The following is a 72,089-nucleotide window of genomic DNA, read 5'->3' as shown; positions in this document are numbered from 1 at the left end:
TGGCTTCAGAACTGTAAGTGGCATTGTGGCCCCTCAGGGGACTGTATTGGCTCCCTTCCTGTTTACCGTGTATACCTTAGACTTTCGGTACAACGCTGAGTCGTGTCATCTGCAGAAATTCTTTGATGACTCAGCAATAGTTGGGTGTATAAAGGGAGGACAGGAGGATGAATACAGAGCCCTGGTGGAGGACTTTGTCAAATGGTGCAAGCTGAATAATCTGCAGCTCAACATCAGTAAGACAAAGGAGATGGTGATGGACTTTAGGAAGCCTAAGCCTGCTGTACTGCCCTGTTACTATTGATGGTGAGGACATGGATGTGATGGGAACCTACAGATACCTATGGGTGCACCTGGATGACAGACTTGAGTGGAGCACCAACACAGAGGCTGTGTATAAGAGGCGCCAGTCATCTCTACTTCCTGAAGAGACTGGCCTCTCCTTTACATGTTCTACCAGTCTGTTGACACCAGTATAACCTTCTATCTGGTGGTGTGCTGCGACAGTGGCATCAACACGGGTGATGCCAACAGGTTCAATAAACTGATTAGAAAGGCTGGTTCTGTTATAGGAGTCAAACTGGACACTCTGGAGGTCGTAGTAGAACAAAGGACCCTATGGAAATTCCTGGCAATTCTAGGCAACGTTTCTCACCTTCTGCACGCCGCCTTGGCTGAACAGCAGAGCACTTTTAATAATAGATTAAGATAACTGCACTGCTCCAAAGAGCACGATATGAGGTCATTCTTGCCCTTGACCATTAGGCTCTATAATGAGTCAACCTATAGCCGGGGAAGTGATAACCCCTTTCAGTTAGACTGTTTGTGGTAACTTATTTTTTATTCTTTTATACTTCTCTTCTAATATTTATATATGAGCACTTGTAATGCTACTGTGACACTGTAATTTCCTTTGGAATCAATAAAGCATCTATCTATGAGGGGGGAGGGAATGAGGAGGATGAGGTATGAGCGGGAGAGGATGATGGGGATGAAGGAAGGAGGGGATGAGGGATGAAGGGAGAGGGGATGAGGGGGATGAAGGGATGAGGGATAAGGGGTAGGAAGGGTTTGAGGGTGCGGGGTCTATCCGACTGCCGATACTACACAGGGACGCAATGTAAAGAGGATTAATATTACCTTGAGGTAATGAATGGCTAATGCCAATGCTTTAAACTAATGAACCTACCTGTTGTTAATGGGTCCCAAACTCCTTGCTCCATTAGAGCTAATAAAATGCCTTTGAAAAGGAGGAAGGCAGCAGAAAGGAAATTATAGACCAATTAGCCTGACCTCAGAGGTTGGGAAGATGTTAGAGTCAATTGTTAAGGATGAGGTGATAGAGTACTTGGTAACACAGGACAAGACAGGACTAAGTCAGAATGGTTTTCTTAAGGGAAAATCCTGCCTGACGAACCTGTTGGAATTCTTTGAGGAGATTACAAATAGAATAGATAAAGGGGATGCAGTGGATGTTGTATATTTGGACTTTCAGAAGGCCTTTGACAAAACGCCACACATGAGGCTGCTTACCAAGTTAAGGGCCCATGGTATTACAGGAAAGTTACGAACATGGTTAGAGAATTGCTGATTGGTAGGAGGCAGTGAGTGGGAATAAAAGGATCCTTGCCTGGTTGGCTGCCAGTGACTAGTGGTGTTCTGCAGGGGTCGGTGTTGGGATCACTACTTTCTATGCTGTATATAAATGATATAGATGATGGAATAGATGGCTTTGTTGCCAAGTTTGCAGATGATATGAAGCTTGGTGGAGGGGCAGGTAGTGTTGAGGGAACAGATAGGATGCAGAGGACTCAGACAGTTTAGGAGAATGGGCAAGAAAGTGGCAAATGAAATGTAGTGTTGGAAAATGCTTGGTCATGCACTTTGGTAGTAGAAATAAATGTGCAGTCTGTTTTCTAAATGGGGAGAACATCCAAAAATCTGAGATGCAAAGGGACTTGGATCTAATTTGGATCCACTTTATTTCTTATACTCCGTGCATTCATATATAATACTTCTAATCCTTTTAAAGCAATACTTTTACTCCCCTCACCTTTCACATTGATTCCTATTGCACTTGGCCATACTCTCTGATCCCTTCCTGAGGAAAATTTTTCATTCACTTTTTTGTGCAGAACACCCTGAAGGTTAACTTGCAGATTGAGTCGGTGGTGAGGAAGGCAAATGCCATGTTAGCATTCATTTCAAGAGGTCTAGAATACAAGAGCAGCGATATGATGTTGAGGCTTTATAAGGCACTGGTGAGGCCTCACCTTGAGTATTGAGTATGGTTTTGGGCTTCTCAACTCAGAAAAAGATGTGTTGGCATTGGAGAGGGTCCAGAGGAGGTTCACAAGGATGATTCCGGGAATGAAAGGGTTGTCATACAAGAAACGTTTGATGACTCTGTGTCTGTACTCGCTGGAATTTAGAGGGGGGGGGGGATCTTATTGGAACCTTTCGAATGTTGAAAGGCCTAGACAGAGTAGATGTGGAAAGGATGTAGGATGATTTAGGACAAGAGGGCACTGCCTCGGGATAGAAGGGCATCCTTTCAAAACAGAGATGCGGAGAAATTTCTTTAGCCAGAGGGTGGTGGATTTGTGGAATTTGTTGCCACATACAGCTGTGGAGGCCAGGTCGTTGGGTGTATTTAAAGCAGAGATTGATAGGTTCTTGATTGCACATGACATCAAAGGTTATGGAGAGAAAGCCAGGAAATGGGGTTGAGGAGGGAGGAGAAAAAGATTAGCCACGAATGACGGAGCAGACCCGATGGGCGAAGTGGCCTAATTCTACTCCTATGTCTTATGATGTTATGGTCTAAAATATCCCATCACTTGTTCATTCGAACTGACTGTCTCGTTTAATACAGAGCACGTCCATCAGGTTGTCTGGATGTGACGTCAGATTTGTTTCCCCCATCACCCAGTTGTCCCAAAACAAAATGCAGATTGAAGAGAACTCACACACTCTACTCCCTCAAACCTCACTACCTCCTCTCTCGCACCTCACCATCTCAACATTTCAAACCTCACTCTTCATTCCCTTGATCACTACCTCAAACACTTGAACCTCCCTTCCTTAGCCCCCCGAGGCATACTCCCTCACAATCTCACACCTCACCTTCTCAGACTCTCAACACAACTCGTTATCCCGTCAAACATTACTACCTCACGCCCTTGATCTCTCATCACACGTCACCTCCTCAAACACTCGATCTCGCGTCACCTCACTTCAACTGATCTCTTGTAATACGTCACCGCCTCACTCCCCCAATCTCCTTCGCCCATTCACCCTTCAATTTCTCGTCATCCATCACATCACCACCCCCCTGATATCCAGTCAAAACTTACTCCCTCACCCTGTTGGACTCTTGTCACCACCTCACCCCTTCGATCTCCCAGCACCACCTTACCTCCTCGATCTCCCGTCACCACCTCACCCCACTCAATCTCCCGTTACCACCTCATCCCCCTCAATCTCCCGTCACATCCTTACCCCCTCAATCTCCTGTCACCACCTCACCCACTTGATCTCCCATCACCACCTCAACCTCCTCGATCTCCTATCACCTCCTCACCCCCTCGATCTCCTATCACTTGCTCACCCTCTCAATTTCTCGTCAACTCCTCACCCCCTCAATTTCCTGTCACCTCCTCACATCCTGGATCTCCCACCACCACCTCACCCCCCCCGATCTCCCGTCACCACCTCAGTCCCTCGATCTCCCACCACCACCTCAGTCCCTCAATCTCCCGTCACCACCTCAGCCCCTCAATCTGTCATCACCACGTCACCTCTCTCGAAGTCTTGATGCCTTTCAGCACCTCACACCCTCACTCTCTCATCCCCTCTCCTCTCCGTTGTCACCCTGAAAGCACATAACATACCCTCAAGGACTGCCTCTCGACCTTGTTAAAACAAGTGTTAAATGGTTCCCTAGCAACAGGAGGTAGACTCTTGGCCCCATAATCTACCCCTCTGTTATCTTGTACTTCGAGGTCTACACGCACTGTCCCTTCTCTGTCGCTGTTACACTTTATTCTACATTCTGTTATTGATTTACCTTGCTCTGCCTCAAAGCACTGTGTAATGATCTGATCTGTACAAACAGTATGCAAGGCAAGCTTTTCTCAGTACATGTGACAATAATAAACCAATTTCAATTCCAAATCCAGTTCCTTCCTGTACTCCCTTGACATCTCTCTCATCTTCCCCAAAGCCCACTATCTACAAACTTGGACACGTTAAGCGAGATCCCCTTACCAAAGTTGTGAACCTGCTTATCGTAGTCTCCCGTCAGCAATATAATGCCCTTTCGTATCCCTGCCTCCTGCCCATTAAACATGTCTGAGCGCACTAGGAATGGCCTCGGGACAGATTGCTGGGAGCTGTGTGTCCGGTGGTTTCAAGGTTAGATAGAGCATGGCAGAGATCATGCTGCATAACTTTAGCTGGAAGAATTTATTTTCCATCTGTTGGACCACAAGACATAAAAGCAGAGTTAGGCTATTTGGCCTATCTATTCTGTTCCCACAATTACATCATGGCTAATTTCATTATCTCTTTCAACCCCATTCTCCTGGCTTCCACCTCTAACCTTTGAAAACCCTGACGAAGCAAGAACTTATATCAACCTCAGTTTTGAATATACCCAATGATTTGGCCTTCCCATCCGCCTGTGGCAATGAATTCTACTGATTCACTACCTCTGGCTGAAGAAATTCCCCCCCTCTCTTTTCGAAAAGAATGCCCTTGTATTCTGAGGCTGTGCCCCGCTGGCCCTAGGACTCTCCCACCATAACCTCATTAGTACCAAAAAACTGATTGTGTACTTCAGAAAGGGTAAGATGCAGCAACACACATCAGACCTCACAGAAGGATCAGAAGTGGAGAGAGTGAGCAATTTCAAGTTCCTGGGTGTCAATATCTCTGAGGATCAATCCTGGACCCAACAGATCGATGGAGCTACAAAAGGAGACACGACAGTGGCTATATTTCATTAGGCGTTAAAGCCGGTGTCGATCGTCAAGGACCCCCATCACCCTATCCATGCCTTGCTCTCATTGCTACCATCAGGAAGGGGATACAGAAGCCTAAGGACACACACTCAGGGATTCAGGAACAGCTCCTTCCCCTCCGCCATCTTGATTTCTGAATGGACATTGAATCCATTGAACACCACTGAACTACTAATTTAACTTATACACACTCCTACTGTAATTTACAGTTTATATTTTTATATATTGCAATCTACTGCTGCATAACAACAAGTTCATGACAGATGTCGGTGATATTAAACCAAATTCTGATTCTATGGCTTAGCTGATTCATAAGTCCAGGACAGTCATATTTTCAAAAGGCTTTTGGCAAGGTCTCACACAGGAGATTAATGTGCAAACTTAAAGCACACGGTATTGGGGGTAAGGTATTGATGTGGATGGAGAGTTGGTTGGCAGACAGGAAGCAAAGAGTGGGAATAAACGGAACCTTTTCAGAATGGCAGGCAGTGACTAGTTGGGTACCGCAAGGCTCAGTGCTGGGACCCCAGTTGTTTACAATATATATATTAATGACTTGGATGAGGGAATTAAATGCAGCATCTCCAAGTTTGCGGATGACACGAAGCTGGGTGGCAGTGTTAGCTGTGAGAAGGATGCTAAGAGGATGCAGGGTGACTTGGATGGGTTAGGTGAGTGGGCAAGTTCATGGCAGATGCAATTTAATGTGGATAAATGTGAGGTTATCCACTTTGGTGGCAAAAACAGGAAAACAGATTATTATCTGAATGGTGGCCGATTAGGAAAAGGGGAGGTGCAACGAGACCTGGGTGTCATTATACACCAGTCATTGAAAGTGGGCATGCAGGTACAGCAGGCGGTGAAAGGGGCGAATGGTATGCTGGCATTTATAGCAAGAGGATTCTAGTACAGGAGCAGGGAGGTACTACTGCAGTTGTACAAGGCCTTGGTGAGACCACACCTGGAGTATTGTGTGCAGTTTTGGTCCCCTAATCTGAGGAAAGACATCATTGCCATAGAGGGAGCACAAAGAAGGTTCACCAGATTGATTCCTGGGATGGTAGGACTTTCATATGATGAAAGACTTCATGAACTAGGCTTATACTCGTTGGAATTTAGAAGATTGAGGGGGGATCTGATTGAAACGTATAAAATCCTAAAGGGATTGGACAGGCTAGATGCAGGAAGATTGTTCCCGATGTTGGGGAAGTCCAGAACGAGGGGTCACAGTTTAAGGATAAAGGGGAAGCCTTTTTAGGACCGAGATTAGGAAAAACTTCTTCACACAGAGAGTGGTGAATCTGTGGAATTCTCTGCCACAGGAAACAGTTGAGGCCAGTTCATTGGCTATATTTAAGAGGGAGTTAGATATGGCCCTTGTGGCTATGGGGATCAGGGGGTATGGAGGGAAGGCTGGTGCAGGGTTCTGAGTTGGATGATCAGCCATGATCATACTGAATGGCGGTGCAGGCTCAAAGGGCCGAATGGCCTACTCCTGCACCTATTTTCTATGTTTCTATGATGGTCAGACCCTCTTTGGCAGCTTCTGCAGATCCCCGCAGAAGGTTTCGTTTTACAGCCCATCATTACTTGGAACTATCCCGCTGTGAGCTCTCTCCACTGCCTGGGAAGGAAGTGTACCGTGTGATGATTCAGACAGGAATAATTCCTTTTGAACGAAGGACAAGCTCACAATCAGGACACAGTGGGTGAGCAGGAAGGCTGCTGAGGGAGTTCAGGCAGCCTCTAACTACTCTCTCTGTCTCTTGTGCTCTCACCACTCACTCACACAATATGAAGTTACACACAAATAAGCTCTCTGCCCTTTCTCAACAGAAAGGTGCCAGGAGGGGTTATAACTGCCTCCAGTTAATGCCGGAGTGGTTCATTGTGAAATGTCAGTGTTTAATATGGAGGCTTATTTTAAAGTTGGCATTTTGCAGTGATACCTGTAAAGTAAGAAGGATTGAGAGACATTGCTGCTGGAGGGGGTTTCTGGCAGTAATATTGACTGTTTCAAAGTTCAAAGTACATTTATTATCAAAGTATGTATACATTACACACACTTGAGATTCATCTCCTTATAGGCAGCCACAAAACAAAGAAACACAACAGAACCCATTAAAACAAAATAAAACCATCAAACACCCAATATGCAAACAAAACAAATCAATAAATCCTGCAACAATAAGTCAGCAAATAACATACAGAAATTAAGTTCACAAAAGTCAGTCACAGCCACAAAGCCAGTCATCACTGCAGATGATTTGGAACACGTTAGTTGTAGGCCACAGCCTTAGCTTAGCACAGAGACGAGTATACGTCACGGAGCAGTGAGATGAACCCCACCCTGTCTCTCGCTTCTGGCCCCAACTTCCTGGCCAGAATCATCCTAACCTTGGCTTGTTCCTCACTTCAGGTCCTGGGTCCTGTTGCTTCAACACACTCTCTGCCTCAATTCGGCCTGTGCCCAACCTTTCTAATCTGGCCCGGTGCTTCAATCGGTCAAACATTGGCTTGTTCCTTGCTCTCGGGTCTGGGACCCGCCGTCTCAACTCTGCCTCACGTTGGTTCTGCCACTTCAACTTGGCTCCAAGTCTGCACCAGCAATGGCATTCAATGCCTTGTTCCTTGTTCTTGGGTCCAGGACCCACTGCCCTGAATCAGCCGGTATATGTTGCACTGCATCTGTCCTGCACGCTCAAGACCTCAGTTCACACTGCAAAAATGCCTGGTGGTACAGGCAGTGCAAAAGCTCAACTCTGAAGGGGAAGTTACAAGCTACTGATTGCTGTGATGGTACAACTCCCCACAGGCAACAGGGGGAATTGAACCTGGGTCGCTGGTACCGTAAAGTGTTGTGGTAACCTCCACGCTACTGTGCCACACCCACTTGGCAAATGTGATAAAATGGAGAAGTTGTTTTCTTCACTGCTTAAACTAGATCCAGAAGACAGAAGTATAAGGCAGTCCCTAATTAAACCTAAGGCTCTAGAACAACTAGGCTTTAGGGAGGGTGGAACTCCCTCCTATGGGGCAGGATGGGAATGAAATGAAATCAGTGAATTTTGAGTCAACAGAGTGAAGAGAATGATTGGTAAATCGGTAACTCACTGCTCATTAAACCACCAGTGTTTAGGACATGTGACGAAAGAGGGTTACAAAAGTACACATAGACTAAGATGTTAACTGTCCTGTGCTGGCACCAGTGGGATCAACAGTTGATCTGCCACCTGTCTTCAGGAGAGGGAGATAAGGAAGACAATGGAGCAGCATTTGGAAATGTTAATGAAGAGACGACAGAGTTTAACGGAAGGAGGCACCGGTCTGAGTATTGTCAAGTCCGGCTCCTTTTGAACCCTGAACTGTTTGAAGTGTGATGGACAGGCGATACCCCAGCAGGGGGATAAAAAAAGGCAGGTTCACTAAGACACCACACACACGACACCACGAGGTAACGAGACCCTGGAAGCAGCGCGCCCCCACAAGTTGGTGGGAGTTTTGAGGTTTGGTCGCGGGACCAGTCATAGACTCACAGGGTGGAAAGATACGGTCGGCGGGAACCTGATGTGTGTCCGGCCTTGCCTGGGTGCCGGGTTCACCGCCGAAGAACGATCGTGTCTGGAAGGGAAGGATCACAGTCGGTGACCTCAGAAGACATTACAAAGGGCTCGCCCGAAAGCTAACTGCGAGGAATATCGAAGGTCTGTTTGGAATCCGATTTGCATATTCATTCGTTCTCTCTCTCTCCAACGGCACGACGGCGATTACTGCGAACTGAACTAAACTGAACTCTGTCACTTGTGACTGATCATCTTACCCCTAGGCTGCGATAGAGCTTGATTGATCCTATTATCCTAGTTCTGTGTACATGTGTGTTTATTCATTGCTAAACTGTTGCATTTATATCCTTATTATTAGAGTACTGTGTTACTTATTTCTTTAATAAAACTTTCTTAGTTCCAGTAATCCAGACTCCAACTGAGTGGTCCATTTCTGCTGGTTTGGCAACCCAGTTACGGGGTACATAACAGACAACAATGAAGGTCCACCATCTCTGTCTGTCCTAAGCCACTCAGATGTAGAAGGATTCTTCATTGGTGTTTCCATAACAATTGTTAGCCCTGAGCTGAACCCCCAAACCTAGAGGGCCAGTGGATCACTCTTAGCCTAGCCTCTACCCTTTGACCCGTTTGGTATGGGTGACCCTACCAAGAACCAAAGCAGAAAGCCCTGACTCCACCCAACATAGCTCTCTGGGTCATTGGGGCATGCAAGCCTCCAAATCCAAGAGGTTGTTGTGTGTGTGGTTGTGCAAAATTACATATCAATGAAATAAGAGCACACAGATGGGAGATAGCTCTAACTGGTGTTTTCACACTGGAGTGAGAGAGAGAGAACAATGCACAGGCACAGACAACAGATCAATACGTAACACTAAGAGGTGGGGGGTGTCATTGCTCTAAAAGAAATAGATCCATACATTACGCGTCTTCCCCCTTTAGAGTAATGCAATACAAAGCTGTATATGTACAAAACACTCAATTTCCCTCTCACAAACCCATTTTCCAACTAAAAATGCTTTCACAATAGCAGTCCACAACTAACTTCACAGTTTTAAACGTTCAATCTTTTGGGTGGCACCCTGCTTCTTTCAGGATAGCGCCTCACGTCCTGTGGAGTGGCATTGGGTTTGGTGGGTGTGTTGTCTAAGACAACATTCTCAGTTTCTGGTGTTGCATTGCTGTCAGTGACATCATCACTAAGAGGCAAATCCGGTGACTGTAATGTATCTGTCTTGTTAGATGCGTTTGACTCAAATGTCTTCTTGAGTTGAGCATCCAGTATCTGATCTACATGACGTCTCTGTGTATGATCACCAACATCCACTGTGTACATCAATGGTCCAGTTCTTGTAGCTATCCTACCGGGTGTCCACTTGTCTTCTCAGTAATCATGCGCTAGGACTTTCTGTCCAATCTTATAGCTCCTTGCTACTTCACTTGACAACTGGCTGAACTGTTCATTCTGCACTTCCCTCTGTAGATCTGGTTTCAGGAGGTCTATTTGAGATCTCAGATTCCTGCTCATGAACAGCATTGCAGGTGTTTGCTTTGTTCCCACTTGAACAGAGATCCGATACACAAAAATCAAGTTGTCCACCTTGTGCTGTAGAGGAAAGTCCTCCTTGTCCATCACTTTAATGGTCTTCTAGAAGGTTTGGATAAACCTTTCAGCAAACCCATTCATTGCTGGGTGGTGAGGAGCTGACCTGAAATGTCTGACGCCGTGAACTTCGGAGTTCTTCTGACGTGTATCGTGGTCCATTCTGGTAAGCCGTTCCTGGCGAAGACAGTCCTCAGAGCAGAGACAGTCTTTGCTGATGTGTTTGACTTCCTTAGTATAACCTCTGGACACTTCAAATGAGCATCCAGAACAATCAGAAACATGGAGTCCTTGAATGGCCAAGGAATGCCAATATGTACACTTTACCAAGGTTATGACGGCCACTCCAACGGGTGTAACGGTACCTATGGAAGTGCATTTTGAACTTCTTGGTATCTCGAACAAATTTTGGCCAAGTCTTCAATCTGATTATCTATGCAATGTTTGGGAGAAGCCGGTGGTAGTAGTTTTCAAAGCCCAAATATGACCTGAGTTGTGACTTATTTTCTGGTTTGGGTGCCTGTAGCACTGCTTCAGTCTTCTCTTGTGACTTATCTAAGCCATGCTTGTCAATGACATGGCCACAACATGAGATTTCATTCTTGAAAAACTCATATTTCTCTCTCTTTGTGCACAGACCATACTCACTCAGCCTGTTAAGCACTTTATCAAGGTTCTGGAGTTGCTCTTCATCATTTTTGCCAATCACAATGATGTCATCAAGGTAACATTGTGCGCCTGGGATATCTTGGAGCACTTGGCCCATTGCTCTTTGCCAAATTGCTGGAGCTGATCCGATGCCAAAGATGAGATAATTATACTGGAACAGTCCCTTGTGAGTGTTGATTGTGAGAAACGTCCTGATTGACTCCTCAATCTCTATTTGCAGATAGGCTTGTGACAAGTGTTCAATCTTTGTAACCCTCTCACCGCCTGCTAGAAATGCAAAAGTGTCCTCTATTCGTGACAGGGGATACTGTACAGTAAGCAGCACCGGACAGATGCTCACCTTGAAATCCCCACATACGTGAACTTCCCTTTCTTGATCACCGGCACAATAGGCATGGCCCATCACTCCATTCAGCCTTGCAGAGAATTCCAGACACCTGCAAGCTCTGCAGTTTAGCACCCACTTTAGGGCGTACTGCATAAGGCACTGGATAGAGGCACTTTATGGAATCCTAGTGTTGCTGTTTCATCCAGTTCAATTCTGGCCTTCATGCCTTTGAGTTTACCAATCCCCTTCTCAGTAGCATTAAGCAGTTGTTCCAGTTTCTGTTTAGTGCTACCATTTAGGCTGCCATTGCCTGTTGATGTTACATTGAGAGTTTTGACTGAGTGCTAGTGGAGTTGGATTTTTCCCAAACCATTCACATCCGAAAAGTGCTGGCCCTCCTCTTTTCAATACGTAAAGCTCTACTTGCTGTGTTTGGCCTCCATATGCCACCTTCACTTTCAGTTTACCTTTGGGGGACACTTTTCACTTGTGTACGTCTTTAACAACACTGAAATCTTCTTTAATGGCACCTTAATCTGTTGTAGTCAGCCTCTGGAATTAAAGACAAAGCTGACCCTGAGTCCAGCTCCACTTTCAGTTTTACACCAGACATATCCATTTTGATTCAGATAATTTTGTGATCCGCTTCAGTAATACTATGCTGTAAACACGTAAGAATCGCTCGTCCTCTGCATCCACCTCATTGATTTCAATCTTCCATGGCGCTTTAATCAGCGAGATTAGCAAGAGATGGAGTCGAACATGGGCTCACGCTTACCAGCCTCCCTGATGGACGCTTCGTTTGAAGCCTCGTGGAACACTCTTGGAAAGAGCAAAGCGCCAGATTGCCCAATCAGCCAGAAATCGCACCATCAGATTGTAGATATCAGGCTCCATCAGTAGCGGAACCACATCTGGAATAAAAAGAAGATGTAAAAGAAATGAAACGATATGCTTCCTGAACCATGTTGAGGTGTTATTCGCAGGTGCCATCTTCAGGAGAGAGGCGGGTTGATGCTGAGGAATGATAATTACTGTGCGGGACAGAAAACTAAGGGAAGAATTGGAAATGAATTTGTTGTGAGAAAGAAGTTGTTTTATTATAATGATGAACTACAAGCTGAACTAATTATCTATAAACATTACCAAGGGCTTGATTAATTTATTTCAAGATTCAAGATTCAAGTTTGTTTATTGTCATTCTTCAGCACAAGTGGGCAGCACAGTAGCATGGTGGTTAGCACAGCACTTTACTGTACCAGTAACCCAGTTCAAATCCCACCACTAACTCCAAGGAGTTTGTATGTTCTCCCCATGACCGCATGGGTTTCCTCTGGGTGCCCCGGTTTCCTCCCACAAACCACTGATGTGCCGGTTGGTAGGTTAACTGGTCATTGTCAATTGTCCCATGATTAGGCTACGGTTAAATCAGGGGTTGCTGGGCAGAGCAGCTCAAGGGGCTGGAAGGGCATGTCCCACACTGTAACAATAAAATATTTTTTAAAAAATTAAATTTTATTGCTTCAAATCTAAGGCAGCATTAAAGTCAGAGGTGGATGCTGGTTCGATTTCAATATTTAAGAGAAATTTGGAGAAGTACATGAATGTGAGGGACATAGAGAGCTATGGCCCAGGAGCAGGTCGATGGGAGTAGGCAGAATATAGGGTCATCATGGACTAGATGGGACGAATGGTCTGTTTCTACGCTGCATGATCGATGACTGTAAAAAAAAACAGATTTGCTGAACTGTGAGGCAGAAGCAGGGAGGGTGTAGTTCTCAGTGTGAGCATAGGCATTGACAGGAGGAAGGAGAGGTGTCAACTCCCCCAGGATCCAGGGGAAGATTCTGAACAACCCAGGAAGATAAAGCTTATACATGCTGGTGTTTATTATATTGTGTTCACTATGTCAGAATAAATCAAAGCATTTTGCACAAAATATATTCTGAGACGTTGTGATTTACTTAGACAAACATAATAAGCTCTTAACTGCTGAAATGTAATGAAATTACGAACAGTTCATTTACTTTCTTTTGGATGGATGCTTTCAGTTGAAGAAGTGCGTGGCACTGTGGCTTAGCGGTTAGCACAACACGGTACAGTACAAGCGACCCAGGTTCAATTCCTGCCACGCCCTGTAAGGAGTTTGTGTGTTCTCCCTGTTGACTGCGTGACGTAACGGTTGGAAGGTAAATTGTCCTGTGATGAGGCTAGGATTAAATCAGGGGCTGCAGGGCGATTTGGCACGAAGGGCCAGAAAGGCCCATTCCCAGCTGTATATCAGCAAGTAAACAAAATCTGCCTTACCCCAGGAGCTTGGCTAGAAAACGCCAAGAGATATTTAACTTCCTCCAGGATTTACGTATCACTGGAACCTCACCCACAACCTCGACAGACCCCTCGCTAAAATCCAACATATTCTTGGCCACCTCAGCGCAGTCCGAGTTTGGTGTCCGAAAACTCAGGCGGAGTTTGGACCAAATTGTGTTTAATAATGAGAATTCAGAACCTTATTGCTGTCCCAGTGCCTTAAGTCAAGTTCCACCAGGGCCTGACCAAAGCCTGGCATGGATCCTTGTACAAACAAGAGAAAATCTGCAGATTTCTCTGAAGCTCTCTGAACTGAAGTTCTTCCAGCAATTTTGTAACAATTTTGTTTACCAGTCAAGGTTGTTAGCCCTGAGCCGAACCCCCAAACCTGGAGGACTGTTAAACCACTCTTAGTCTGTCCTCTACCCTTTGACCTTCTTGGCATGTGTGACCCTTCCAAGAGTCAAAGCATAAAGCCCTGACTCCAGCCAGCACAGCTCTCCGTGTCATTGAGGCATGCAAACCTCCAAACCCAATGAAAGGCTGTGATCGTCCTGGAGGAAGAAGGTCCCAAGTTTCAGTGAAGTACCCACCTTCTGGCGGGTGTGTGGAATGCACTGCCAGTGAAGGTGGTGGATGTGGATATAACAGGGTTTTTTAAGAGGCTCTTAGATAGGTACATGGAGCTTAGAAGAATGGAGGGCTATGCGGTAGGGAAATTCGAGGCAGTTTCTAGAGTAGGTTACATGGTCGGCACAACGGTGTCAGAAAAAGGCCGGCAATATCATGAACGTACCCACCCACTCTGCTCACGGTCTGTTTGTCCCACTTCCATCAGGGAGGAGGCTACATAGCATCCATGCCAGGACCACTAAATTTTATATTTGTATTAAATGCGATTTTTTTGTTCTTTTTTAAATTGTGCCCAAAGTTCAAAGTTCAAAGTACATTTATTATCAAAGTATGAATACATTCTACAGACTTGAGAGTTGTTTCCTTATGGGTAGGTACAAAACAAAGAAACCCAATAGAACCCATTAAAAAAGACCGTCAAATATCCAATATGCGGGGGGGGGGGGCGGCGGAATGAATCGTACAAGCAATAAACGTAAGCAATTAGTGTGCAGACCTGAAGTTCACGAAAATGAGTCCACAGACATGACCCAGTAGCTCATCAATTGCAGACCACAGCCTCAGTTCAGCACAGAATCTCGTAAACCTCACAAAGTGGTGATCTGAACCAGCCTGTCCATCACCTCCGGCCCCGACACGCTGTACTTTTCAATCTGGCCCGGAGCTTAAACTGTTGAAAACTTGGGTCATACCTTGCTCTCGGATCCAGGCCTGGCGTTTAAACTGATCAAACCTTGAATCTTTCCTCACTCTCGGACCCGGGCTCCAGCTCAACTCTGCCTCGCCTCTGCTAGCCTCACCTCATTTCTGCCGCATTGAATCGCCTCCAAGCCCGCTCCAGCAATGGCCAAACATTGGTTCATTCCCCGCTCTTGGGCACAGGCCCTGTCGCCTGGATTCGGCCTGTACACGCCACGCTGCAGCCATCCTGCACCTTCGAGGCTTCAGTTCACACCACAAAAATGCCGGGATGTACAGGTGATTGAAAAGCTCAGCTCCGATAGGGAAGTGCAGGTTATTGATTGCAGTGACTGTTTACCAGAACAAGTGTCAGTAATAAAGTATTATTATTTGTTTTATTTCCCACCGTCAAGTAGTTGCTGTGCTTCACCAGCGTCATCTTAAACTTATTTATCCAAATCTCTTTTGACAGCTGAATTCCCCTCCATCTTCCCTTCAGACAAAGGTACTCCAAATGTACTCCAGCTCATGCCCTGTGCCAATAATTTTAAATTGTTCTCCACTTGTCACTGGCCATTCTGCAAGTCATGGAGAAGTACAGCCCAGAAACAGGCCTATAGATGCTGCCTGGCCTGCTGCGTTCCACCAGCACTTTGTGTGTGTTCCTTCCATCCATCTAGTTTGTGCCAAACCATTTAAACTGTCTACTCCCATCAACCTGCACCAGGACCAAAGCCTCCCATACCCCTACCATCCATTTACCTATCCAAACTTCTCTTAAACGTTGAAATCTAGCTCACATCCTTCATTTGCTCTGGCAGTTCGTTCCACATTCTGAGTGAAGAAGATTCCCCTTAAACTTTTCACCTTTCACCTGTAACCCATGACCTCTAGTTGTAGTCTCACCCAACTTCAGTGGAAAATGCCAGCTTGAGTTTATCCTATCTATACCTCTCAAAATTTTGTATACATCTATTAAATCTCCCCTCAATTTTCTGCATTCCAAGGAATAACCCGTTTAATCTTACCATGTAACTCAGGTTTGCCAGTCCTGGCAACATCCCTGTAAATTTTCTCTGCACTCTTTCAACTTTATTTACATCTTTCCAGCAGTTACACAATGCTCCAAATTAGGCATCGCCAGGCTCCTGTGCTCAATACTTTGATTTATAAAGTAGAAATGCTGGTAGAAATAGTTTCAATTTATCATCTTAATTGACACCATAATCAAATCCTTCATCTTCTCTTCTGAGGAGAAAAGCTCCAGTTTCCCTATCTGCCCATGCGCTCCTCATCTCTGGGCTGTCCCAGTAAAATCCCTGAACCTCCTAAGGCAGGAGTTCTCGACCTGAGGTACAAGGACTCCTTGTTAAATGGTATTGGCCCATGGCATAAAAAAGTGTTGGGAATCCCTGGCCTGGGCCAGGACATCGTTGAGTATGGAAATATTGAATAGGCTAGGACTTTATCCCCAGGAACGTAGGAGATCGATAGAGGGTTATAGATGGGGGTAAATGCAAGCAGGCTTTTTCCACTGAGGTTGGGTGAGACGCAAACTAGAGTTCATGGGTTACGGGTGAAAGTTGAAATGTTTAAAGGCAACATGAGGGGAAGCTTCTTCTCTAAGAGAGTGGCAAGAGTGTGGAATGAGCTGCCAGCAGATGTGACAGATGCCAGTTCAATGTCGACGTCTATGAGCAGTTTGAACAGGTACACGGATGGTTGTGGTTTGGAAGGCTATCGATGAAAGTGGGCAGATTTGTAATTTGGTACAAACTAGATGGGGTGAAAAGCCTTTTCCTGTGCTGTAGTGTAGTTCTATCATTCCTCTAATCCAGTAAAGAAGGCCCAGTGGGTGGGTTGCAAGAACGACAACACCAACAGGAGCAGGAGTGGGCATTCCATGTATCATTCCTGCATTGTCGTTAAAGCCTAGTATCCCTTCACACCATTAGAAATGAGAATATTCCTGCCTTCTTCTTGGATACAATATATTTAGTGACTTGACCTATTGTCTGTGGTAGAAAATTTGAGTGGCTGATGGCTTAGCAGTCAGCATAATGTGATCACACCACCTGTGACCCTTGGCACCAGTGATCACAGTATGATTGAGTTCAACTTAAAATGTGATAGGGAGAGAGTAAAGTCTGATGTAGCAGTATTTTAGTGGAGTAAAGGAAATGACAGTGGTATGAGAGAGGAGTTGGCCAAAGTAATTTGGAAGGAGCTGCTGGCAGGGATGTCAGCACATCAGCAATGGTATGCATTTCTGGGAAAAATGAGGAAGGTGCAGGACATGTGTATTCCAAAAATGAAAAAATACTCAAATGGTAAAATATTACAACCGTGGCTGACAAGGGAAATCAAAGCTATTGTAAAAGCAAAAGAAAGGGCATACAACAAAGCAAAAATTAGTGAAGATAGAGGATTGGGAAGTTTTAAGAAACCTACAGAGAGCAACTAAAAAAATCATTAGAAGGGAAAAGATGAAATATGAAAGCAAGCTAGCAATTAACATCAAAGTGAATAGTATACGTTTTTTCAAGTATGTTAAAAATAAAGAGAAATAAGAGTGGATATAGGACCACTAGAAAATGAGGCAGGAGAAATAATTATCGGGGGACAAGGAGATGGCTGATGAACTAAATGAGAAGCTTGCATCAGTTTTCACTGTGGAAGACACTAGCAGTTTGCCTGATGTTGTAGTGTGCAAAGGAAGAGAAGTGAGTACAGTTACTGCTATAAGAGAGAAGATGCTCAAAAAGCTGAAAGACCTAAAGGTACATAAGTCACCAGGACCAGATGAACTGCACCCTAGGGTTCTGAAACAGGTAGCATTAGACATAGTGGTGGCATTACATATGATCTTTCAAAAATCATTGGATTCTGGCATGGTCCCAGAGGACTGGAAAATTGTAAATGCCAATGCATTCTAAGAAAGGAGGAAGGCAGCAGAAAGGAAATTATGGACCAATTAGCCTGACCTCAATGGTTGGGAAGATGTTAGAGTCAACTGTTAAGGATGAGGTGATGGAGTACTTGGTGACACAGGACCAGATAGTACAAAGTCAGCTTGGTTTCCTTCAGGGAAAATCTTGCCTGTCAAACCTATTGGAATTCTTTGAGGAGTTTACAAATAGAATAGATAAAGGGGATGCAGTGGATGTTGTATATTTGGACTTTCAGAAGGCCTTTGACAAGGTACCACATATGAGGCTGCTTACCAAGTTAAGAGCCCATGGTATTACAGGAAAGATATAAACATGGTTAGAGCATTGCCTGATTGCTAGGAGGCAGCGAGTGAGAATAAAAGGATCCTTTTCTGGTTGGCTGCCAGTGACTAGTGGTGTTCCACAGGGGTCAGTGTTGGGATCACTTCTTTTTATGCTGTATATCAATGATTTAGATGATGGAATAGATGGCTTTGTTGCCAAGCTTACAGATGATATGAAGATTGGTGGAGGGACAGGTAGTGTTGAGGAAACAGGTAGGATGCAGAAGGACCTAGACAGATTAGGAGAATGGGCAAGAAAGTGGCAAATCAAATACAATGTTGGAAAATGCATAGTCATGCACTTTAGTAGTAGAAATAAATTTGCTGACTATTTTCTAAGTGGGAAGAAAATCCAAGTATCTGAGATGCAGAGGGACTTGGGAGTCCTTGTGCGGAACACCCTGAAGGTTAACTTGCAGGTTAAGTCGCTGGTGAGGAAGGCAAATGCCATGTTAGCATTCATTTCAAGAGGTCTAGAATACAAGAGCAAGGATGTGATGCTGAGGATTTATAAGGCACTGGTGAGGCCTCATCTTGAGTATTGTGAACAGTTTTGGGCCCCTCATCTTAGAAAAGATGTGCTGGCTTTGGAGAGGGTCCAGAGGAGGTTCATAAGGATGATTCCAGGAATGAAAGGGTTATCATACGAGAAATGTTTGATGGCTCTGGGTCTGTACTCACTGGCATTCAGAAGGAAGAGGGGGAATCTCATTGAAACCTATCAAATGTTGAAAGGCCTAGATAGAGTAGATGTAGAAAGGATGTTTTCCATGATCAGAGGATCTAGGACAAGAGTCACAGCCTCAGGATAGAGGGGTGCCCCTTCAAAACAGAGATGTGGAAAAATTCCTTTAGCCAAAGAATGGTGAATTTGCAGTATTTGTTGCCATATGCAGCTCTGGAGGCCAGGTCATATTTAAGGAAGGTGTTGATAGATTCTTGATTGGACGTGGCATCAAAGATTACGGGGAGAAAGCTGGGACTGGGGTTGAGGAGAGAAAAAAAGAGATTAGCCATGACTGAATGGCAGAGCAGACTCGATGGGCCAGATGGTCTAATTCTGCTCCTGAACCCAAAGGGGTCAAATATCCCAGCAGGCAGGTTTAATAGAACTGTTAGGGAGGGTTTAAACTAATTTGGTAGGGGGATGGGAACCGGAGTGATAGGGCTGAGGAAGGTGAAAACAAAAATAAATCAAGCGTGCAACGGAGATGATAGATAGGACAGGTAGAAGATGAGGCATAATCACAGCCAGTGGGATAAGTTACAGGACAATAGAGGTGTGGTGCAGTTAAAACAGAAAGCAGCAAATACTGGACTAAAAGTGTTATACTTGAATGCACGCCACTTAAGAATTAAAATGGACGATCTTGAACTTCAGCTACAAATTGGCAAGTATGTCATTGTCTTCTAGTGCGCAATGCAGGCCCAATCAACCCGATCTCCCCATGTACTTTCCTCCGTGCTGAACCCCGACGTTCAGTCTATGCTCTGGTTTACGAGTTCAACGCACTTGTGCATTTTTAACTGGCTCTACCCACTTTCAGGCTTCTCATTTCCTGTTCTTCTGAGAATTCTACCATGCGGTTCATGTGCTTCCCTCACCATAAGACCATAAGGCAAGGGAGCAGAATTGGGCCATCAGTCTACCAAGTCTGCTCTGGCATTCCACCATGGCTGATTTATTACCCTTCTCAATCCCATTCTTGTGCCTTCTCTCCACAACCTTTGATGCCCTGACTAATTAAAAACCTATCAACCTTCGCTTTAAATTACATACCTTTGGTAGAGACGCATCTCCACTCTGCCACACCAAATACATTAGGGGTGTTTAAAAAAATCTTAGATAGGCACATGGGTGAGGGAGTGATGGGGAGCTAGTTAGGAGGGAAGGGAGACACCCACGGCTCAGGCAGCATCCAACTCCTGCTCCTGCTTCACGTGACCCTGATCGGGGGGCTAAGCCGGTGCTACACCTTGCCCAAGGGTGACCTGCAGGCTAGCGGAGGGAAGGAATGCCTTACAACTCCTTTGGCAGAGACATATCTCCACCCCGCCACCCTGTCCTTTTCAGTTCCGTAATGAATGAGCTCACTGATAGCTGGAACTGCTAATGGTTAAGATGTGATAGACAATATAATCACTCAGATGTTTTAATAATGATCTCGTCTGCATCATTTTTCCATTTCAATTTATAAAAAGGAATCTCATCATTACCATAGAATGAAACTTGAATTAACATGCATTGAATTGCAATGAATCGGTTGTTGCGACATCTTCAATTAGTGCCTGTTTATCTCCTGTGTGTTTGGGTCGACTGCACTGCAATTCTTCAGAGGAATCTGGTTCTTAAAGGAATTGCTCAAGTGCTGTGAAGATGTTGAGCTCAACAAGGTTGTCCTTTTATTGACTGGTCTTGCCCTCCCCGCCTGCCCGCTCTCATTTCATCAGCACTGAACACCTCATTGTGTTCCGACGCTCACTGAGCAACCTTGTCGGAATGAATGCTGAACTTTCGTTAGCACTTGTCTCAGGTCAGGCTCCATCAATCAACCTCCCTTTAACTTTCTCTCAGAACCAATATCGCAATGGTTAGCACAACACTTTACTGTAGAGCTGAACTGGTTTCGATTCCCATTCCTGCCTATAAGGAATTAGAATCAGAGTCAGAGTCAGCTTTAATATCACCGGCATAAGTTGTGAAATTTGTTAACTTTACGGCAGCAGTACAATACTTGATAAATACAGAGAAAAAAACTGAATTACATTAAGTGTATGTATGTATATATAGTTAAATTAAAGAAGTAGTGGAAAAACAGAAATTAAAAAAGTAGTGAGGTGGTGTTCATGGGTTCAATGTCAATTCAGAAATGAGATGACAGTTCCTGAATCACTGATTATGTGTCTTCAGGCTTCTGTACCTCCTCCCTGATGGTAGCAATGAGAAGAGGGCATGCCCTGGGTGATGGGGGCCCTTAATGACGGATGCCGCCTTTTTGAGGCATCACTCCTTGAAGACGTCCTGGATGCTACGGAGACTCTTATCTGTAATGAATCTGATTAAGTTTACAGCTCACTGCGGTTTACTTCAATCCTGCGCAGTAGCCACCACCCCGCACCACCCCACAGCAGATGGTGATCCAGCCAGTTAGAATGCTCTCCACGGTACTTCTGTAGAAGTTTTGAGTGTTTCAGGTGACAAACCAAATCTCCTCAAACTCCGAATGAAATATATCTGCCGTCTTTTGTACGTACTCCACGTGACCACGTAGGTTTCCTCCCACAGTCCAAAGGTGTACAGGCTGGTAGACATTGTGAATTGTCTCATGATTAGGCTCAGATTAAATGGGGGAATTGCTGGGTGGTGTAGCTCAAAGGGTCAGAAGGGCCTGTTCTGCACCGTATCTCAATAAACAAGTAAATAAATTATGGAGCATTCAGTTTTGAAATCATTTGCTATGGAGATTTGAAATCTTCAGCGAGGCTGCCTCCAGTTTATTGGTCAGGAATTTGCTCAAGATGTTCCTCTGATTGGTTACTATCAATGACATCAAAATTAATAGCAGCCTATTAGGATGAATGCCCGAGGAATCTGACGAGGTATGAAGATTTCGTCAATGGATGGAACATCTTTTATGGTCCGGTAATGTCTAACTCTGCATAGTTTCAGGAAGTGTGTGCGGAGAGCTGAGTATCTGTCTATCAATGTATGGTCTGCACCTGCTGATAGAGTCAAAGACCACTACAGCACAGACAGACCCTTCGGCCCATCAAGGCTGCCGAGCCATTTAAACTGCCTACTCCCATCAACCTGCATTTGAACCTCAGCCTTCCATACCCCTACCATCCGTGGACCCATCCACATTTCTCTTAAATATTGAAACCAGCCCTGCATTCAGCACTTGTGCTTGGAACTCATTCCAAAATCACTCAGCCATCTGAGTGAAGAAGTTTCCTCATCTTCCCTTTAAACTGTTCACCTTTCAACATTCACCCATGACCTCTAGTTCTAGTCTCACCCAACCTCAGCAGAAAAAGCCTCCTTGCATTTACATACCCCTTATATTTTTGTATACCTCTATCAAATCTCCTCTTAATCCTCTACAATCCAACAAATAAAGTCCTAAGCTATTAAATCAGAATCAAAATTAAAAAGTAATGAGGTTGTGTTCATGGAATCAATGTTCATTCAGAAGTTAATGGTAGAGGGGAAGAAGCTATGATCCTGAATCTTTCCTTATAATTCAGGTCCTCAGCTGCTTGTAATATACTTGTCTGACTGAAGAGCTGTAGAGCAGGGGCAGAGGAGGAGATCAAGTTGGAGCACACTCGAAGGTCCAGCAGACACAAGAATCTGTAATGGTTTCCCCTCTCCGGTCTTTAGCCTTGAACTGCTCACTCCATCACAGCCCTTGTTGCTTCTTCAGCATCTGCCTGGCCATGCTTTGAGATCGTGTACCAAGCCAATGCGAGTCTGAATTGGTCAGTCACACAGTCACCCTCAAGAGAAAAGCTGCAGCTGCTGGAAATCCGAGCAACACACGCAAAATGCTGGAGGAACTCAGCAGGCCAGGCAGCATCTATGGAAAAGAGTACAGTCGATTAGTCCATCTGAAGGGTTTTGGACTGAAACGTCGACTGTACTTTTTTCCATAGATGTTGCCTGGCCCGCTGAATTCCTCCAGCATTTTGTGTGTGTTGTGCACATTCATCCTGGAGGGTTACTGGTTCATCCTTCTCCAAACAAGTCAGCAAAACAACTTGGGCTGATGCTGCGGGTGCACTATGGAGGGAGATCTGCATTGTCAGAGGTACAAACACAGGTTAAACTGAGACCTCAGATTACACTGGAGGTACACGTGAACAATCTGGGCCACTACCAAATGAAACACAAGGCAAACTTCCAATAAAACTGGAAGATTCTGAAAATCCAACAGAAAGTTTGTGGAAACACTCGGCAGGTCAGGCAATGTCTGTGGAGAGAGAAACACTCAACAGGTCAATGAGACACCTAGCTGGTCAGGCAGCATATGTGGAGAGAGAAAATATTACCCATAATAGCATAAGTCATAGGAGCAGAATCAGACTATTTGGCCAATCTAGTCTGTTCCACCATCCATCATGGCTGATTTATTATCTCTCTCAACCTCATTCTCCTGCATTCACTCTATCATCTTTGACGCTCTTACTAATCAAGAACCTATCAACCTCTGCTTTAAATATACCCAATGACTTGGCTTCCACAGGCATCTGTGGCAATGAATTCCACAGATTCACTGCCTCTGGCTGAAGAAATTCCTCTTCATCTCTATCCTCAAGGGACCTCCCTCTATTCTGAGGCTGTGTCCTCTGGTCCTAGACTTTCCCACCAAAGGAAACATCCTCTCCACATCCACTCTATAAAGGCCTTTTACCATTCAATAGGTTTCAATGAGACGTCCCCTCATTCTTCTAAATTCAAGTGAGTGCAGGCTCAGGGCCATCACGTGTTACTCAGATTTTAACCTTTTCATTCCCAGGATCATTCTTGTCAACTTCCTCCGGACATTCTCCAATGTCAGCACACCATTTCTTCGATAGGGGCCACAAAATTTCTCCTAATACTCCAAGTGTTGTCTGGCCAATGCTTTACACAACCTCAGCATTGCATCCTTGCTTTTATATTCTAGTGCTCTTGACTATGTCTAACATTCCCCGCCTGAAATCCTTCATCAGTTCTCTTTCAGTTCTAAGTGATCATTTCTGATGTCCTGGCGCCAGGATCAACATCAGCAAAATAGACTGCCTTCTCTTTGGTATGTGCTGTGGTTATGGGATTTTGCTGTGCTAAATTCATTCACTTAGAGAAACAGTGTGGAATAAACCCTTCTGCCCCTTTGAGCTGTGCTGTCCCAGAAACCCCCTGCAAATGCAATTTAACCCTAACCCTATCACAGGTCAATTTACAACGATCAATTAAACTGTACCATAACCCTCCACCTGGCCCTAACGCACCTGGACAAAAAAGACACGTACGTTCGAATGCTGATCATAGTCTTCAGTTCAGCATTCAACACAATCATTCCTCAGCACCTGAATGGAAAGCTGAAACTGCTGGTTCTGAACACCTCCCTCTGCAACTGGATCCTAGACTTCCTGACTGGGAGACCCCAGTCAGTCCGGATTGGAAGCAGCATCTCCAACACCATCACACTGAGCACGGGGGCCCCCCAGGGCTGTGTGTTCAGTCCACTGCTGTTCACTCTGCTGACCCACGACTGTGCTGCCACACACAGCTCGAACCACATCATCAAGTTCGCTGATGACACGACCGTGGTGGGTCTCATCAGCAAGAGCGATGAATCAGCATACAGACAGGAGGTGCAGTGGCTAACGGACTGGTGCAGAGCCAACAACCTGTCTCTGAATGTGAACAAAACAAAAGAGATGGTTGTTGACTTCAGGAGGACATGGAGCGACCACGTCCGCTGAACATCAACGACTCCTCCATAGAGATCATTAAGAGCACCAAATTTCTTGGTGTTCACCTGGCGGAGAATCTCACCTGGTCCCTCAACACCAGCTCCATAGCAAAGAAAGCACAGCAGCATCTCTACTTTCTGCGAAGGCTGAGAAAAGTCCATCTCCTAGCCCCCATCCTCACCACATTCTACAGAGATTGTATTGAGAGCATCCTGAGCAGCTGCATCACTGCCTGGTTTGGAAATTGCACCATCTCAGATCGCAAGACCCTGCAGCGGATGGTGAGGTCAGCTGAGAAGATCATCGGGGTCTCTCTTCCCACCATTACAGACATTTACACCACACATTGCATCTGTAAAGCAAACAGCATTATGAAGGACCCCACGCGCCCCTCATACAAACTCTTCTCCCTCCTGCCACCTGGCCAAAGGCACCGAAGTATTCGGGCTCTCACGACCAGACTATGTAACAGTTTCTTCCCCTAAGCCATCAGACTCCTCAATACCCAGAGCCTGGACTGACACCAATCTACTGCCCTCTACTGTGCCTATTGTCTTGTTTATTATTTATTGTAATGCCTGCACTGTTTTGTGCACTTTATGCAGTCCTGGGTAGGTCTGTAGTCTAGTGTAGTTTTTGTGTTGATTTATCTAGTTCAGTGTAGTTTTTGTATTGTTTCACGTAGCACCATGGCCCTGAAAAACGTCTCGTTTTTACTGTGTACTGTACCAGCAGTTATGGTCGAAATGACAATATAAAGTGACTTGACTTGACTTGACGGTTTGTCATTCTCTGTGTGTAGTTTTCCATTGACAGTGATTCAAGTTTCGAGATTGTTTAATGTCATTTCCAGTACACAAGTATATAGGGGAATAAAAATAACTGTTACTCCAGATCCGACGCAGCATAACAAAAATTACAATATGACAAAGACCGCATTAATAATAAACGCAACAGATATGAACACAACAGATAGCTTATATACATCATTATTTGGATGTCCATAAAGTAACGCTAAGCACAGGAGTGTCTGTACGGCAGGTCACTCTGAAAGGAAATGTTAAAGTAGGGACAAAGGAAATGATAAAGAAGGGGAGGGTTAGTGGGTAGAGGTGTCGATCAGCCTTACTGCTTGGGGGAAGTAACTGTTTATGAGTCTGTTGGTCCTGGCGTGGATGCTACGTAGCCTCCTCCCGGTTGGGAGTGGGACAAACGGTCCATGAGCAGGGTGGCTGGGATCCTTCACTGACCCTTTTCGAGCACCTTCCATGGGGAGTAAGCTGGTGCTGGTGAGGTTTGTTTTAACTACCCATTGTGAAGTCCACTGCAGTGCAGTTTCCATACCAGACAGTGATGTAGCTTGTTAGGTAGCTCTCTACTGCGCAGCTGTAGAATGGTGTGAGTATAGATGTGCGTAGTCCAGTTCTCTCTAATGCCCCCTTATAACGTAGAGGCCTTGGTGAGCTTTCCTGATTGTGTAGGATGTGTTCTGAGACCTTGTTTGAGTTTCCTTGTACTTACAATGAACTGCCTGTAAGAATCTCAAAGTTGTATAATGTAAATAGATTTTTCACTTTTACATCTGTTTTTCCCCTTAAATATGTTTCTGGGACTGTTAGAGCCTGCAGTTTGCAGCTTGGAAATCATTTTCCTGGCTCCGAGAAGATTCCAGAAGGTGAGCGCGTACTCGGACAGCCTCAATGCGAAAGAACTTCAAGACAGAATGCGGGCCAAGGTTTGACTGCGTTTTGTTGTTTAAAGCGCCAGCGTTGAGGAAGACTGAGATGTCGAGGTGAATGCAGAAGGCGAGTGAGAGCGTCAGCGCTGACGGCCTGTCTTTTGTTCGCTGCGGAGAAGGAGTCTGTGAGCGGCCTATCGCTGTGTGGCTCGCTGCGGCAGGCAGCTAGGCCTCTCTACCTCCTGTGCTGTCCCTCACTTTCGATGAACGTCAGTGATATTGTAGGATGGGAGCTTGGTTCAGCGTTTATGGGTTGGACTATTGCATTTATAAACTGTGGCCATTTTCAGACTTTTGGCCTTTACATTCTGATTTTCTATCGCTGTTCTTTTTCCGTTTTGTTGTGTGAGGGGAGGGGGTTGATGTCCTGTTGTGTTCTGTTAGTTTTTTGTATGGGGCAGGGGTTGTTTTTGGTGGTTGGTGTTTTGTGTGGGGGGAGGTCGATGATTGGGATGCCGTTTGTTTTTTATGGTGGGGGGGTTGATGTTTCTCTATGAACGACTTTCACATCCTTTCTTTGTTTCAAGTCTATCTGGAGAAGACAAATTTCAGAGTTGTTTATGGATACATGCTTTGATAATGAATGAAACTTTGATTCTTTGATCCTTTGACATACTTTGATAATAAATACGCTTTATATGTTTGGGAGGAGAAGATGGCGGCGCGATGCAGCGCGCACAGCTCTCCAGTGAAATGATATCATATTTGTAAGTAGGATGCCACGCACAATTCTGATTTGATGGAGACAGCCGTGAGAAGCACAGAGGAACATATGGAGAAACTTCTGAAATGCCCGGTTTGCTGCCGCTGCTGCTGTGCAATCGAGAATCTCCGGCGGGAAGACCCCAAATCCTCGGCTTTGCCTGCCGCTGGCAGCCGGGGCTGGGGTCGAAGTGCTCGGCAGAGATGGTGCTCAGTACTCGGTGTCGGAGGGCTGGTCGGAGGCTCGAAGTTTTCGGATGACTCAGAGTCGGACTCCGGTCGGGCATGGCAGGCAGAGTTTTCTTCCTTCTCCCATCTGCGCGAGATGTGGGACTTCCGAGACACTTTGAACTTTTTTTTACTGTGCCCATGGCCTGTTCTTCATCAAGTTATGGTATTGCTTCCACTGTTGTAACTATATGTTATAATTATGTGGTTTTTGTCAGTTTTTCAGTCTTGGTCTGTCCTGTGTTTCTGTGATATTACACCAGAGGAATATTGTATCATTTCTTAATGCATGCATTACTAAATGACAATAAAAGAGGACTGCGTGTCCTCATAATCTAATATAGTAATAAACTTTGAACTTATTTCCATGAAAATTGGGCTAATTGGGCCAAAATGTACTGGTCCCAATGTGTCCCCATAAACCAGAATCCACTACATATGGTGACAAATATGCACTTTGATAATAAATTTACTTTGAACTTTGAACCTTCATTGTATCCAGACACTGATTCATACAGAGAGTTTATCAGCTGTGATGTGGGCAACCCCTTTGCCTTGGATTGGAAACACTGCCTCTAAAAACCACATTATATTCTTCAGATGAACAGTTTGTGAATTAAGTTTAATTAAATTGTGAGCTTTAAGTCATTTTTTATCTTAATGTATGTAAAAATTTAGAAAATCGCTTTTAAAGGATGTCTACTTTTTGTATCTATGAGGTTATTCATTTAATTAATACAATTAATCAGACCACTTTGGACATCCATCTTCAGTCAGAATTAATTTTTTTTGCCGCTAATGCTGTGTAATGGAAGCAACATTCAAGCTGAAGGGCTTGCTGGAAACTAACTCGCTCTGCCCCTTTGCAGAGGGTTGTGGGTTCAAGTCTCACTCTGGAGGAATGGTCAGCAAAATCTCAGTGACATTCCCGTGCAGAACCGGGGGATTTCTGCAATATCGGGAGGAGGGGCATTCTTTGAAGGAGACTGCGGATATCATTAACTGAGGGATGTTGGGGTCCAAGCTCATAACTCACTGAAAGTGTCCACATACGTCCATAAGACCATAAGACATAGGAACAGAATTAGGCCATTCTTGCAGACAGTGGTGGGAATTCAACCATTTTCCATTTGGGAATGTATAGAACGTTGGAAGGTGGTAACCAAAGAACCATAAAACCGTACGACATAGGAGCAGAATTAGGCTATTCGGCCCATCAAGTCTGCTCTGCCATTCCAGCATGGATGAACTATCACCCCTCTCCACCACATTCTCTTATCTTCTCCCGTAACCTTTCACACCCTGACTTATCAAGAATCTATCGACCTCCGCTTTAAATATACCCAGTGACCTGAACTCCACAGCCGTTTGTGGCAACAAATTCCACAGATTCACCACCTTCTAGCTAAATAAATTTTCCTCGTCTCTTTTCGAAATGGTTGTCCCTCAATTCTGAGGCTGTGTCCTCTGGTCCTAGACTCCTCCACTATAGGAAACATCCTCTTCACGTCCACTCTATCTGCCTTTCAATATTCGATAAGTATCAATGAGCTCCCCCCACCCCCATTCTTCTAAACTCCAGTGAGTACAAGGTAGCACACACAAAATGCTGGAGTGGATGGTGTATGGTGGAAGTTTCGGGCCAAGACCTTGCTTCAGGACTGAGAAAGAAGGGGGAAGGTGGCAGTTGAAAAGTTGGGGGAGGGGAAGAGTGATAGTTGAAGCCAGGTGGGTGGCAAGGGTCAACGGCTGGAGAAGAAAGAATCTGATGGGAGTTTCCTTCTCAGTCCGGAAGAAGAGTCTCAGTGGTATAACTGGGTGGGCAGGCTGGACTCGTCAGTCTTGGTTAGCCTACGAGAAAGACAACTTCGAATCTCAACCCGAGTCGGTGGGACTCATTAGCCTTGCCAGGCATTCTGACTAGAAGAGGGAAATCTCTGGCTTGCGTGCCTCAATGACCTGCTGGAACCTGGGGCTTTATGCTTTGGTTCTTGGTCAAGTCATCCTTGCCAAACAGGACAAAGGGTAAAGGCCAGACTAAGAGCGGTCCACCAGTCCTCCAGGTTCAGTGGTTCAGCTCAGGACTAACAGCCCTGACTGGTCAAAAAAAATTGTTATGGAAACAGCAATGAAGGATACTTCTACATCTGAGTGTAACAGTATTCCTTAGTCTCCACCCGGGACTTGCATAATTGACAGTTGTGAAAACCAAGAGAATATTAATGGACGCGAAGAAGGAATCCCTGAACACCACCAGATATGGAGGACCTTCATGAGATTAGATTATGAGGACACGCAGTCCTCTTTTATTCTCATTTAGTAATGCATGCATTAAGAAATGATACAATATTCCTCCGGTGTGATATCACAAAAACACAGGACAGACCAAGACTGAAAAACTAACAAAAACCACATAATTATAACATATAGTTACAACAGTGCAACAATACCATAACTTGATGAAGAACAGTCTATGGCACAGTAAAAAAGTTCAAAGTCTCTCGAATGTCCCACATCTCACGCAGACAGGAGAAGGGAAAAAACTCTCCCTGCCATGCCCGACCACAGACCGACTCTGAGTCGTCCAAAAACTTCGAGCCTCCGATCAGCCCTCTGACACCAAGTACTGAGCACTATCTCTATCCGAATGATTCGACCCAGCCTCGGTCGCCAGCAGCAGGCAAAGCCGGGGATTTTGGGGCCTTCCCTCCAGAAGATTCTCGATCGCACAGTAACAGCGGCAGCGAACCAGTGTTTCAGAGATTTCTCCAGATGTTCTTCTGTGCTTTCACGTCTGTCTCCATCAAATCAGAATTGTCCACGGCCCCTATTTAACGGATACAATATCATTTTCACTGGAGAGCTGCGCACGCGCGTTGCGCTGTCATCTTTTCCTCCCGCCTCCCGTCCTAAACACAGGCAGTAAGTAAGTATGGGGGGATCTAACTCCTTTCTTTTCTGTTCTAAACACAAGCAGTAAGTAAGTATGGGGGGATTTAACTCCTTTCTTTTCATTCTAGCCTTGTCGACACGACCAAAAGCACAGCAATATTTACTCTCCCTGCTTACCCCTGTCGTTGTCCGGAAACTATCATTTTGACTGACACTGTCAAGGAGCAGTTTTCACTTAATATTTACGTAGTTATTGTTTTTGGCGTTAACTTTCATTATGAGAGTTTTAGTTAACAACCCTGTTGGCCTTGTGTTTACAGGATTCCTTTTCCTTTAAATTCTTCAACAGTTTTCATTAAAGTCAATGAGCTGCTGACCCACTTTAGTCTCTCTCTCACCTCACTTTGGTCATATCGGATCATTTTGAAACCAGGAATGCTTTTCAGCGACCCTCCACCCACAGTGGCCCCCCTCTCCCCACCCAACCCCACCACAGCCTCCGGTGACTCATTGCCAAAGCATGAGCCTCACTGTCTATTTTAACACTCAAGAGTCACACAGCAAGTGTGAGTGTAAGAGTTCTAGATGTTCATGACTGCCACGTGAGGTGCGAGTGTTGGAATAAATATTGACAATCAGTGTGAGAACGCAGAGGATGATGGTCTCTTCACTCCTTTGTGTGTACATTTAAACACAGCTATTATGTTGTTGGTGTTAATTGTTGGGGAGGGGAAAGCCATGTGACCCTCAATGCAGTTGCAATGACCCCTGGAACCTGGAGAGACTGGGATCAGGCCTGAAGAGCTCCAGGGAGTCAACCTCTCTAATTTGGAGAAGTTGAGATCTGGCCTGCAGAGCTCCAGGGTGTCAGCCTCTCTAATCTGGGGAGGCTAGGATCAGGCCTGCAGAGGCTCCAGGGCATCTGCCTCTGTAACCTGGAGAGGTTGAGATCTGGCCTGGAGGGCTCCAGGGTGTCAGCCTCTGGAACTTGGCCCATTCTAACATCAGACCCCTCAATCCTCCTTTCTTATGCTGAGCAGTAAGTGGTGAGGAACAGAGTGAATACAATTCATTGATGGCTAAATCACAATCTACCGAGGGCTTTGTGAACTCAATAATTCAAGAACATGCTGACATTGGAAAGGGTTCAAAGGAAGTTTACGAAAATGATTCCGAGATTGAACAGCTTGTCATATGAGGAGCGTTTGATGGTTCTGGGTCTGAATTCACTGGAATTCAGGAGAATGAGGGGTGAACTCATTGAAACTTACCAAGTGGTGAAAGGCCTTGGTAGAGTGGCTGTAGAGATGATGTTTTCTATGGTGGGGGAATCTAAGACCAGATGGCAAAGCCTCAGAATAGAGGGACATCCTTTTAGAACGGAGATGAGGACAAATTCCTTTCGCCAGAGAATGGTGAATCTGTGGAATCTGTGAAGGGAAAGTCTTTATGCATATTTAGGGCAGAGGTTGATAGATTGGTCAGGGCATGAAGGGATATGGTGTGGGAGGAAGGCAGGGGATTGGGACTAAAGGAAAAATGGATCAGCCATGACTTGATGGGCCAAATGGCGTATTCTTTCCTATATCTTATGGTTTTATGGTCTGACACAAGGAAAGAGGACCAGGTATGGACAGCTCAATCCCTTGCTTCCTCTTTCCCTTCACTGGGATCACAGCTGATCTGCCCAAAGCCTCATTTCCTTCTCTGTCTTCCCCATCGAAATCAATCCTACTCCCCTCTACCGATCTTTCAGATACCCTTCTCCTCCTTAAATACTCCTAATGATCCAGTCGGCACCACCTTCAGGGACAGAGAGTTTCAGAGATTCACCCTCCCTCACTGCCCGGTGAGAAGGAGGTGAGAGGGGATAGGTTCAAAGGGGATATGTGGGTTAGGTTTTTTTTAACTCAGAGAGTGGTGGATGCCTGGAATGTGCTGCCTTGTAAGTGGTAGAGGCAACACATTAGAGGCTTTTAAGAGTCATTTAGATAAGCACATGAATATGAGGAAGATGGAGGGATATGGACATCATGTAAGTAGGAGGCATTATTTTTTTGGAGGTTTTTGATTTGCTTTTTAGCTGGGTCAGCACAACATTGTGGGCCGAAAGGCCTGTACCTGTACTCTATTGTTCCATGTTCTATGTTCTGTATACTAACTCACTTTTAAATGACCGTCCCAAATCTTGGGCCTCTGTCCTTTTGTTCATCTCTCCCATTAGCTTAACATCTATCCCATCACGCCTTATCAGGAACTTGCAGGTCTCAGATAGTGCCTCGAACTCCAAAGAACACAGAACCATCCTGTTTACCCTCTCCTGCTTGGACAGCCGTCTCACCCCAGGAACTACTGTACCTGAGGCATCTGCTTCAAACCAACTCAGTACTATTGTGACTGAGAGCCATGCTGCCCAGGATACCATCCGCTCACAGACACTGGGGTGTCAGGGAGGGACAAGGATAGGCTGGCCAGTGGCTGGGAACTGGAGCCCTGGAATGAGGCACCTGCCAATCACCTCGAGCGACCCCCGAAAGGAGTGAATGCGATCAGTGGAGTATTCTGTCCTGCCAGGTAAGTCAGTCATTTGAAAAGAACAGCTGTTTGATTGGACACTCATTGACATAATCATCTCTCAGAAACCACCCAACAGTGCATAAACAGACTATCACACAATCATACACACAACTGCAGTCACTCTCCCTCATACACCCACTCCCAGATGCAGAATGCAGCTGAAGGCTCTGTGATTGATGTACCTGGGAGCCAATCCAACTGTCACAGTGTGCACTGAATCCAAGTGCGGAGGAACAACAGCCTTCCACATTGAGACAGAAATAAGAGTGTATTCATCGGAACTCCATCTGAACTTCGGTCACTCGACTGAGCAACACTGCGGGACAAGTTATTCCCAAACACCTCCCAACACACACGCACACACACGCACACATACACGCGCACGCACACACACACACACACACACACACACACACACACACACAGACACACACAAGGACCCCGCTATGAATGATAATCGAGAGCTGGCTTTAAATTATCACAGTATGTGGCAAACTCGTGCCAGTCACAATTACTTAACAAGATTAAACAGAAAGCACAAGGGCTTAATGAGTCTAGTTAAGACAGCAATGAACAAATACAGGTACAAGGCACGCATGACACCAACAGCAGCCCCAGCTGTGAGATCTCCCTTCCTCACTGACACTCAGACTGAACTCCCACTGGCTGCTTCCAGCTCCAGGATTCATTCCAGCGTGGGTTGTATCTGGACACATTGCAGCTTGATACGGCAACTGTTCTGCCCGTGACAACAAGAAACTACAGAGTTGTGGACACAGCTCAGCACATCATGGAAACAAGCCTCTCCTCCATGGAGTCTGTGCAGAGAGGTGTGAATACAGCTCAGTAAATCATAAACACCAGCATTCCCTCCATGTACTCTGTCTGCACGTCTCACTACCAGCCAGCATAATCAAAGATCTCACCAACCCCAAAGATTCTCTCATTTCCCCCCACCTTCCATTGGGCAGAAGGTATAAAAGTCTGAAAGCATGTACCACCAGGCTCAAGGACAGAAGAAGGCAGTGGCAAACCACTTCTGTAGAAAAATTTGCCAAGAACAATCATGCTCAAAGACCATAATCACCCACGTCATGTGACACAGCACATGATGATGATGCAAGGAAAAGGGGATTTTACCAGCCAGGTGGCTAAATTTGTGGGAATAATAAAGCAATTCCAATTCCAAGCCAATGTCGCAATCAGTGGACTGATTGGAGTGGATCAATGGATTTTTGCCCTTCTGGTTTGGAAGGCTCATCATCATCATCATCGTTATGTGCCATGTCATTATGTGATCACGGTCTTTTTATTACCATGATTGTTCTTAGCAAATTTTTCTGCAGAAGTGGTTTGCCATTGCCTTCTTCTGGGCAGTGTCTTTACAAGATGAGTGACCCCAGCCATTATCAATACACTGCAGAGATTGTCTGACTGGTGTCAGTGGTCACATAACCAGGACTTGTGATCTACACCAGCTGCTCATATGACCATCCACCACCTGCTCCCATGGCCGTGACTGGGGAGGGGCTAAGTAGGTGCTACTCCCTGGTCAAGGGTAACCTGCAGGAATCCATGCTAGAAATCTACACATATAAAAATGCCTCAATTGAGATTTCCCTTTCTCCAGACTTACAGCTGTAGGATACTCAGTACATTAGCGTGGCCTTGATCACACTTGGAGAAACAGTGAAATGCATTCATTATCTGCTCTTTGTCTCTATAATAGTTCATGAGGAGGAAAACAACTTGCAAATTGACCACTTCTTCACATCCTCGCTTTAATTCCCACATCCTCTCCTCCTCCTGCTTTCTCGAGGAGAGCGGGCAATGAAGACTGAGGCAAGTATCATAAATCACAGGATGTGCTTTCAGACAAGATCACTCCATCACTGTCAGTGATGTCACTGAAGCCTCCCGTAGCCTTGTTATGCTCAAGCATGGACAGCCAACACATCTGAAGCCATTTACCTTCTGTCACTGTGGAAATCAATTCCAGAACGCGTTAAGAAATGAACTTTGACAGGTTTTGTTGAGCTGTTGTTAGAGGAACAAGACTGCACAGTCTATCTGGCACACAGATCCCTTCCCCTCTCTCTCTTCCTTTACCACAATGTATTGACTGACTGCATTACAGCCTGGTATGGAAACACTAAAGCCCTTTAATGGAAAATCCTCCAAAAAGTAGTGGATATGGTCCAGTACATCATGGGTAAAGCCCTCTCAATTTATAAGCATATCTTTATGGAACACTGTCATAGGAAAACAACATCCATCACCAGAGATCTCCACCACCCAGGGCAAACTCTCTTCTCACTACTGCCATGAGGAAGAAGGTACAGGAGCCTCAGGATTCACACCACCAGGTTCAGGAATAGTTATTACCCCTCAAACTGCAGGGTCTTGAACCAAAGGCGATAGTTTCACTCAACTTTACTTGCCCCATCACTGAAGAGTTCCCACAACAAATGGACTCACTTTCAAGGACTCTTCATCTCATGTTCTCGATATTTATTGCTTATTTGTTTATTATTATTATTATTTCTTTCTTTTTGTACTTGCACAGTTTGTTGTCTGTTGCACTCTGGTTGAACGACCTAGTTGGTGAAGTTTCTGTTATGGTCATAATTCTAATATGAATTTATTGGGTATGTCCAGAAGAAAATGAATGGCAGTGTTGTATATGGTGACACATATGCACTTTGATAATACATTTACTTTGAACTTTGAATTGACTTTATTTATTTCCTACCTCCTTCACATACATGAGGAGTAAAAATCTTTATGTTACGTTTGAACTTTACCAAGTTACCAGCTCTGTGAAGGAGACCTTCACTACAGGTTGTCCAAGCTGCTGCTCACCTGTCTCACTGTCTCTCTTTGTGGATCAGTGTTGATCTCTGCTGCACCAGCTGTAATCATTCTTTTTCATAGAAAACATTTTTCAGAAAGACACTTGGGGCGCAATGATAGCAGAGTGATTAGAGAGACGCTATTACAGCTCGGGGTGTCGGGGTTTGGAGTTCAGTTCCAGCATTTTCCTAAGCAAGCATATACTTTGCTTCCTGGGTGTGCGTGGGTTTTCTCTGAGTGTTCCAGTTGCTTCCCACTGTCCAAAGATGTACTGTATCATTTAGTTGGTTAATTGCTCCTTATAAGTTGTCCTGTGATTAGGCTAGGGTTAAATTGGTGCTTTGATGGGTACCACAGGTTCATTGTGTCAGAAGGCCTGTTCCTCACTATATCTGTAAATAAAATAAAATACCTTTGACCAGAAACTCATTAGGCAGAGGACAGCAGGGAAAATCCTGCAGGATCCAGACCATAGAACATCTGTGACGGCTGCCTGAGCAAACTGTCAGAACCACTTGGCAGAATGCCTCTTCACCAGAACTCACCAACAAGGGCCAAAACCTCATTTGGCTGCCAGTGAGACTGACTGTCCTAGTCAGGTCCTTCTTCTGTGGCTGGATGGACCATCAGGACTAGTGTGAACAGGACAACATGGTTGCTTTGCTGATAAACAAAACTCTCCCCACTGTTAGGATATATTCTGGAGTTATGGAACTGTATTAATTTCAGCAGCAACCAGTCTTCAGATCTGAATGTGGATTGTAGATTGAATTTAAAATGCAGCTCAGAACAATGACCTTCCTGGAGCTACAGACTGGGGTCGACTGCAAACCAGGAAACACCCCATTTACCCTGGAAACATCCCATTAGCCTGAGTGGTCTGCATATATATGAATGCAGTAAACACCCCATTGGCCTGAGAAGTCTGCATATACATGAATGCAATTAAAAACCTCATTGATCTGAGATGTCTTCATATGCATGAGGATAGCTCAGAGAGTATGGTGATTAACACTCATTTTGGGTGTGTTGGTGTGAAGGTCTAGGTGTTTGAAAGTCACAACAGTCCTCTCTGGCAGGGGTGTAAAACAAACCCATCTTAGCTCACCTGCCCAGTCAGAATGAGGCGCATGCTGCGGGGATCAGGTACACACAGGCAGTGAGACACCGGTGACCATGACCAGTACAACGCACATAACCCCTGACTCACACACTGAGACCTGTCAACTGCAGTTTGTACTTCTTCTCCTCTCCCTGTCTTCTTATTCTGGCTTCCTATCCCTCCCTTTCCAGCTCTAATGAAGGGTCTCAGCCTGAAACATTGACTGCTTACTCCCCTCCATTGACACTACCTGACCTGCTGAGTTCCTCCAGCATTTTGCATGTGTTACTCACACAATGAGATGTAGTTTCATATGACTGGAATGTATGTCTAATGGAGTACTGCCACAGCCATCTGGTGCTGTGATATTTAAAGTTTAAGCAAAATGTAATTCTGAATCAGAGTTAGATTTAATATGGTAGGAGAGTCTAAGACCAGAAGACAGAGCCTCAGAATAGAGGTGCATCCTTTTAGAATGGAGCTAAGGAAGAGTTTCTTTAGCTAGAGGGTGGTAAGTTTGTGGAATTCCACATGCAGCTGTGGAGGCCAAGTCATTTTGTGTCAGTCAAAATGATAGTTGCCGGACAAGGAGAGGGGTAAGCAGGGAGAGTAAATGTTGCTGTGCTTTTGGTCAAGTGTTGACAAGGCTAGAATAAAAAGAAAGGAGTTAAATCCCTTCATGCTTACTGCCTGTGTTTAGGGCAGCAATGAAGGTCCCCCATCTCTGGTGGTGTTCAGAGATCCTTTCATCATATCAGTAACATTCCCTTGGTTTTCACTACTGTCAATCACGCAAGTCCCAGGTGGAGACTCAGGAATACTGTCACACTCAGATGTAGAAGGATCTTTCATTGCTGTTTCCTTTTTTTTGGCATGTGCCTGCGTGCGTGCGAATTTGCGTGTGCGTGCGCGTCTGTGCGTGTGCATCTGCATGTGCATGTGCGTGCGTGTGTCTGTGATGATGGCTTTTTCATGGCTTTTTACAAGGCGCAGGGTGAGAGAGCGACTCTGGCACACCACTCCTCACACAGGCATTTGCGCAGTATTTTACCCTTTATTTTACGAGGTTGAGTTGCGATCTCGACGCTCAACCCAGCACGGATGGAAAGTGTACTCGGGAGCAGATCCGACTGGTTTTGAACCCGGGGACCTCCGCTCGCGGGTCCGGCGCCAATCTCATTGCTCCACCAGCCAGCCCTCATTGCTGTTTCCATAACAATTTTTTGTTCAGTCAGGACTGCTAGTCCTGAGCTGAACCCCTGAACCTGGAGGACTGGTGGACCACTCTTATCTGGCCTCTACCCTTTGACCTGTTTGGTATGGATGACTCAGACAAGACGCTGGCTGGTTCTTCGCTTGTGAAGATCAAGAGAAAACTCCATTGCTGTGGGATTTTTCTTCCTACCTCCGCTGCATGGGTTTATAGTGAGGACTGGTGAACGTGGACCACTCTTCCACTCTTCAGGCTGGAGGATGTTCCACAATGGCGAGCTGCGATGACTTCGGCGACCACAACGCTGTAGGTTGAGTAACAGAGATTTCTCTCTCCTAGACAGATTGCCTGGCAAGGCTAATGAGTCCCACCTAACCGGGTTTGGAATCGGAGTTGTCCTTCTCCGAGGCTAACCAAGACCGATGAGTCCAGCCTGCCCGCCCAGTCATGGGTGTAGAGAGAATAGAGCAGTAGGCTAAGCACACATTTTGAGGTGCACCTGCATTGATTGTCTGCGAAGAGATGTTATTTCGAATCTGCACAGTCTATTACCTCCTGGTGAGAAAATCAAGGATCTAGTTTCAGACGGAGGCAAAGGAGCCCAGGTTTTGGAGAATTTTGATTAGAACTGATTGTGTTGAATGCTGAGCTATAGTCATTAAACAGCAGTCTGACATAGGTATTACTATTGTCCAGCTGACCCAAGGCTGATTGGAGAGCCAGTGAAATTCCATCTAATGTGGCAATAGGCAAATTACAGTGGGTCCAAGTCCTTGCTTCGGTAGGAGCTGATTCTGGCCATGACCGACTTCACAAAGCACTTTATCACAGTAATGTGAGTGCCGCTGGGTGGTAGTCATTGAGGCAGCTCACCCTGTTCTCGTGAGGCACTGGTACAATCGTCACCCTTTCGAAGCAGGTGGGAACTTCCGACTGAGAGATTGAAGACGTCCTTCAACACTCCCACCAGTTGGTTGGCTCAGGTTTTCAGGGCCCTGCCAGGTACACCATCAGAGCCTGACACCTTGTGAGGATTCACCCTCTTGAAAGATGTTCTAATGTTGACCTCTGTCACAGAGATCAGAGATCACAGGGTCACCAGATGCTGCAGGGATTTGCAACGGTGTAGTTTTATTCTCCTTTTTAAAGGGAGCATAAAAGGTGTTGAGCTCATCTGGGAGTGAACCATCACTGTCATTCATGACGTTAGGTTTCACTTTGTAGCAAGTACTGGCCTGCAAACCCTGTCAGAGCTGAGCTATATTCAATCCCACCTCTAGCTTCAAACCTCCTGGTTCATCCATGGCTTTTCATTTGGGTATGCCCAGTATGTTCTCAAAGGCCACACTCATCCATACAGGTCTTGATGAATTAGGTGACAACTGTGGTGTATTTGTTCGGATTTGAAGTTGAATCCTTGAATATTGTCCATTCCACCTTCTCAAAGCAGTCCTGTAAGCTTTCCTCCGCCTCCCTTGACCACACCTTCTTGGTCCTCACCATCGGTGCTGCGATCTTTAGACTCTGCCTATATGTTGGGAGTAGAAGTACAGCCACGTGTTTGGACTTTCCAAAATGTGTGTGTGGGGTGGTATGTTAAGCCTTCTGTGTAACAGACACTGGTCCAGTGTATTGGCTCCTCTGTTTCCACAGGTGTTATGCTGGTGATAGTTGTTCAGAGACTTCCTGAAGCTGGCCTGGTTGAAATCCCCCACAATGATAGGAAAGGTATCAGTGTGCATAGATTTGTACCTGCTGATTACACTGTTCATCTCCTACAGTGCCTACTTGATGCTGGCCTGGGGAGGAACGTACACCACTACTAGGATAATGTGAACTTAAGAACTCATGGAGTTACGGTCAGGTCCTCAGTTTACCAACCTGATGGAGTGGACTCCTGTGAACCCATCCTGTCTGTGGGCCATTCCTCACACTGAGCCTGAAGCTCTTGCAGCAATGGACAAAGTCCATCTGGTTAGACTTGTACCAGGAATTGTCAACTGATCGAGGAGTCACCAACGTATCCAGAGAAAACCCGGTAGAGAAGAGACAGGATTCCAAGCCCATTTCTCCTCCCTGTCTTGTAGTTCATGGAGTGTTGTTTTCAGTTCTGTTCATCACACTACAGGGAAGATGTTTCAATTGGTTCAATAGGTGCATTTAATGTCAGAGAAATGTATACAGTATACATCCTGAAATTCTTTTTCTTTGCAGACATCCACAAAAACAGAGGAGTGCTCCAAAGAATGAATGACAGCTAAAATGTTAGCACCCCGCAACTCCCCATTCCATGCACAGGCAACAGCAAGACAGCAACCTCTGCCCCAAGCCCCACTGGCAAAGAAGCAGCAGCACCCTCCACCGAACACTCAAACGTGCAGCAAAGCATCAATAAAGATACAGATTTGCAGTACCCAAATACTTCACCCGATAATTTGATATACTACAGGCTCTCTCTGTCCCTAAGAAGGGAAAAAAAAGTGTCCCCATTTCACAGCGAGAGGGGAGACATAACAAACAACTCGCAGATTTACGATGTTAAATGTCTGTTGCGTTGCTTTTTCCGAGCTCTGCACCCACAGAGTTGGCACCAAAAAGCTGCAGCTCTCCGGGCACGCAACCCCCAGCAGCTAACCTGCTGCTCCTGATGTTCCATGTTCTCCTGCGACGCTTCAGTCAGGGGCACCCGCCTAGAATCAACCCATCTACAGGGCCACGAAAATCCAGAACCCTGAAGGTGCACTCATCTTCTAGGCCACATCCTTGGGATATCAAAAAGTGGCTGGTCATGAGACCCTGAGAGCAGGTCCCAGTTTAACTCCAGGTCAGGGTCTTCAAAAGTACCTCCCTCTCACAACCTGCAAAGGAAAGAAGGAGATACCAAAGATAGAAATAAAGCTGTTTCTAAAGATGCCAGCAAAGGAGTCGCTGTTTAACACCATCTTAACTTCACTCCGCTTTTCCATGTGATAGCAATTAAGAGAGTGCAGAAGAGACATTAACTGGAATGCATAGCTGTATTTATAAGGAGAGATTGGATAGAATGGATTTATTCTTATTGTAGTGTATGAGCTGAGGGGTGATTATAAAGGTTTATTTAGTTTTTAGTTCATTTAATTCAAGTTTAATTGTCATTCAACTATCCATGAGTACAGCCCAATCAACCAGCGTTACTCCAGGGTCAACGGCAAAACACAGTACCAACAGTCATGCACAACACAAGGCACATATAGCTCATATAAGATAGCAGTAAAATACACACAAAAAAATAGTCCAAGTCCCTGAGTTCATGAATGTTGCAGCAGTCTGCAGTCAAACACAATATGGCTTGTCTTCCGCCAAGTGAACACTGGGGTGTGGAAGCACAGTCTTCAGCTCTCGTGGAACATCACATCACCTCTCGTGGAACGCACTGACTCTAATGCATGTCTCCTGGACGTTCGAAAAAGGGTGATGCTATGTCTTGAGGCTTAGTCCTTACTACAACCGAGTCTATGCAGCTCCCTTGCTGTCCGCCCCTGTCATCCGTCGATAAATCGGAAAATCGGCATTCCACATTAACAATGTTCAACAGGGTCCTGTGATCATCAGAAAAGTGACTAAGATAATCTCTCACTGTTAGACTGCACACTACCTTCACGAATTGATTCCTCCGATGCCCCCCTGATGCAAGTAACTGTACAACCCACAACGAGTCCAGATCCTTCAGTTTCTCTGCAATTTTCTAGTGGGGTAGACCTGCAGGACTAAGTTCTTAATATCGAACATGATCTTGAAATCGTAAAAAAAAACTTTAAAAATGGACAATGACACCTTTGGTAGACCCCGTAGAAGCCACCGTGATTGAACGCGCCGCCATCTTACTGAAACTACAATGAGAGGCATGAGAGGCATAGATAGGTAAGGAAGTCTTTTTTCCCAGGGCTGGGGAGTGTAGAATGAGAGGGCACAGATTTAATGTGAGAAATCTAGAGGCATTTTGAGTGGTAACAGAGGGTAGTGAATATCTGGAATGACCTTCAAGAGGAAGTGAGGGAGGCAGATATAGAAGATATTTAGAACGGAAAGACATAGAGGCTAGGGGCCTGACATAGACATTGGGAATTAGGGTAGACACTCTCACAGGTGACAAGGACAAGATGGAATAAAAAAGCCCATTTCTGTGTGGTGCCAAGAAATGACTCTCTGATACAAGGCTCCTTTGGAACCATGGGTCAAGGGATTTCAAATTTCCTGAAATTGCCCATGTTTTCTCATGACAGGAGCATGTTCTGCTGTCAAAGAAATTGACAGCCTGGAAGGGCCTTTGATGTGTTACTCTTCATCCTCAGCTAATGGAAGCTGAAAGTCAGTGCAAGCTGTGTGTTTGACCTCCCATCAACAGACACCAGTTATCATTCGGCGTCAACTCCCCTGGGAGCGCTGTAAAACCAATTGAAATGATCTGCCAATGTTTATAAACTATGTTTTAAGATTCCCTGCACTTCCCTGACAAATCTAATTCTTAATTTTGTGAAGGTTTTTTTGTGTGCTTCCCAAGCGTGGTGTAGAGAGCTGAGAGTTCAGAGTTTCTATTTTGAGCACTTCTTATCATTACTGACACCCTGTAAAATTGGCATGAAGTGTAAAATAATTCTCTATGTGTCCGGAACTCCTTCATAGCCCAATGTTTGAGACATAGAATCTTTTGCCTTCTCTCTTTCTGAAGTTCAAAATTCAAAGTAAAAATGTACATAAAGCATATTTTATTATCCAAGTGCACATGTCACCATATACAACCCTGAGATTCATTTTCCTGCGGGCATACTCAGCAAATCTATGGAATAGTAACTATAACAGGATCAATGAAAGATCAGCCAGAGTGCAGAAGACAACAAACTGTGCAAATGCAAATATAAATAAATAACAATAAACTATGAGAGCATGAGATAATGAGATAAAGAGTACTTAAAGTGAGATCATTAGTTGTAGAAACATCTCAATGATGGGGCAAGTGAGTGTTCAAGAGCTCAATGGCTGAGGGGTAGTAATCGTTCTTGAACCAAGTGGTGCGAGTCCTGAGGCTGTTGTACCTGCTACCTGATGGCAGCAGTGAGAAAAGAGCATGGTCTGGCTGGTGAGGATCTCTGATGATGGATACTGCTTTCCTACAATATCATTTCATGTAGATGTGCTCAATGGTTGAAAGGGTTTTACCTGTGTCGTACTGGGCTAAATCCATTACCTTTTGTTGGATTTTTGTTCAAAAGCATTGGTGTTTCTATACCACAATATGATTCAGCTGGTCGAATCACCCTACACTATACATCTATAGAAGTTTCTCGAAGTTTTAGATGTTAGCCGAATTATCGCAGACTCCTGTGGAAGCAGGGGTTTTGTCCACTAGCAGTTGTATCTAGATGATTCATCGTTATAGATCTGTACCATCTGATCCCCATACTATCTCCTGACAGTTAGTATTGGGCAGGGGGTACTGAAGCCTGATGTCCCATACCATCAGGTTCAACAAAAGCTGTTCAATTTTTAACCAATTGGCACAAACAATCACTGCAGTTTAGTGATTCTATGGCCAATCTGACCACTTTGCACAAAAATGGACTGTGTTTTTGTTCTAATTATATTAATTCTTGAAAAAAAATTGTGGTTATATTTTCTTGTGCATGCTGTGTACCTGATATAGAATAGAATAGAACTTTATTGTCATTGCTTAAGACAATGCAGTGCTACTCCAGTCCATGAAAAATAAATATTTACAATGCATGTGGTATGGTTTAATAAAAAAAAGTCCCTTATTTACATGCAACAAGTGACTTCAATTGTCCATAAAGAGGGAGTCACATGTATCAGTATCACGATGGAATAAAGGGAACAGAGGCATGAGAGAGGAGCTTGCCCAGGTGGATTGGAGGAGAATACTAGCTGGGATGATGGCAGAGTAGAGAAGGCTGAAGTTTCTGGGAATAATTCACAAGGCACAGGATAGATTTGTCCTACAGAGGAAGAAGTTCTCAAGTGGCAGGAGTAGGCAACTGTGGCTGACAAGGAAAGTGAAGGACTGCATAAAAGCTAAGTGGGCAAAAGTGGGATGACTGCGAAGTTTTTAAAATCCAACAAAAAGCAACTAAAAAAGCTATAAGAAGGAAAAATTTTAAATGTGAGGGCAAACTAACCAGTAATATAAAGCAGGATACTAAAAGTTTTTTCAGTTATATAAGGGTTAAAAGGGAGGTGAGATTTAATATCGGACCACTGGAAAATGATGCTGCTGAGGTAGTAATGGAAAACAAAGAAATGGCAGGTGAGTTTAACGGGTATTTTGCATCAGTCTTTACCATGGAAGACATTAGCAGTGTGCCAGAGGTCTGTGAGTGTCAGGGAGCAGCAGTGAGTGCCATTGTTATTACAAGGGGAAAAAGTACTAGTCCAGAGGAGGTTCACGGGGATTATTCTGGGAGTGAAAGGGTTAACATATGAGGAGTGTTTGGCAGATTTGGGCCTGTACTCACTGGAATTTAGAAAAATGTGGTTGTATCTCATTGAAACCTACCGAATGTTGAAAGGACTAGATAGGTGGATGGGGAGAGCATGTTTCCTATGGTGGGGGTATCCAGAACTAGAGGGTGCAGCTTCAAAACTGAGAGACAACTTTTTAGAAGAAGTCAGGAGAAATTTTTTTAGCTAAAGAGTGAACCTGTGGAATGCTGTGCCACAGACTGTGGTGGAGGCCACCTGTGGGTACATTTAAGGTGGAAGTTGATAGTTTCCTGATTGGTCAGGGCTTCAAAGGATATGGCGAGAAGGCAGGTGTAGGGGTTGAGTAGGATCTGGGATCAGCCATGATGGAATGTCGGAGCAGACGCGATGGGCTGAATGGCCTAACTCTCTTCCTATGTCTTATGGTCTTACAACACTCAAAGGCAAGCTGGGTGTAGCATTATTCAGCTACTTAGCAGCCCTCAGGAAGAAACTGCTTTTCAGTCTTACTGTCCTAGCTAAAATGATAAGGTGCCCCATGCAAGGCTTATTGAGAAAGTAAGGAGGCATGGGATCCAAGAGATCTTTGCTTTGTGGATCCAGAACTGGCTTGCCCACAGAAGGCAAAGAGTGGTTGTAGATGGGTCATATTCTGCATGGAGGTGGGTGACCAGTGGTGTGCCTCAGGGATCTGTTCTGGGACCCCTTCTTTTTGTGATTTTTATAAATGACCTGGATGAGGAAGTGGAGGGATGGGTTAGTAAATTTGTTGATGACACAAAGGTTGGGGATGTTGTGGATAGTGTGGAGGGCTGTCAGAGGTTACAGCGGGACATCGATAGGATGCAAAACTGGGCTGGGAAGTCTACTCCTGCCCTCCCCCATTAGAGGAAGGATGTGAAGACTTTGGAGAGGGTTTAGAAGAGATACAGGGCACCATTGGAGGTGTTGGACAAACTTGGACTGGATTCTCTGAAGTGTCAGAAGCTGAAGGTAGACCTGATAGAAGTATCTACAATTGTGTGAATCAGAGTCTTTTACCTGGTCTGAAATCTCAACTGCTGAAAGATGCAGGCTGATGGCAAAGGGGGGTGGGTTTAAGTAGATTAAAATGGTACACGACGTAGGTGCCTGGACAACATTGCAAAGCAAGTGGAGGGAGCAAATCTGAGAGCAACTGTTAGAGGCATTTAGACAGACACATAGACAAACAAGGAATGGAGAGATTCTGACCGTGTGCAGGCTGTTTACATTGACATTAAAGGGATTATTGTTATTTTGGGTCGAAGGGCCTTTTACTGTTCCATGCTCGCTCGATTCTACACTGCCTAAAGCATTTGCAGTGAACCACCAAGTCTGGGTAATGTCACAATAATTTATTCGTTAACTCCAATTGTGGATCACTGGATAAATATTTAACTTGAGAGACTGGGGATTAGTGGAAGCACATTATATAAATCTACAGAAAAATACTGCTCTTTAACATTTAAAACACTGCTGTTCTGTTCAAAGAATGTATGATCTGAATATCAGTTCCACACCTCTGTTCTCAGACATCAGAAAGCGATGGCTCACTCAGCAACTACAAGTACTTTGATGACGAATTCTCAATCCTTCTTATGGATATTTCCCATATTCCTGCAGCTTCTTCTGAAAAGAGATTAACTCTGTGTCCAGCAGCCAATCTTAGTCCAATCTGAATAACTCATCGCTGAAGAAAATGGTGTTTGCACGGCCTTGGCGTCCGTTGAGAGGATCTTCATTCTTCGACATCATTATTGAGGTCGGGAGACCAGGAAACCCACCCTGAACCCACCTGTGCTGCAAAATGTGTTAACTCATTCCATTCTGCTTCTCCGTTCTGCCGTCTCAACCTTGGAACTAGAGGGCCACACAAAAAGACATTTTTAAACTCTCCCTCTCCCTGTGTAGCCTGCCCTCCTGCTTCAAAACATCCACCATTGTCCCTGTACCTAAAAAGACCAAGGTAACATACCTGAACGACTGGCGTCCTGTCACACTCACCTCAATAATAAGTAAATGCTTTGAGGGGCTGATCAAGGATTACATCTGCAGCTTGCTACCACCCAGACTGGACCCAATACAATTCGCCTATCGTCACAAATGATCGACAAATGACGCAATAGCCATTGTTCTACATACTGTCCTTACGCATCTGGAAAAGAAAGATACTTATGTGAGAATGCTGTTCTTGGACTACAGTTCAGCACTCAACGCCATAATTCCATTCAGGCTCGACAAGAAGCTCAGAGACCTCGGCCTTCACCCTGCCTTGTGCAGCTGGATCCTGGGCCTCCTGTCGTATTGCCAGCAGGTGGTAAGAGTGGGCTCCCTCACCTCTGCCCCTCTGACCCTCAACACAGAAGCCTCTCAGGGTTCTCTCCTAAGCCCCCCTCCTTTACTCTCTGTACACCCATGACTGTGTCACCACCCACAGCTCCAATCTGCTAATTAAATTTGCAGATGATACCTCATCGATTGGCCTAATCTCAAATAATAATGATTGGCCTACAGAGAAGAAGTCATCACCCTGTCACAGCAAATTCAAGAGAACAGCCTCTTCCTCAATGTCACAAAAACTAAGGAGCTGGTTGTGGGCTACAGGAGGAACAGAGACAGGCTCACTCCTATTGGCATCAATGGATCTGGGGTTCAGAGAGTGAACAGCTTTAGACTCCTCAGTATGTACATCACTGAGGATCTCACGTGGTCTGTACATACCAGCTGTGTGGTGAAAAAAGCACAACAGCGCCTCTTTCACCTCAGACGGTTGAAGAAATTCGGCATGAGTCTCCAAATCCTAAGGACTTTCTAAAGGGGCCCAATTGAGAGCATCTTGACTGGCTGTATCACTGCCTGGTATGGGAACTGTACTTCCCACAATTACAGGACTCTGCAGAGAGTGGTGCGGACAGCCCAGCGCATCTGTAGATGTGGACTTCCCTCTACTTAGGACACTTCCAGTGACAGATGTGTAAAAAGGGCCTGAAGGATCATTAGGGACCCGAGCCACTCCAGTCACAATCTCTTCCAGCTACTACCATCGGGAAATGGTACCGCAGCATTAAAACCAGGACCAACAGGCTCTGAGACAGCTTCTTCCACCAGGCCATCAGGCTGATAATTCATGCTGACACAATTGTATTTCTAAGCTGTATTCATTGTTCTGCTGTATATCTTACTATTTATTTCAAATTACTATAATTTGCGCATTGCACATTCAGACAGAGACATAACATAAAGATTTTTACTCCTCATGTATGTGAAAATTGTAAGAAATAAAGTCAATTCAACACAGTTTACTCACAGCACCAATTGCAGATGTCTTCATCTATTCAGAGGACATCTACATGAAACATTGTTGCAGGAAAGTAGCATCCATCATCAGGGACCCCCACCACCCAGGGCATGGTCTCTTTTTACTGCTGACATGAGGAGCCTCAGGACACCCACCACCAGGTTCAGGAACAGTTATTACCCCACAACCAACTGGCTCCTGAACCAGTGTGGATAACTTCACTCACTACAATGAGCCTCAGGTTCCACACCACCAGGTTCAGGAACAGTTATTACCCCACAACCATCAGGCTCCTGAACCAGTGTGGATAACTTCACTCCCCACAATGAGCCTCAGGTCCCACACCACCAGGTTCAGGAACAGTTATTACCCCACAACCATCAGGCTCCTGAACCAGTGTGGATAACTTCACTCACTACAATGAGCCTCAGGTCCCACACCACCAGGTTCAGGAACAGTTATTACCCCACAACCATCAGGCTCCTGAACCAAAGAGGATAATTTCACTAAACTTCACTTGCCCCATCACTGAAATGTTCCCACAATCAATGGACTCACTTTCAAGGACTCTTGATCTCATGTTCCTGATATTGATTAGTTATTTATTTATTATTATTGTCTTTACACAGTTTGTTGTCCTTTGTACACTGGTTGAATGCCCAAGTTGGTGCAGTTTTATTCTAAACTGAACTTTGAACTTTGAGCTACATTATATGTCCCATCTGCCTGTGGCACTGATGTTCCTCCAGACATGAGGAGAGGGAAGGACACGGGATATTGAAGGCACATCAGTTTTTTTTTAATATAATTTTTATTGAGTTTTCGAAGTGATTACATAGAAAGATAATGTCTACCCTCCCCCCTCCCCTTAACCCTTTACCCCCCAATATATACCCCTACCTGAAAAAAAAAGAAAAAAAGGAAAAGAAAGAAGAACTGTCTGGATATTAGAAGGTTTCCACATGCTCCATGAGATTCAAAATAATTTCGTATATTTATTTATTACTTTCCCCAAGGGACCAACATCTTTATCATCGGAGCAACTAAATATGCCATCCTATCTTTTGTAAATAAGGGCGCCAAATATTCAAAAATGTATCATATTTATCTCTTAAATTATAAGTAATTTTTTTGAGTGGAATACAACTAGACATTTCATTGTTCCAACGATTCATACTTAAATACGAATCCGATTTCCAAGTAACTGCTATAGCCTTCTTGGCTACTGCCAACGCAATTTTTATGAATTCTTTCTGATATTTATTCAGTTTAAGTTTCGGTTTTATCCCTTCAATATCACCTAATAGAAATAATACAGGGTTATGTGGAAGTTGAGTTCCAGTAATTTGTTCCAATAAGACTCTTAAATTTATCCAAAAAGGTTGAATTTTAGAACAAGACCAAGTAGAATGAGAGAAAGTACCTATTTCTTGATTACACCGAAAGCATTGATCAGATAAGTTTGAATTTAATCTATTTATTTTTTGTGGTGTAATATATAATTGGTGTAAAAGATTATATTGTACTAATCTAAGTCGAACGTTTATTGTATTTGTCATACTGTCAAGACACAGTCTTGACGGCACATCAGTTTAACAGGTGAAGGATGGACCTTCAGTGGGGTCAGGACTCAGGATTTCTGTAGGCTTTAGAGCTGAACCTGCTGAGTGCTTGAGAAGGTTTGCCAGTGAGCTAAATTACTGACGCAGATGTAAAGGGCATTGGAGAATGGGTGGGTGTTTTCAGGGCAGACAAGTGATATAAGCAGCAGTTGTGGGGTCTTGTGAGTTTTATGGTAACACACAGATTTGGTCAAATTGGATCAGATCTCTTGCTCTAACCATAGATTCCAGAGGGTCCACGAACTTGGATGAGAAAAAAATTACATCTTTATTTTCACCAACCTCGATCTGAAATTTAGTGTTTCTTTCAATGGTGAATGTGGTATTAGCAGTATCTATGACTTTGTCACTAATTGAAATCACAGGTACTTTCATATCACAATACAGTTGTTACAAATAACTCAAAATATCATTTATGGCACACTCATCAGTACTTACAAGTTATGGTAGCTATTAGACCTGCTGCTAGCCCGAATGAGATCGCAGTCTTCCTGTCTGCAGACACATGTGAGACGTAGCTGGCCAAGTATCGGACAGCCCTGCACCTAGTAGTCATTCAGCTACCAAACAGTTAATAAGGAAGTGTGGTGACCCACTTTCTACGCAGGCGAGCCGGCTAACAAAATGGCGCACGTGTCGGCAGAGAGGCCAGTCCCAAAATGGCGCCAGGCCTTCTTCTTCACCAGCAAGGGGAGAAAGCCCGCGCGCAGGAAGAGACTTTCGTAATGCACCTTTGACATCATTTCCGCCCAGAGAGGGTGGGAACAGAACTGCGTAAAAGCCAGTGCCGCAAAGTTTGAATAAACTAGTCTCGAGTGCAACTTACAGACCACGTGTCGCTATTTCTACCTCTGTGTGTAGCACATCGCTACATTGGCAACCCCGACGGTCCAAATGGGATTTGGACCAAAGATGACCGACTCTTCATCTGATCATGCAGTTTCGCTAAAACTGCCAACTTTCTGGACACTGCAACCACGCATGTGGTTTGACCAAGCAGAAGCCCAGTTCCAGATTCGGCAGATATCTTCGGATTCCACACGTTACTATTACGTGGTGATCTCCCTTGACCAGGAGACAGCCGCCCAGGTTGAGAATTTCATACAGTCACCCCCGGAAGAAGGCAAATATGCAGCATTCAAAGCGCTGCTCATAGAGGACTTTGGCCTCTCATGGTGTAAGCGAGGTGCCCGCTTGCTGAACCTGGACAGTTTGGGAGACAGGCCGCTGTCAGCATTAATGAACGAGATGCTGGCCCTGGCTGAAGGACGCAAACTCTGCCTCATCTTTGAGCAGGCGTTCCTAGAGCAACTGCCCGAGGACATACATCAGCTGCTGGCCGACGCAGATTTCAGTGACCCCCAGAAGGTGGCGGCCCGGGCAGACGTGCTGTGGAAAGCCAAGAGGGAGAGCGGGGCGTCCGTCAGACAGATTACCAAGCTAGGCGCCCAACAGCAGGCCAGACCAGGCCCGGCAACAGAGCGCACACAACCCAGAGGCAGGAGTGGGGAGGCCAATGAACAGTGGTGTTCCTACCACCAGCGGTGGGGCACAGAAGCCTGCCATTGTTACCCGCCCTGCAATTTCCCGGGAAACGCCAGGGCCAGCCGCCGCTAATGGCTACAGAGGCTGGCCACCAGGACAGCTTCTTGTACGTCTGGGACAAGCAGTCGGGACGCCGCTTCTTGGTCGACACCAGAGCGGAGATCAGCGTCTTATCCCCAACGGGGTATGACACCCGCAACAGGGAGCCGGGACCCACCCTGAGGGCCGCAAACGGCAGCACGATACGGACCTACGGCACTCGCACAGGGCAGCTACAGTTCGGCGCCAGCCATTTCACGTGGGACTTCACACTGGCCGCCTTGGCCCAACCACTCCTGGGGACAGACTTCTTGCAAGCTCACAGCCTGCTGGTCGACTTGCAAGGGAAAAGACTGGTCCATGCCAAGACTTTCCAGACGTTCTCCCTGGGTGAAGCCAAGTTGCTGGCCCCACACCTGGACTCCATCAGGCTGTCTGACAATGAATTCACCAGAATCCTGGTGGACTTTCTATCAGTCCTGGCACCGCAGTTCATGGCAGCCTTGCCCAGACGGAGTACAGTACCACATTCCGACCCAGGAACCACCCCTCCACGCCCGTGCACGAAGGCTTCCCCCGGACAAGCTCCGCCTGGCGAAGGAGGAGTTCAAGAGGGTGGAGGAATTGGGGATCATACGGCGGTCCGACAGCACATGGGCTCCCCCCTGCACATGGTGCCCAAAGCAGCCGGGGGCCGGAGACCATGCGGCGACTACCGCAGACTGAACGAGGCTACAACTCCAGACCACTACCCCGTACCGCACGTACAGGACTTTGCAGCAAACCTGTACGGGGCAAGCAGCTTTTCCAAAGTAGACCTCGTCCTGGGGTACCGTCAAATCCCGGTACACCCTGAAGACATCCTCAAAACAGCACTCATCACCTCGTTCGGCCTGTTCGAATTCCTCCGAATGCCGTTTGGCATGAAGAATGCCGCACAGACGTTCCAGCGGCTAATGGACGTGGTGGGATGTGACCTGGACTTTGCATTCATCTATTTGAACGACATCCTCATAGCCAGCAGTAGTCGAAAGGAGCCTCTGTCCCACCTCCACCAGCTCTACTCCTGCCTGAGTGATTTCAGCCTCACGATCAACCCGGCCAAATACCAGTTCGGACTCGACACCGTCGACTTCCTGGGCCACAGGATTACCAAAGACGGGGCAACATCTCTACCCACCAAGGTAAACGCGATCCTCCACTTCACCCGGCCCAACACAGTCAAAGGCCTGCAGGAGCTCTTCGCTATGGTGAACTTCTACTGCCGCTTCCTCCCCTCAGCAGCCCGTATCATGCGCCCTTTGTTCACTCTGATGTCGGGTAAAGGCAAGGACATTACTTGGGATGAAGAGGCCGCGGCCGCTTTCGTTAAAGCCAAGGAAGCCTTGGCAGACACCATGATGCTGGTGCACCCCAGAACGGACGTTCCAGCCACCCTCACAGTGGACGCATCCAACACAGCAGTCGGTGGGGTGCTGGAACAACTCATCGAGGGGCGCTGGCAACCCCTGGCGTTCTTCAGCAGGCACCTATGGCTACCCAAACTCAAGTACAGTGCCTTCGACTGGGAGCTGTTGGCACTATATCTGGCCATCCGGCATTTCAGGTACTTCTTAGAAGGCAGGCCATTCACCTCGTTCACGGACCACAAACCGTTGACCTTCACATTCATGAAGGTGTCCGGTCCCTTGTCGGCCTGCCTGCAGCAACATCTGTTCTACATCTCCCAGTACACGATGGACATCCAGCATGTCTCAGGAAAGGACAACGTTATGGCAGATGCACTCTCCAGACCAGCTATCCGGGCCCTGTCCCAGGGGGTGGACTATGCAGCACTGGCAGAGGCGCAGCAGGCAGTCGACGAGATGCCCAGCTACAGGACCGCAGTCTCGGGTTTGCAGCTGCAAGACTTCCTCGTAGGCCCAGGTGAGAGGACCCTCCTGTGTGACGTGGCTACTGGCCAACCTCGCCCCCATTGTCCCGGCAGCCTGGCGGCAGCGAGTTTTCAATTCCATACTCGGCTTTGCACACCCATCTATCAGGACAACCGTCGGGATGGTCTGTGTGGCACGGACTTTGCAAACAGGTCAGTGAATGGGCCAAAACGTGCGCTCAGTGCCAACCAGCCAAGGTGCAGCGGCACACCAAAGCCCCACTGCAGCAGTTCGAACCCACCCGCCGGAGGTTCGACCACATTCATGTGGGTATCGTGGGGCCCCTGCCAGTGTCGCGAGGAGCGCAATACCTCCTAACTATGGTAGACCGGTTCACAAGATGACCAGAAGCGGTTCCGCTCACCGACACCACCACCGATTCCTGCGCCCAAGCGCTGTTTGCAACCTGGGTAGCACGCTTCGGGATATCAGCCCACATTACCTCCGACAGGGGCACCCAGTTCACCTCCAGCCTGTGGTCGGCTATGGCCAACCTTTTAGGAACACAGCTACACCACACAACTGCCTAGCACCCACAGTCGAACGGACTAGTGGAGCGCTTCCACCATCACCTGAAATCGGCTCTCATGGCCCACCTGACAGGGCCTAACTGGGTGGACAAACTTCCCTGGGTCCTGCTCGGAATCCGCACGGTGCCCAAAAAGGATCTGCACACCTCGTTGGCCGAACTGTTGTTCGGCGCACCCCTGGTCGTCCCAGGAGAGTTCATACCAGCCCCAAGGGGGCAAGAGGAAGAACCCACAGCAGTCCTGGACAGACTACACGAAAGGCTTGGCAACCTGGCCCCAGTACCAACCTCACAGCACAGGTAGATCCCGACCTGCGTACCCAAAGACCTGCAGAACTGTAAGTTTGTATTTGTACGAAGGGGCGCACACCAGGCACCGCTACAGCGGCCCTACGAGGGACCGTTTAAGGTGATCAGGAACAACGGGTCCACGTTCGTGCTGGACACTGGGGGGAGAGAGGAGGTTTTCATGGTGGACCGACTCAAACCGGCCCATGTGGACTTGACGCAGCTGGTTGAGGTTCAGGCACCGCGGCGCAGAGGCAGACCACCCAAACAGAGACTGATCCAGCCTGTGGACATTGGGGGGTGTATCGCCGGTTCTGGGAGGGGTGTTATGTGGCGACCCACTTTCTACACAGGCGAACCGGCTCAGAAAATTGCGCATGCATCGGCAGAGAGGCCAGCCCCAAAATGGCGCTGGGCCTTCTTCCTCACCAGCAAGGGGAGAAAGCCCACGCGTGGGAAGAGACTTTTGTAATACTCCTCTGTTGTCATTTCCACCCAGAGAGGGCGGGAAGGGAACTGCGTAAAAGCCAGTGCTATGAAGTTTGAATAAACTAGTTTCGAGTACAACTTACAGACCGCGTGTCGCTATTTCTAGCTCTGTGTGTAGCACATCACTACAGAAGCACATATATTACTATATCACAAATTTGGTCTATTTTAACTACTTTGATAACTGTATTTCAATATAATCAGTTTCGTTTGTAATCCCGTGTTTTCTATTTAAATACATTATTCTGAGAAGCGGTCCACAGGCTTGACAGACTGGCAAAGGGGTCCATGGCATTAAAAATGTTAAGAACCTCTACCCTAGAGGGAAAAAATTTATCTGGGTTGCTCCTCTTATATTCAATCTGGGAAAAGTCAAGGGGGTCAACATCAGGAACTAACATTATCAATGTGGAACTCTCTCCCTTGTGGAGAGACCTAAGCAATCCTTGCAGGTCAGTTAGCATCTATACAGAGGAATAAGTAGTTGTTGTTTCAGGTTGAGATACTTCTCATCCCAAAATGCTGACCCTTTATCTCTCTCCATAGATGCTGCCTGACCTGCTGTGCTCCTCCAGCAGTTTGTGAGTGTGCTGCTTTGGATTTTCAACATCTGCAGAATCTCTTCTGTTTTAGCAAACCTTTAAGTCATAGAATCAGAGAAAAGTACAACTCAGAAACAGGCCCTTCAGCCTATCTGGTCCGTGCTGAACCATTTAAACTGCCTAGTCCCATCAACCTGCACCAGGAACCATAGCCCTCCATACCCCTACTGTCCATGACCTATTCAAATTTCTCTTAAATGTTGAAATTGAGTTTGTATGCACCAACTGTGCTGGCAGCTCGTTCCACACTCTCACAACCCTCTGAGTAAAGAAGTTTCCCCTCATCTTCCCCTTAAACTTTTCACCTTTTACCCTTAATCTATTACCTCAGGTTGTAGTCCCACCCAACTTCAGTGGAAAAAGCCTGCTGCAACTTAGCCTATCTATACCCCTCATAATTTTGTGTACTTCTATCAAATCTCCTCTCAATCGTCTACACTCCAAGGAATAAAGTTCTAGGCTATTCAGTCTTTCCTTATAACTCAGGTCCTCCAGAACCGGCAACATCCTTGTAAATTTTCTCTGTACGCTTTCAACCTTGTTTACATCTTTCCTGTAGGTAGGTGAAAAAAACTGCACAGAATACTTTATACTTTGTACTTTATTGTCGCCAAACAATTGGTACTAGAACATACAATCATCACAGCGATATTTGATTCTGCGCTTTCCACTCCCTGGATTACAAATATTAAATATTAAAAATATTAAAAATAGTAAAAATTAGTAAATATTAAGAATTTGAATTATAAATCATAAATAGAAAATAGAAAAATGGAAAGTAAGGTAGTGCAAAAAAACCGAGAGGCAGGTCCGCATATTTGGAGGGTACGGCCCAGATCCGGGTCAGGATCCATTCAGCAGTCTTATCACAGTTGGAAAGAAGCTGTTCCCAAATCTGGCCGTACGAGTCTTCAAGCTCCTGAGCCTTCTCCTGGAGGGAAGAGGGACGAAAAGTGTGTTGGCTGGGTGGGTCGTGTTCTTGATTATCCTGGCAGCACTGCTCCGACAGCGTGCGGTGTAAAGTGAGCCCACGGATGGAAGATTGGTTTGTGTGATGTGCTGCGCCGTGTTCACGATCTTCTGCAGCTTCTTTCGGTCTTGGACAGGACAACTTCCATACTTGGTTGTGATGCACCCTAGAAGAATGCTTTCTATGGTGCATCTATAAAAATTAGTGAGGGTTTTAGGGGACAGGCCAAATTTCTTTAGTTTTCTCAGGAAGTAAAGGCACTGCTGGGCCTTCTTGGCAGTAAGCTCTGCTTGGTTGGACCAAGTCAGGTCATTTGTGATATTGACCCTGAGGAACTTAAAGCTTTTGACCTGTTCCACTTGAGCACCACCGATGTAAATTGGGTCGTGCAGTCCGCTACTCCTTCTGAAGTCAACAACCAATTCCTTCGTCTTGCTGACGTTGAGGGATAGGTTATTGTCTTGGCACCATGCCACCAGGTTCTTAATTTCCTCTCTGTACTCAAACTCATCATTACCCGAGATACGGCCTACAATTGTTGTGTCATCAGCAAACATATATTGAGTATGATGGAAACTTGGCTACACAATCATGGGTGTACAGTGAGTACAGCAGGGAGCTGAGTACACAGCCTTGTGGGGCACCGGTGCTCAAGAGTGATTGTAGAGGAGAATTTGTCCCCTATTTTTACAGCCTGGGTCCTGTCTGTGAGGAAGTTGAAGATCCAGCTGCAGATCTGAGTGCTAAGGCCCAGGTTCCGGAGCTTAGGAATCAGTTTATTTGGAATGATGGTATTAAAGGCAGAGCTGTAGTCAATGAAAAGGAGCCTTACGTATGCATCTTTATTCTCCAGGTGTTCTAAGGAGGAATGTAGGGCCAGAGAGATGGCATCTGCCATTGACCTGTTGCTCCGGTAGGTGAATTGCAAAGCAAGCAACAGGAATTCTGCAGATGCTGGAAATTCAAGCAACACACATCAAAGTTGCTGGTGAACGGAGCAGGCCAGGCAGCATCTGTAGGAAGAGGTGCAGTCGACGTTTCAGGCCGAGACCCTTCGTCAGGACTAACTGAAGGAAGAGTGAGTAAGGGATTTGAAAGTTGGAGGGGGAGGGGGAGATCCAAAATGATAGGAGAAGACAGGAGGGGGAGGGATAGAGCCAAGAGCTGGACAGGTGATAGGCAAAAGGGGATACGAGAGGATCATGGGACAGGAGGTCCGGGAAGAAAGACAGGGGGGGGGGACCCAGAGGATGGGCAAGAGGTATATTCAGAGGGACAGAGGGAGAAAAAGAAGAGTGAGAGAAAGAATGTGTGCATAAAAATGAGTAACAGATGGGGTACGAGGGGGAGGTGGGGCCTGAGCGGAAGTTAGAGAAGTCGATGTTCATGCCATCAGGTTGGAGGCTAACCAGACGGAATATAAGATGTTGTTCCTCCAACCTGAGTGTGGCTTCATCTTTACAGTAGAGGAGGCCGTGGATAGACATGTCAGAATGGGAATGGGATGTGGAATTAAAATGTGTGGCCACTGGGAGATCCTGCTTTCTCTGGCGGACAGAGCATAGGTGTTCAGCAAAGCGGTCTCCCAGTCTGCGTCGGGTCTCGCCAATATATAAAAGGCCACATCGGGAGCACCGGACGCAGTATATCACCCCAGTCGACTCACAGGTGAAGTGTTGCCTCACCTGGAAGGACTGTTTGGGGCCCTGAGTGGTGGTAAGGGAGGAAGTGTAAGGGCATGTGTAGCACTTGTTCCGCTCACACGGATAAGTGCCAGGAGGGAGATCAGTGGGGAGGGATGGGGGGGACGAATGGACAAAGGAGTTGTGTAGAGAGCGATCCCTGCGGAATGCAGAGAGAGTGGGGGAGGGAAAGATGTGCTTAGTGGTGGGATCCCGTTGGAGGTGGCAGAAGTTACGGAGAATAATATGTTGGACCCGGAGGCTGGTGGGGTGGTAGGTGAGGACCAGGGGAACCCTATTCCTAGTGGGGTGGCGGGAGAATGGAGTGAGAGCAGATGTACGTGAAATGGGGGAGATGCGTTTAAGGGCAGAGTTGATAGTGGAGGAAGGGAAGCCCCTTTCTTTAAAAAAGGAAGACATCTCCCTCGTCCTAGAATGAAAAGCCTCATCCTGAGAGCAGATGCGGCGGAGATGGAGGAATTGCGAGAAGGGGATGGCGTTTTTGCAAGAGACAGGGTGAGAAGAGAAATAGTCCAGATAGCTGTGAGAGTCAGTAGGCTTATAGTAGACATCAGTGGATAAGCTGTCTCCAGAGACAGAGACAGAAAGATCTAGAAAGGGGAGGGAGGTGTCGGAAATGGACCAGGTAAACTTGAGGGCAGGGTGAAAGTTGGAGGCAAAGTTAATAAAGTCAATGAGTTCTGCATGCGTGCAGGAAGCAGCGCCAATGCAGTCGTCGATGTAGCGAAGGAAAAGTGGGGGACAGATACCAGAATAGGCACGGAACATAGATTGTTCCACAAACCCAACAAAAAGGCAGGCATAGCTAGGACCCATACGGGTGCCCATAGCTACACCTTTAGTTTGGAGGAGGTAGGAGGAGCCAAAGGAGAAATTATTAAGAGTAAGGACTAATTCCGCTAGATGAAGCAGAGTGGTGGTAGAGGGGAACTGATTAGGTCTGGAATCCAAAAAGAAGCATAGAGCTTTGAGACCTTCCTGATGGGGGATGGAAGTATATAGGGACTGGACATCCATGGTGAAAATAAAGCGGTGGGGGCCAGGGAACTTAAAATCATCGAAAAGTTTAAGAGCGTAATTGCAAAGCATCCAGGTTGACCAGTAGGCTGTGGTTGATGTGTGCCATAACCAATCTCTCGAAGCACTTCATAGCAATTGATGTCAGAGCCACAGGTCGATAGTCATTCAGGCATGCCACCTTGCTCTTCTTCGGCACTGGGATTATCGTTGCCTTCTTAAAACACAAGGGGATCTTAGACTGAAGCAAGGAGCAGTGAGACTGGTATCCCTGGACCCAAAAGCCGCAGCTCTAGCTTTTAAAAGGGACTTGACCTCATAATTCATCCAAGGTTTTCGGTTAGGGAATACCCGGATCCTCTGTGCATTTCCAAATAAAGTCCGTGACAACTGAGGCATACTCTTCGAGGTTAGCTGCCGAGTCCTTGAATACTAACCAGTGCACCGATTCAAAGCAGTCACGGAGGACCTCATCTATTTCCTCCGTCCAACGTGACACTACTTTTGACACTGTGACCTTCCGCTTCAGTTTCTGTTTGTAAGCCAGGAGGAGGAGTACGGCCTGATGGTCCAATTTTCTGAAGTAAGGCTGTGGGACGGAACAGTAGGCATCTTTGACTGCTGTGTAGCAGTGGTCAAGTATATTCGGGCCTCTATTGGGGCAGGAGACATGTTGGTATAACTTCGGCAGTGCCTTTCTGAGGTTGGCCTGGTTAAAGTCCCCGGCTGTAATGATCAAAGCCTCCGGATACCTGGTCTCAAGTTCACTGATGTTGGCATACAGTATGTTCAGAGCACACTCCACGTCCGCCTGGGGGGGAATGTAGACCGCTGTCAGTATGACTGAGGTGAATTCATGTGGCAGATAGTAGGGACGGCACTTCACCGACAAGTATTCCAGGTCTGGGCTGCAGGAGCTTGTCAGTGCCACTGTGTCCGAGCACCACCCAGTGTTGATCAGTAGGCAGACACCACCTCCCCTCGTCTTGCCCAGAGATACCGTGTGGTCCATCCTATGGATCGAAAATCCCTCCGGTTGGATGGCACAGTCGGGGGTGGCAGAGGAGAGCCAGGTCTCGGTGAAACAGAATACACAGCAGTTCTGCATCTCCCTGCAGTAGGTGAGTCTTCCTTTAAGAACATCCACCTTGTTCTCTATGGCTTGCACATTAGCTAGTAGGATAGTGGGCATAGGGACCCTGAAGCCGCTCAGCTTCAATCTGACCAGCAGCCCAGCTCTTTTCCCACGCTTCCTCGGTAAGTAGTGCATCTTTCGAGGTTTCCATCGATGCAGTGTGTTGCCAGCTCTTTGAGGTAGGTGGGCGCGTCCCGCGGGAATCGATCGGCAGGCAGCAATGTCGTGCACTTCGGGTCAGGCCGAGTAACAGGGGAGGCTCCGCTGCCACTTCCAGCTGCCGGGGGCCCGGGCTGTCGATTGGGTTGGGCCCCAAAGCTGACACTTAATCCCGGATGGCCGGGCTCCTGGCTGAAACAAGTCCTTAAGCTGAGTCACGGTTGCGGAGACCTCTTCTCCAGCCGAGCCTCGGGCTCGATTTCCAAGGTCAGCGGCGGAGGCCTCACTTCCGGCAGCTGTGGATGGCCACCAACGGGGCTTTATGGTGGTCGCTCCGGGGAAGCGTCTGGGGCACCTTGAGGTCTCCGCCGTCACTTCTGTATGGTCATCTGCTCTGGAGAGGTGCTGGTCCGAATGGGCCGTGTCTCTAAGCGCTCCGGCACGGTAACACACCGTTGGTCTCCGGGAATGTGGTGGGCCTCGCTGGTCAGGTCCAGGTGCGGTCCGGAGTTTAAGAAGCAGTTCTGGCGCGGTGGTCTCCAGCTGGGTCAGTAGCTTCGCCAGGGTGTTGTTGATCTTGATCTTGGTAGATTGGAGGTTTAGAAGGGTTTCTCGGGTATAGGATAGTGGAGGAGGCAGTTTGCTCGGAAGAGCACGCGCAAAGTCGCCAATTACTAGCGCCATTTTCAATACTCCAAATTAGGCCTCACCAAGATCAGAAAAGCTTCAACAAAACATCCCATCCCCTATACTCAACATTTTGATTTATGAAGGCTAATGTGGCAAAAGCTTTCTTTAAGTCCTTATCTACCTGTGATGCCACTTTCAATGAATTGTGGACCTGTATTCCCAGATCCCTTTGTTCTACCAAAGGGAAAGTAACGCCACTTTCACTGGATTATAGACCTGTATTCCCAGATCTCTTTGTTCTAACACCCTTATTTAGCTGAATTGGCTTGCACAGCATTGTGGGCTGAAGAGTATTTCCTTTTACATTGTATGCTGCTCTATGTTCTTATGTCCCTGTCAGCGGAATTCTGCCATCCTGACTCTCTGTGGTTCATGCCGGGCTCCTATATGGTTGCCTGTTATTCCAAAGGCGATTCAAGGTTGTGGTACGCATAAGCTTACAGTGACGGTGACAGTTCTATCCTGTGACTGAATCTGACTCTTAATTGAACATGATAACAGCAAAACTGTCCAACGGACTTCCAGCGAGAAGACGTGGAATAGATTAAAGAGCAAGAATCTAACGTCGCAAATTGAAATTAGCTTTTTGATTACTGTTCCATACTTAATAGACCACAGCACTGAAAGTCTGTCAAGACCCTGATAATACTCTATTTGACACAGAGTGATTTGCCTATAACTCATTAGGCTCCAATCAAACACTGATCTGGTCACTCTGTTCAACAGTGCCTTACTCTGTCTGCTTGCATAATAACCAATCCCAACGATGAAATTGTCTCACTCGGAATCTCTTTCCATTGAAGTAATGGTGAATTAATTAGTAGCAAAGTGTTTTTGAAATATCGAAACAGCGGATATATTTGAAGCCTGCAGAGATGTTTCTAGTCAGAATGCAGAACAAATTCTGAGTGTTAGAATGTTTGACCTGATCCTGTCAGCTACAATGAGACATGATCTATGATTCAATGCTTGGCTTCCCCTTGACCATAAGTGACAGACTTGTACGAGGAGTGAGCAGACACTAAATGCGACAAGCCAACCCTGTGACCTGCCTTTCGAACAGTCAACTGCGAACCAATCCCCAACTTCAGCACTTGAGATGTTCCCATTGCAAAAAGGAACAGGTCTGCTGGTTCTTGAGCTGGGTGAGCTCGAATACGCATTGCATCAGACTGTAACATTGAAAGAGTGATCTGTTCAACTCCCCCTCCCGCTGTGGAAAGGGTGACATCTCTCTCCTCCTTGTCAGTGAGAGAGAGAACCTGTGGCATGTTGAACTGTCAGGTGAACAGTGGTTTTCGTGAGACCTAGATAATACTCATGGTCTCTCTTTGGGGACGTTGCTCCTGCTTGCTTGGTGGGAGGTGGGCACTGATGCTTCCTGCTGGAACACGTGGGGGGATGAGAAGTGGGGGAGAGTTAAAACTTTGCTGCTGCTTGTGTGTGGGAGGGGGGAGGGGGAGCTTTGGGGTCCTAATGTTTTTCTGTCATTCATTCTTCTGTTTTGTGGATGTCTGCGGAGAGTAAGAATTTCAGATTGTATATTGTATACATTCTCTGATATTAAATGGAACCATTGAAGCATTGGGGCTTGAAGTATTAGAGCACAGAACACTATATCAGAGTATGGGCCCCTTCAGTCCACAATACTGTGCTGAACTACTCGAAGATCATTCCAACCCTTCCTTCTACATTATCATCATCATTATGTGCGGTGATGTGACGTGGGCAATAATGGTCTTTGGCCATGATTGTTCTTGGCAAATTTTTCTAAAGTCAAGATAAAAGTATATTTATCATATGCTACATGCCATCTTGAGATCTGTCTCCTTACAGGCAGCCATAAAACAAAGAAACCTAATAGAACCCATAAAAAAAGAAGACTGACGAACACTCAATGTGCAGGGAAAAAAACAAATCGTGCAGACAACGGCAGTTCATTGAATTGAATTGAATTGAATTGAATTGACTTTATTTCTTACATCCTTCACATACATGAGGACTAAAAATCTGTACGTTACATCTCCGTCTAAATATGCAATGTGCAATCATGGTAATTTATAATAATTTATAATAAATAGAACAGTCAATGTAACACAGAAATACACTCAAATCAGTGTAAGTTCATCAGTCTGATGGCCTGGTGGAAGAAGCTGTCCCGGAGCCTGTTGGTCCTGGCTTTTTGCTGCGGTACTGTTTCCCGGATGGCAGCAGCTGGAACAGTTTGTGATTGTGGTGACTCGGGTCCCCAGTGATCCTCTGGGCCCTTTTTGCACACACCTGTCTTTGTAAACATCCTGAATGAAGGGAAGCTCACAACTACAGATGCGCTGGGCTGTCCGCACCACTCTCTGCAGAATCCTGCGATTAAGGGAGGTACAGATCCCATACCAGGCAGTGATGCAGCCAGTCAGGATGCTCAAAACTGTGCCCCTGTAGAAAGTTCTTGGGATTTAGGGGCCTATACCAAACTTCCTCAACCGCCTGAGGTGAAAGAGGCGCTGTTGTCCCTTTTTCACCACACAGCTGGTGTGTAAAGATCACATGAGGTCCTCGGGTGATATAGATGCTGAGGAACTTAAAGCTGTTTACCCTCTCAACCACAGATCCATTGATGTCAATGGGGGTTAGCCGATCTCCATTCCTCCTGTAATCCACAACCAGCTCCATTGTTTTTGTGACATTGAGGGAGAGGTTGTTTTCTTGACACCACTGCGTCAGAGAGATGACTTCTTCCCTGTAGGCCAGCTCGTTATTGTTTGAGATAAGGCCAATCAATGCAGTGTCATTGGCAAATTTAATTAGCAGATTGGAGCTGTGTGTGGCGACACAGTCATGGGTATACAGGGAGTAAAGGAGGGGACTTAGTACACAGCCCTGAGGGGCTCATGTGCTGAGAGTCAGAGGGGTGGATGATGGAGTCCACTCTTACCACCTGCTGATGATCTGACAGGAAGTCCAGGATCCAGCTGCCCCAAGGCAGGGTCAAGGCCGAGGTCTCGGAGCTTCCTGTCAAGCCTGAAATGAATTATGGTGTTGAATGCTGAACTGTAGTTCAAGAACAGCATTCTCACATAAGCATCTTTCTTCTCCAGATGTGTAAGGATGGTACGTAGAGCAGTGGCTATTGTGTCGTCTGTCGATCGGTTGTGCCGGTAGGTGAATTGTAGTGGGTCCATTTTGGGTAACAGCAGCTGCAGACGTAGTCCTTGACCAGCCTCTCAAGCATTTGCTTATTACTGATGTGAATGCGACAGGACACCAGTTGTTCAGGCATTTTACCTTGGTCTTTTTTGGAACAGGGACAGTGATAGATAATTTGAAGCAGTCCACATGAAAGTGAGTCCACAGCTGCGAAGCTGGTCATCACTGCAGCTGACTCAGGAGCCCGTTGGCTGCAGGCCGCAGGCTCACTTAAGCACAGACTTCGTGGAAGAGTGGGCTGGACCAACCTGTCCCTCGCCTCCAGCCCTGATATCCTGACCATTTCAAACTGGCCCGTTGCTTCAATACGCTTTTGGCCCCGTCACTGTGACTCGGCCCATATCCAACCTTTCCAATTTGGCCCTGCGCTTAATTTGCTCAAACCTATGTTCTTTCCTTGCTCTCAGGCCAATGTCTTGACCTTGCCTTACCTCAGTCCTGCTGCATCAAATTGCCTCCATGTCCGCTCCAGCTACGACCAAACACTAGCTCATTCCCCGCTGCTGGGCCCAGGCCCCGCTGCCTCGATTTGGCCTGTACGTGCTCTATCGCCACCATCCTGCACCTTCAGTTCACACCACAGAAGTGCCAAGTTGTACAGGTGGTTCAGAAGCTCAACTCTGAAAGGGAAGTTGCAGGCTATTGATTGCAGTGATTGTTTGCCAGAAAAAGTGCGAGTAATAAAGTAATCAGTCTTTCTCTTTGTTTTGTTTGCTGCTGGCAAGTAATAGCTGAGCCTCACTAATGTCATCTTAAAGTAGAAGTGGTTTGCTATTGCCTTCTCCTGAGTAGTGTCTTTACGAGACGGGTGACCCGAGCCACAATCAATACTCTTCAGAGATCCTGGCATCAGTGGTCGCATAACCAGGACCTGTGATACACATCAGCTGCTCAGACGACCATCCACCACCTGAGCACATGGCTTCACGTGACCCTGAATGGGGATCGGGGGAAGCAGGTGCTACATCTTGCCCAAGGGTGACCTGCAGCCTAGTTGAGAGAAGGAGCATCTTACACCTCATTTAGTGAAGATGTAACTCCACTCAGCCATCCATCTACGTAGCCTTCCATTTTTATCTCATCCATATGCCTATCTAAGAGTTTCTTAGATGCTCCTAAAGTATCTGCCTTGACCACCCTCCGGCAGAGGTTCCACACACCCACCACTCTCTTTGTAACAAATTTACCTTTGACATCCCCCTCTGCACTTTCTTCCAATCACCTTAAAGTTATATACACGAAAATGTCTGCAGATGCTGGAAATCCAAAGCAACACACACAAAACACTGGAGGAACTTAGCAGGTCAGGCAGCATCTATGGAGGAGAATAAACAGTCTTCGTTTCATGGATTAGATTAGATTATGAGGACACGCAGTCCTCTTTTATTGTCATTTAGTAATGCATGCATTAAGAAATGATACAATATTCCTCCGGTTACAAAAACACAGGACAGACCAAGATTGAAAAAATAACAAAAACCACATAATTATAACATATAGTTACAACAGTGCAACAATACCATAACTTGATGAAGAACAGGCCACTGCACAGTAAAAAAGTTCAAAGTCTCTCGAATGTCCCACGTCTCACGCAGATGGGAGAAGGAAGAAAACTCTCCCTGCTATGCCTGACCACAGTCCAACTCTGAGTCGTCCGAAAACTTCGAGCCTCCGATCAGCCCTCCGACACCAAGTACTGAGCACCACCTCTATCCGAACAATTCGACCTCAGCCTCAGTCGCCAGCAGCAGGCAAAGCCAGGGATTTTGGGGCCTTCGCTCCGGAAGATTCTCGATCGCCCAGTAACAGCGGCAGCGAACTGGCGTTTTAGAAATTTCTCCAGATGTTCCTCTGTGCTTTCACGTCTGTCTCCATCAAGTCAGAATTGTCCACGGCCCTTATTTAACAGAAACGATATTATTTTCACCGGAGAGCTGCACGCGCGCGTCGCGCTGCCATCTTCTCCTCCCGACTCTCTGGATGAAAAGGAAGGGGGAAAGGTGCTCCCTGGTATTAGCCAATTCCCCCTGAGAACAGCCTCTGACTGTCCTCTCAATCTATGGCTTAGTCATCAGTGAGTGGAGGCCCAGCCTTACATGGAACATTTAACATTGAACACTGCAGCACACTGTAGGCCTTGCACCCCTCAATATTGTGTCGACCTACTCTAAAATCTCACATAGCCTAATTTCCTTCCCACATAGCCCTCAATTTTTCTGTCATCTCCTTGCCTAAGAGTTTATTAAATGCCTGTAATACTGGTCACAGAAAGACTCTGAAATTCCCACAATTCACATTTGGCTTTACAGCTGTTTAAATACACAATTACAGGATACACATGAGAGAGAAACACTCTCTGTATCATAAAACTTCAGTGTGAGATTAATAACCCATGAAGAATTCTATTAATAATTGATATAATGGATTCTCAAGGCTTAGCCTTCAGGATGCAGGCTTATCTGCAGCACTAATATTCCCCTTGTGTGTTAAAAGGAAGTTGGCCAATTCTGACCCATCACAATAGCCTGTGAATTGGATTACAGTTCAGTGTGGGATCCAGGCAATGTCTTTGGTGACCCAAACTGCTTTAATGGGTTTTAGGCTATTGGATGTTTCTCTTGCGATTACAAGACTTTGTTAGAAATTGATAACATAAGATGCTTCAGGCCTGTTTCCCTTGTTTGGTGCTGTGACAGGCGGCGAGGCAGCAGTGTGGTCTTGGCTGTAGCGAGGACTTGGACTCAAGTTGTGGGCTTGCCTGCTGCTGCAGTCCAAGTGAGGAGACGCTAGAGGCAGTGTGGCATGGCGTTCATGCTCGCTTGGGGGCTGGCCTCTCCCATCAGTGCTGCCCTCCAGTGTTTGATTGGTGGAATGGCAGATTGATTTGCTGGGAACTGTACCAACAACTTGCGGAACATGAAGCTCAGGGTATTGGACTATATATGCGTTTTCTAGGGTGACTACGTTTTTTCTCAGTATTTTGAACATTCTATTTATGTTTTACACCTTGGCCCCAGAGGAACGCTGTTTGGTTCAGCTGTGTGGTTGAATGATAATTAAACTTGATTTGATTTGAATGTTGCATCTTATCCTCTGTTCTTCTTTCCTTCCGTTTTCCTTTTTCTATCTCTCCATTTACTCTTATACATTTTCCTTTCACAGTCTGGCATCACATGCCCCATAAGGTAAAAGTCAAGGAGGCAGATGGAATTTACTGCAGACAAGTGCGAGGTGTTGCACTTCAGTCCGACCAACCAGAGTAGGTATTATGCAGTGAACAGCAGGGCACTGAGAAGTGCAATAGAACAAAAGGGTTCTGGGAATCCAGGTCCATAATTCATTCAAAGTTGTGTCACAGGTAGATCGCGTCGTAAAGAAGGTTTTTGGCACATCAGCCTTCATAAATCAAAGTACTGCAGTACGTGGTGCTTGAGAGCTTGATTTCAACATTTAAGAGAAGTTTGGAGAGGTACATGGACAGTAGGGGTATGGAGGGCTCTGGTCCTGGTTCAGATTGATGGGAGTAGACAGTTTAAATGATACAGCACAACCTAGAAGGACTCAATGGCCTGTTTCTGAGCTTACTTTTCTATAACTCTTTGACAGCACAAGAACAGGCCCTTCAGCCCAGAATGCTGTGCCAAACTAATTAAGCTAAAAAAAACCCTAATTAAACAAATCCCTTTGCCAACAGAAGTCCATATTCCTCTGTTCTCTCCATATTTGTATGCCTATATAAGTTTCCAAAGCCACCCCACTCCCTGGCCTCCCCGGCAGCGCATTCCAGACACCCACAGCTTTCCGTAAAAACTTGGCCCACACATCTCCTTCGAACATGCCCACTGTCACCTTAATCATGCTCCCTGGTACTAGACATTTCAACCCAGGCAAAAAATATTGGTCATCTACATTATCTGAGCCTCGCATAATTTACTAACCTTCTAGCATATCATGCTTTATCCTTTGACAAGTCTCTACTCTCTCTGCTGCCTGCTGCTGCTGCCACCGGGAAAAATGGCTACATCTTCACCAGCTGCTTCAAGATGCAGCTCCTGCTAGACGATGTTAGGGAAACAGAGCTGCAGCTCGATGAACTTTGGCTTGTTAGGGTAAGCGAGCAGTGATAGATAGGTGTCACCCTAAGGCTACAGGAGACAGATAAATGGGTGACTGTCAGAAGAGCGAAGGAAGAATATCAGATAGTGGAGAGCATCCCTGTGGGCATCCCCCTCAATGATAAATACTCCATTTTGAGTACTGTTGTGGGGGGCGGGACCTACCTGAGGGAAGCAACAGTGGGCGTGCTGAGTCCAGACTGAGTTCTGGCACTGAGTCTGGCCCCTATGGCTTTAGAAGGGTAGGGAACGGAAGAGGATGGCAGCAGTAACAGGGGACTCTATAGTAGGTGGATAGATAGATGACTTGGTGTACATGTAAAGGAAACACAGATGATAGTTTGCCTCCCAGGTGCCAGGGTCCGTGATATTTCTGAACACATCCACAATATCCTGAAAACGGAGGCTGAGCAGCAAGAAGTCGCGATACCAACGACATAGAAACATAGAAACATAGGAAACCTACAGCACAATACAGGCCCTTTGGCCCACAATGCTGTGCCAAACATGGACTTACTTTAGAATTAACCTAGAGTTACCCATAGCCCTCTATTCTTCTAAGCTCCTTGTACCAATCCAAGAGTCTCTTAAAAGACCCAATCATATCCCCCTCTACCATCGTCGCTAGCAGCCCATTCCACACACTCACCACTCTCTGTGTAAAAAACTTACTGCTGACATCTCCTCTGTACCTACTTCCAAGCACCTTAAAACAGTGGCCTCCATTTCAGCCGTAGGAAAATGCCTCTGGTTATCCACACGATCAATGCCTCTCATCATCTTATACTCTATCAGGTCACCTCTCATCCTCCATCGCTCCAAGGAGAAAAGCCAAGTTCACTCAATCTATTCTCATAAGCCATGCTCCCCAATCCAGGCAACATCCTTATAAGTCTCCTCTGCACTCTTTCTATGGTTTCTGCATTCTTCCTGTAGTGAGGTGACCAGAACTGAGCACAGTACTCCAAGTGGGGTTTGTACAGGGTCCTATATAGCTGACATAGGAAGAAAAAGGAAGGAGGTCCTGAAAAAAGAGTATAGAGAGTTAGGAAGGAAGCTGAGAAGCAGGACCACAAGGGTAATAATCATGACAGTGAGGAGAGGAATAGATGAGGCAGCAGATAAATGCGTAGCTGAAGAATTGGAGCAGCATCACTGTGTCGTTGGTCGAAGAAGGCCATAGTTGGGAACTTTGTATCGAAAGGACAAGCCGGAAGGCATAGGCGGTAGTGAGGCTCTCTTGGTAAGAGATGGAATTACATCTTTAGAAAGAGGTGACATAGGGCTCTTTGTGGATGGAGTTAAGAAATTGCAAGGGTAAAGAACCATTGTGGGAATCACTTATAGGCCTCCCAGTAGTAGCTAAGATGTGGGGTTAAGATTGCAAAGGGAGCTGGAAAAGGCATGTTATAAAAGTAATGACACAATTGTAATGGAGGAGTTCAATATGAAAGGGGATTGGAAAAATCATGTTGCGTCAGATCGCAAGAGAAGGAACTTGTTGAGTGCCTACAAGATGGCTTTTTAGAACAGATTGTGCTTGAGCCTACTCAGGGAAAGTGTTGCAATCAGTGGCTGAAGTGGCCCAGGTGCAGGACACAGGCACGGAGACGGACTTGGACTCGGACTTGACTGGAACACGAAGCCAGGACTTGGACTTGATTGGAACACAGGGCCTGAACTTGGACTGGGACATGAAGAGACAGAATACCCAACTCTGAGTAGCAGCAATCGGCTGGACCTACTCAGCTGGAAACGAGACAACTAAACCAAACAACAACAGACAGTTCAAATCTTGACATGGAGTAGCTCATAAAGCGGAAAACAGCCAGCAAGCACTCAGCTGGACACGAAGAGACGGAATTCCCAACTCGGAGCAGCAGCAAATGGCCAGACCTACTCAGCTGGATACCAGACAACTAAACCAAACAACAAAAGACAGTACGTATCTTGACACAGAGAAGCTCATGAAGACAATCCCTTATTTTTGGTGGCTCGAAAGACAGTCCCTTATTCTTGGCGGCTCAGACCATGCATTACCGCACTGGCTATGGTGACGAACCAGCAACGAGTAGATGTAAGCCAGAGCTTTTATGCTGCCAGTTCGAATGAGAATCAGGTGCCCTAATCAAGGAGCCCAGTGGAACACGGGGAAAAGGAAATTAACTGAAATGAGCAGTCAATGGACCGGACCGTGACAGAAAGGCTATCTTAGATTGGATATTGTGTAATAGCCCAGATCATATTAGAGAGCTTAATGTAAAGGAACCCTTAGGAGACAGTGTTCATAATATGATTGATTTCATACTGCAAATTGAGAGGGAGAAGCATAAGTCACATGTATCAGTATTGCAATGGAATAAAGGGAATTATAGAGGCATGAGAAAGGAGCCTGCCCAGGTAGATTGGAGGAGGATATAGGTGGGAATGATGACAGAGCAGAGATGACGGAAGTTTCCGGGAATAATTCACAAGGTGCAGGATAGATATGACCCAAAGAGGAAGAAGTTCTCCAATGGCAGGGGTAGGCAACAGTGGCTGACAAGGGAAGTTAAGGACTGTATAAAAGCCAAGGAAAGAACATTTAAAGTAACAAAGGTAATTGGGAAGTTGGATGATTGGGAAGTTTTTAAAATCCAACAAAAGGCAACTAAAAAACTATAAAAGTGTTGGAATCTATTATTAAGGATGAGGTTTCAAGGTACTTGGAGACTAAGGATAAAATAAGTCAAAGTCAGCATGGTTTCTGTGAAGAGAAATCTTGCCTGACATATCTTTGAGGAAGTAACAAGCAGGGTGGACAAAGGAGAGGCAGTGGGTGTCATTTACTTGGATTTTTGGAAGGCATTTGATAAGTGCCACACATGAGGCTGCTTATCAAGATAAAATCCTATAGTGTTACAGGAAAGATACTGGCATGGATAGTGGAATGGCTGACAGGCAGGAGGCAGTGGGAGGGAATAAAAGAGGCCTTTTCTGGTTATCTGCTGGTGATCAGTGATGCTCCTCAGGGGTCAGTATTGGGATCACTGCTTTTCACATTGTTTATCAATGATTTAGGTAATGGAATTGATGGCTTTGTGGCAAAATTTGTGGATGATACAAAGGAAGGCGGTGGGGTAGGTAATGCTGAGGAAGCAATGCAATGGCGGAGGGCTTAGACAAATTGGAAGAATGGGCAAAAAAGTGGCAGATGGAACACAGGTTTGGGAAATGTAGATAATGTATTTTGGTATAAGGAGCAATAGTGCAGACAATTATTTAAATGGGGAGAAGGTTCAAACATCAGAGGTGCAGAGGGACTTAGGAGTCCTCATGCAAAACTCCCAGAAGGTTAATTCACAGGTTGAGCCTATGGTAAAGAAGGCAAATGCAATGTTGGCATTTATTTCAAGGGGGATAGAATATAAAAGCAAGGAGGTAATGCTGAGCCTTTATAAGATACTAGTCAGGCTGCACTTGGCAGTATTGTCAACAGTTTTGGGACCCATATCTCAGAAAGGATGTGTTGTCCTGGGAGACAGTTCAGAGGAGGTTCACAAGGATAGTTCAAGGAATGAAGGGGTTAGCATATGAGGAGTGTTTGGCAGCTTTGGGCCAGTACTCACTGGAATTTAGAAGAATGCAGGGGGATCTCATTGAAACCCACTAAATGTTGAAAGGACTAGATAAGGTGGATGTAGAGAGGATGTTTCCTATGGTGGGGGTTCCTCTGGTGCATATATTTAAGGTGGAAGTTGATTGTTCCCTGATTGGTCAAAGCATTAAAGGAGATGGCGAGAAGGCAAGTGTATGGGGTTGTGTGGGATCTGGGATCAGCCATGATAGAATGGCAGAGCACCTAATTCTGCTCCCACGTCTTATGGTCCAGGGATAGAGTTCTTCTTGCCCTTCCCAACCACCTGACTTCACCTACCACCTTCAAGTTATCTTCCTTTCCTTTCCTCTACCTTTTTATTCTGCAATCTTCTCCTTCCTTTCCAATCCTGAAGAAGGGTCTCAGCCCAAAACATCGACTGTTTATTCATTTCCATCGATGCTGCTTGACCTGCTGAGTTCCTCCAGCATTTTGTGTGTGTTGCAAACTTACTAATCCATTTTCTACATTTTCATTAAACTCATAGACAATACATCACAAACAGCAGACACACCAGTATAGATCCATGGAGAACATCACCAGTCACTATCCTCCAGACAAAATATTTCATAAAGCAAACTTTTTTAATGATAATTCCCAAGTTTTCACACTAATTTACCGATATTTGATTTTTTTGCCCCTGTAAATCAAGATTTTATTTATTTGTCTGAATTTAAATGCTCAGGTCCTTTGCTGGGATTTGAATTTCTATTTCTGGATGAAAAACTGAGCCTCTGAATGGCAGTTCCAATAACTTAGCTGCAAC

The sequence above is a fragment of the Mobula birostris genome, chromosome 12 (assembly GCF_030028105.1).
Source record: "Mobula birostris isolate sMobBir1 chromosome 12, sMobBir1.hap1, whole genome shotgun sequence".
Classification (NCBI taxonomy): domain Eukaryota; kingdom Metazoa; phylum Chordata; class Chondrichthyes; order Myliobatiformes; family Myliobatidae; genus Mobula; species Mobula birostris.
This window is presented reverse-complemented; position numbering follows the sequence as displayed.